The sequence below is a fragment of the Danio aesculapii genome, chromosome 18 (genome assembly GCF_903798145.1).
Source record: "Danio aesculapii chromosome 18, fDanAes4.1, whole genome shotgun sequence".
NCBI classification, from domain to species: domain Eukaryota; kingdom Metazoa; phylum Chordata; class Actinopteri; order Cypriniformes; family Danionidae; genus Danio; species Danio aesculapii.
The window spans coordinates 46,885,751-46,957,839 of record NC_079452.1 but is presented as its reverse complement, the minus strand read 5'-3'; the positions used below and the strand labels follow the sequence as shown (position 1 = coordinate 46,957,839).

Below are 72,089 nucleotides of genomic sequence, written 5' to 3'. Positions count from 1 at the left end.
CAAAGGACAGCAGCGTGTGTCCTCGACCGTGTTTTCATATCAAAATAAAGCCCTCATATGAACTACCCAGAGAGCCGTGGCTTTCAAGAGGTATTTGGAAGTTAAAGTCTCCGATCAGATTTAGACAGATTAGAATTAGGGGCTGGAAGTCTGGGCGGGATGGATATGTGGATTTGCTGTGTTCCACGAGACAGCCCTGTCAGTGATAAGTTATACTGAGCCAGCGGGGTAAGAGGATTGCCCAAACTAATCCGAATCAAAAGACATACCATGTGAATTACATCCTGAAACAGGTTCGCTTACACAGATTAAGAAGCCCGAATGTAAATCCTCTCATACTCTACTTGGCGCTGCAGAGGATGTGCCTGAAAGAACAAACACAAACATCTGCTTTCCAAATCGTGACATGAAAAATAGAAAGTAGAAAAGGCAGGTTAAAAACAACCAAAAAAAGACTACTAGAAGATTCTGTTTCTGGATTAACTGTTTTATCAATTTTGGGTCAAAAAAAAAAAATAATTGTTTGTACATGTGTTATTGTGTACATACCTGAAAGCATGGTTGTAATGAATACTAATGTAGTTATTGGTTTTGATGTGAACGGTGAATAGAAAGGTCCCATGAAATTAAAATAAAGTTTTCGATGTTAGTATTAGTATTATTAGTTTTTAGGATATCAATAAGCTTGTGTGCTCCAAAACAGTGACAAAATTTACGTTTAGAATATATAAAACTGATATAATCATGTAAAGCTTATAGTTTGTCACTTCAGCCTTAATGGATCAATGGTTTTATTCACGGCACCTCATACAGTTTCACATCAAATCAAAACCAATCAAATGCTTTTTAGTATCTGACAAGCCCCGCCCCCTTCAAGATGCTTCTTGTTTGCTTTTCATTTGATGCACTTGAGCTCAACCACTGTCACTGCCAGAGTGGTGATGAAACAAAACACTATTAGCTGTTTTTCAAAAAGGGGAGGATTTACACCCTCTCTCCGTGTTTCGGTTGAGATTACGTCAAACATCCAATAAAAATACATATTTCAAAGCACTTCAGGGGACCTTTAAGAAGAACAAACTATTAATGGAAATGTCAAGATGTCGTACAAATGTTATTGTAGAGCAATTTGCTGTTTAAAGCAACTTTCTCTCATATAGACAACTTTTAATGCAACTATTATAACAAAACAGAAAAAACAATAGCATGTAATCACATTCATCTCACCTTTTCCACCTTTTGAATACTTAAAACTCAAACAGTCAATCAGAATCATTCAACTATCCCAAACACACAAAGCAGCATGACAAAACTACACTTATAAACAAATTGTTTGTGTTGACACTAATATAGTTATTGGGCTCTATTTTAACAGGTTGTGCTTATTCTCTTAATGAGTTATGGTTGTTTTCAGCATAACATGCATTAAACCAATCAGAGTCTCATCTCCCATTCCCTTCAACAGTCAGTTGTGTTGTGCCATGGCGCATTTACTATTTACACAGCGCACTTTGTAAGTAGAAAAACGAAATGCTTCACTAGCGAGAAAACAGTTAAACAAACAATCTGCAGTGCGAAGATAATGAACGAGCCTCCTCTACTCGGCCTCTTTACTTTCTCTTTACTTTACTTTTGCTTTTTACTCCTTTCCTTTCAAGGATAAGGAAACGGTGTTGTACACACTCCACCAAAGTCATTCATTAGCCTACATTTTTACAAACATAATTATGTTTGTTAAGCGCAAAGATTTGTTTCAAAACTATTTCTAAATTCAGTTCTAATTTCCAGCAAACGAATCATTTCCAAACACACGCCCTATTATTATGCCCCATATGGTGATGCATACATCTCCAAAACCTGACAGGTGGACAAATCTAAACTTGCTTTTAATAAAACAAATATAAATATGCATGTAATAAATATTACTGCTAATAATAATAACATTATACAAATGCTAGTTGTCATGAATAAACTAAAAAAAGCCCCCCCGACAAGGAGGCTAACAAAGAAAATAATTTTTTCTATAATTATTTCTTAAATTCTTTCTATATGTAAAAATATTTGTGTATTGCTTACATCCTGTGTGTATTAAGCAATGTCTAAGCATTTGGACATGCATAGGCACATAACTAACTCGCTCTGCGCTGCACTTTATGCAATCTATTTCAGTTTCTCAAAATAGCAACGCGCCAACAATGCAACTTAACACATCTTTTCAGACCGGAGCACCCATATGTCCACAAAGTGATGCAAATAGATTTGCTATTTAAACAACATGGTGCAAAATGTGAAATTTAGGGTTGTGCTGCTCTGAAAATAGCAACAAATCATGCCAAACAGGTTTGTTGCCTTATTGCACCAGGCGTATGATAGGGCCCTTTGTTTTAGTTACTGTTCCTAATGTAAATACTGTATATACAGTGGTCACCGTTTGACGTGGATTGTTACCTTTTATGAAAGTTGTTCTAAAACCATTAAGCAACAACTTTTCCTTTCTTGAGACAATTGTAAACAACTCCAAATACTGACTACTAAATATACAACTTTAACAGTAACAACACTGAGTAATAATTTCACTGAAATTAAAATTTGTCCTGGCTGATGAAGAATAAAATACTAAATTATAACAAAATCCAGCACTTGAAGTAACAGACCATAAAACTCCACCATGCAGTTTGGATACACTGAGGCCCCTTTTACACTAGTACGTTTTAGTTTTAAAATGGCGTTTTAGAATGAAAATGATCCGCAACCACACTAGCGTTTCCCCCAGCGTTTCTGAACAACTCTCCGTCTACACCACACCACTGAAAACGCACATCACGTGACCGCACACAAACACACTGAAGCAAATCTACCCAGATGAAAGCTGTGCTCATTGAACTGTTTATCAAGGATCTACCGCTGGATCTAATCTCGCTATATTGTTAAACATGACATTTAATTCATCTACATTTAACGACATATTCCCCGACTTTGGTCTTTTGAATCTATTACTTGTTCTCAGGTAATGTGTTTTGGATGAGCGCAAAGATAAGTTAATAATTAATGTAACCATGTACATTCTGTATATAGACTGATTGCTGGCCTTTATTTCCTATATTGTATAAACTTATTGTACATTGTACTTTAATAATGGCCATTATTGATTATTAAAACTGACATTCAGTGAAAGAGAAAAGGTATGTTTCGTATTTTCAATAACAATGAAAGGAGGCAGTTATGTTATAGGCTCCGTTTTGTTATATATATGCATACAGTGAAGATGACTGTCATATAAATGTGTAGCTACACGACGCCTCAACATTTTTGGTGTCTGTTAAGTTAATATCAAAATGAAAATAGGCAGTTCCTCATATCATGTTTTCATTTTATTGCTAAGAAAGTGAAACAACGTAGCCTGGGTGATGTGAATAAGGTTATAAAGTACACATTTCCCTTTGAAGATTTAACCGACTTGTCCTCGGGAGTTTGTTTTCCATATCAAACTTGGAAAGTCTGAACTTACAAGGAGAGGAAGCAGGACTGAACTGTGTCTAGGCTACTTAATATTGAGGGAAAAGCCCCAATCAGAGAGGTGATTGTCTGCAGCCACACCTCCGTTTTCAGATGTCTCCGTTTTCCCTAATCCACACTGAGACGGAGCAGCAGCGTTTTGGAATGAAAATGGCCTCTTCAGCATTTCTAAAACACTACGTTTTTGGCGCTCAATAACTCTGGCGTAGTGTGGATGGATGGTGTAACTGTAGCAAAACGTATACGCTTAAAACTAAAACGTATTAGTGTAAACGGGGCCTGATTGTTACACTTACCATACTTGGTGTGAATGTGCCTTTAAATTCAACAATCATTTAACTAAAAAATGCAGAAATCCAATCTAATTATTCCTCACTCCCGTTTAAAGGAACCCACACACACATACACACGACGTGGCATAGAAAACACACAAGGTGGGAAGTAACACCCGGGCACCCCCTCCAACCCAGCTTTAGTTCAATGAAGCATTTATTTCTTTTCCTGTTTGACAAGGGTGTTTCTATCAAGGCATCTGGCAGTAAGTGCTGTAGTACAAGGCCTTCTGTTGAGACGTCAAAGAGAGTTACACTTCACTGTATCGAGGGAACAAAAAATAGCCTGCGTTTTTCTTCTCTCTCTCTCACACACACTGTTTTCCTTTTTTTTCCAGATGCACTGAATAAACAAGGCTGTATCCCTGGCCCAGAAATGCTTCAAAGACTGCAAAGTCTGTTGGGAATGCTTCAGAAATGTAGAGCAGTGTTGACTGCTTAGCTTTGCATTTCAACAAAGCTCCCGGTTCTGAGCCCCATGCAGATCTCTCGTCGAGCATACAGGCCCATGTAACCAAGCAGAGCTCTAAGAGGATGAGCTCTCTCTCTCTCTCTGGCGCACACATACACAGCACTGCAATATATTAATGTATGCTTTCTTATGTGCCTATTCCCAGAATCACTCATACAAACTTGATGCTCTTTTTTGCTTTTCTGCCCTCTTATTTTCTCCTGTGCTCCAGCACTCCTCTTTAAGGCTTCTCCTGGTTTACAAGTTTCAATGTTTAGGGAGTTGTTTATGCCGCAGTTTGAATAACGATGAAACCATAAAAAGTTTGAAACACTGAAACATTTGATTTGAAAATGTTGGATGGATTCATGCTGTCATGTTGTTGACGCCAAATTCTGACCCTATCATCCGAATGTCGCAGCAGAAATCGAGACTTATCGGACCAGGCAACGTTTTTTCAATCTTCTATTCTCCAATTTTGGTGAGCCTGTGCCAATTGTAGCCTCAGTTTCCTGTTCTTAGCTGACAGAAGTGGCACCCGGCATGATCATCCGCCTTAAGGTTCGATGTGTTGTGCATTCAGAGATGCTCTTCTGCATATCTTGGTTGTAAAGAGTGGTTATTTGAGTTAGTGTTGCCTTTCTATTAGCTCGAACCAGTCTGGCCATTCTCCTCTGACCTCTGGCATCAACAAGGCATTTACACACACAGAACTGTCGCTTCTGGATGTTTTAACTTTTTCAGACCATTCTTTGTAAATCCTAGAGATGGTTGTGCGTGAAAATCCCAGTAGATCAGCAGTTTCTGAAATACTCAGACCAGCCCATCTGGCACCAACAACCATGCCACGTTCATAATCACTTAAATCACCTTTCTTCCCCATTCTGATGCTCTGATGCAAATCGTCTTGACCATGTCATTCTTTCATTCATTCATTTTCTTTTCGGCTTAGTCCCTTTATTAATCTGGGGTCGCCACAGCAGAATGAACCTCTTTTAGTGTAAAAGGATTTAATTTCAAACAAAAAATGCACAAAGACTGGAAATGGCTTTGTTGAATTAGAAATGCATGTCACTTTACTTATGGCTGATTGATCCAGTTTGATTTTGCAATCTCTAACCAAGAATAAAACCTGCTCTGGAGCAGGTTAGGAGGGTAACGCAAGTTACCAATAAGACAAAACCAACCAAAACTCATTGCTCAACCTAAACGTGCCCATCACCTGTGTATAAACCCAAACCAGCTTTGTACAAAAGACCAGACAATACATTAAGGTCTTAATCAGCCAAGTCAGAAACTAAACTTAGCAACATTACCTTTAATCCACAAGCTCGGCAAACACTTCCTGAGCACATTCCTGACAGAACTGATTGAATTGATTAGATCATTTCCAGTGTGAAGCAATATTCACCATGTATTAATAATAACTCTAACATGGTTCATAAATAACACAACATTGTAGGCACTGAATATAAACCACATAAATAAACTCAAATAATGGGATCAAAAGATGCAAAACCACATCCGTTGTAAAAGCAAACAAATGCAAGGCAGCAGAAAGATGCAATATCTACAGCCACAAGCACAACAAACATACATTTGATTACAATCCCATCCAAAGGAACCCAACAAACAATATTCATAAGCACAAATCCTTCATTCAGATGCATTATGGAAGAGAAAGCAAACAGTAGCGTTTGTCAAAGCTGTCCATCATGTTTGGAAGCCTTCTGAAACGTCACAGTGCCACACACACTGCTCTTTCTCTCAGCATGACTCTGTCTTTTCTGAACACTCAGCAGCTCCTGGCTTCCTCCCAAGAGGAAGTCTGCCATGTTAATGTGTTTTCCCCCACAAGGTACTGTAAGTACAAACGGCTGTTTTAAGAGGGAAAAGCAAGCCTGCGGCCACCCGGCGGCTCGGAGGGAAAATCTAAAGGCGCGTTTAACATGATCAGGAAGTGCAGCGTGTTTTAATAGCAGACGAGGGGGCCATGAAAGCAGGTGCTGGAGTCATTTGTCAATGAATGGATGGGTGTGTTTATCATCATTTTGCATACGTTTGGTTGTGTTGATAGTTTCTTTAAACGCCTACTTCTAAATCAACATCATTTGCTGTTTAATCTGTTGAGTTTTGCATTAGACGTTTGATTAGGGTGACTGGATTTCTTTAGAATATTGGACAGAAAGACACTATCAACCAACCCCACTGCATACATAAAAGTATCTCAACTGTATAAATTTTAAGACAAACCCCATGACAACAAATGCTTTTAAACTTATTTAACTTAAGTTTAAGCAGATTTCAACCCATTTTTAATTATACAAAGTTTCACTTATTATATTTTTAGTCAGTTTGACTGATGTAAGTTGAGATGTCCAGAAAGGTTAAGCTGATTGAACTAAAAGATTAGACTAAAAACATTTTAACAGTGTACACATGACAACAATATTAGCCGGACAACAATATTAGGAAAGTTATATAGTCCTAAGACCTGTAGTCCTATTTCAAGACAGAATGAATAAGTTACACCAAGATGAATGTTAAGCAAAATTCACATCTACAGAGATATTTTGTCATGCTAACAAGTGAATCACAAGAACATTTCTGCATTTCCTTAGGTACAAATGAGGTGACATTGTTTACAAGCTATTTTAATTTAAATAAACATGATGTTCACTTCACAGGGGAATAAGGAATTTTGTTCTCTATGAAGTGATTGGTTACCTTTGATGACACTATTTCTTTGCAACATACGACAACTAGCTGTATCACACAGTTTGAGAAAAAATTTAGTGTGGAATGCAGGTGACATCTAGTCCATTTTGAAGTATTTATAACAAGGAACAAGGTATTCTATGAAGGAGGAAATAAATATTTAGGATTTTAACCGCCAGTTTGTACAGTGACCAAAGTTCCTTTAAGGCAAGTCAATACACCTGCTAGACATCTTTGAAACACCTCTTGGTGATGCTTCTATCAATTATTTTATCTGTTGCTATTAAATTTAGTTTGTTATGTAATGTACGTTAATGTAAATAATGAGGAATGTGTGTCCCTCGCATTTGTTTATCACAGACTACAAAACCAGAGGACATTACTTTCAGGTGTAGTTGGACGGTTTGAAAGTTCAATTTAAGCTTTTTGTAGATATATTAATTCATGTCTGCCATTCATGTCATTAATTCATTTGCCAACATCACAGGGTTCAGAACAATGAAGCTGCACAAACTGTAATAAATAACACATGTCTGGACCAAGCTCCTTCCATGGAGAATCATCAGCCTGTAGCGATCAATGATTGTCTCCCTTATTAGTAGGCTGGACTTCCTTCACTAGAGAAACTAAATGAATGTATGAAACTAAATGGGTGACACAGATTATGTATGTAGTCTACTTGATCTTTGATCTTATATTTGTGAATGGAGATCATGTTAAATTTCCTAAAACTAGGCCTAAAGTAGTATTGGCCATTGCCTCACATTATGCAATAGCACACAGAGACAATTTTTCCCTGAATAATGCACACTAATTATGTATTTACAATAAAATTAGTAACATGCTTTAGGGATAGCTCACCCAAAACTGAAAATTTATTCACCATTTACTCGTTCTGGTGTTTCCATACCTTTACGAGTTTCCTTTTTCAAATACTACGGAAAGTACAGGTTTCTATAATTTAAAAATAAGTTATTTTGTGTTAAACCAGAAGAAGAAAGAAATTCAAACTGGTTTGACAAGTGAAAGATTTGTAAATGATGGCAGAAACTTCAGTCTTGAGTGAACTATCCCTTTTAAGAGGAAATTTTTAGGCTATTTTATAATATACTAGTATGAAATCACATTAATTTTATGGATACTACCTGACAAAAGTCTTGTCGCCAATCCCAGTTGTAAGAGCAACAAATAATAACTAGACTTCTGGTTGATCATTAGTAAAAGAGGCAGAAGGTAGAATTTTCCAATGAATCATCTGTTGAACTGCATCCCAATCATCACAAATACTGCAGAAGACCTACTGGAACCTGCATGGACCCAAGATTCTTACAGAAATCAGTCAAGTTTGGTGAAGGAAAAATCATGGTTTGGGGTTTCATTCAATATAGGGGCATGTGAGATCTGCAGAATGTATGGCAACATCAACAGCCTGAGGTGTCAAAACATTTGTCCTGCCCATTACAAACCACAGAAGAAAGCAAATTCTTCTGCTGGATAGCACTCCTTCTCATACTTCAGCCTCCACATCAAACTTCCTGAAAGCAAAGAAGGTCAAGGGGCTCCAGAATTGGCCAGCCCAGTCACCAGACATAAACTTTATTGAGCATGTCTGGGGTAAGATGGAGGAGGCATTGAAATATATATATATATATATATATATATATATATATATATATATATATATATATATATATATATATATATATATATATATATATATATACACACACACACACACACACACACACATATATATATATATATATATATATATATATATATATATATATATATATATATATATATATATATATATATATATATATATATATATATATATATATATATATATATATATATACACACATACATATATATATATATATATATATATATATATATATATATATATATATATATATATATATATATATATATATATATAGCCACTGCTGTATAGTAAACAAAAAATGGTTAGGATAAAGATGACAAATAAGAAGACACAAGATAATTCACTAACAAGCATTGGTCTTGCCTTTCCAAAACCTTCTGGTTCTGACAAGCCAAAACATTCTCAAAATAAGTGAACACTATCATAAATGGCCAAAGGCAGTGTCAAACCACAAACCTAACTTAAAATGCATGCAGAGTTGAGCAGATGAGCAGCATGTGGTGTTGTGGTTGGAGGCCTGTTAGCGGTCCACCGGGGCGCCTGCGGCCATAATCCACAGGTGCTCATTAACAGCGAGGCCGGATTGCAGAAATCCCAGATTAACACCAGCCTGGGTTACTGACACACTCTGCTGAATAACATTCTATAGAGCCTGCAGCTTTAATGCCAGCATGACCTTACGCTGAGCCAACTGATGTGTGTAAACACTGACACTCCGAATGACAGACCCAACAATCACGTCATCGGAAATTACAGAACACATCAACCATATACTAAAGAAGCATCTGAGCGATGCAGTTATGGTCACTGATAACACAACAACATTTGCAATCATTGGATGCACCGACTGAGATTATTCTGTTGTACGTCAGCATACTTCGTACCCCCAGCATTACGACTTGTAAAGAAATCGACAGAATGAAAAAGAGAGCATTAGAGAGCGAGTCAGAGTCAAAAGCCATCTAGCAGCCATGCACTTGCCATCAGCAGGGCTATGGAGCATGCAGAATGGGCTTCTCAATGCAGTATAACGGCTCATAGAGCTGAAAATGGTGTTTCCGCTCCATTCAGTCCCAGGGCCAGATTCCAAGCTGCTCTGCAGTGATGGAGCTAAAGCCATTAGCAATCGATTAGAGAACCAGCAGGCAGGCAGTGGCATCCTGGGAAGCCTGGGTGTGTCTGAAAGAGGGATGGACTAAAGTTAAAGTCTTCATGTGCGACTAACGCTGAGGACTTTAGGCAAGAAGTGTGTTTCTGTAAAGCAGATTACGACACAGAGGTAGAGTAGGTGAAATGACAGAATGCCAAATCACAGCCCAAAACAACTTTATTTTACAGTTTTCAATAAATTCCTAAAGACAAATCTTCTGAAATTATAAAATCACAGTCAGTAATGTAATCTGCCTTACTTTTTGGTTAATGTAATCTGATTACTTTTCATAGCTTTTTTGTTCCCCGATTCCCAAATGTAGTTAAATGGCCAATACTGTGGATTTTTAAAGTGAAACTACATGCAGTAGAATTTTATGTAAATGTTTTTATATAATTTATGTTAATTTTAATTTAAAATTAACATCTGCACAAATATACTGGTCTTTTAAAGAACTTTTTAATGTCCTAGTTATTGTTACCTACAGTTGAAATCAGAATTATTAGCCCTCCGAGAATTATTAGCCCACCTGTTTATTTTTCCTCAATTTCTGTTTAACAGAGAGATTTTTTCAACACATTTCCAAACATAATAGTTTTAATAACTCATTTCTAATAACTGATTTATTTTATCTTTTCCCTGATGACAGTAAATAATATTTGACTAGATATTTTTCAAGACACTTCTATACAGCTTAAAGTGACATTTAAAGGCTTAACTAGGTTAATTAGGTTAACTAGACAGGTTAGGGTAATTAGGCAAGTTATTCTTAACGATGGTTTGTTTTGTAGACTATCAAAAATATATATAGCAAAAAGGGACTAATAATTTTGACCTTAAAATGGTTTTTAAAAAAAAATAAAATCTGCTTTTATTCTTGCCAAAATAAAACAAATAAGACTTTCTCCAGAAGAAAAAATATCATCAGACATACTGTGAAAATTTCCTTTCTCTGTTAAACATCATTTGGGAAATACTTAAAGAAAGAAAAAAATTTAAAGACAGTTGAATAATTCTAATTTCAACTGTAAATCTAAAGGTAAAAGGGAAAGAAGACAACTACAATCAACTACACAGACATTAAAAAATTATTAAATTACAACAAGCACAACAAAAAAAAAGCAAAAGATGCAAGCAAATTTAAAGTGAGAACTAAAAAATAAAAATAAAACCGATTTAAATATTGCAAACATTTGAATAGCATCTCACACACACAAAGAAAGAAGATTAAGCACACACTTATGTGCTTAATGCTAATTTTAGCCGCTTTTCTGACCGTTTTAGCATGTAGGTTAACCTTAAAGCAGACAAACATAAACAAAACGCCAAATAAAGAAAGAATCAGATTAAGCACCTGCTCATGAATAGCCTGAAGCTCAAAGCACGAGACATCAACATGCCCAACATAATCTTAAACCCCGCGTGATTCCTCTGTGAACTGAATGCTAACTAACCTTTGACCTTTCCCAGACCGATTTAGAATTCAAATCAAGTGACGTGCTGTCAATTCATCAAACCCAGCAGCAAGACAGAAAGGTTATGAAAGGATAGAAAGGTTATGAAAGAGAGGAAAAGTTTCTGTGAATATTTTTGCATGTACCTCTCAATTAGAAACGGACGACATACATCTCCACTTACTGTATGCCAAGCCAATGAAAAACATTATTTAAAGTGCTTTAGCCTCACTGCCAGCTTTAGCGAGCACATAAACACAGGCAGCAGGTAGTAGTACAGCAAGCCCCCATTGCCGGTGTTGATCTTTATCTGTGCAGGCCTCATAACTGACATTTTCAATTACACTGCAAACAACTAATCGATATTCATGGATTTCCAGGTCAGCGAAGAGGCAAACAGAGCGGTTGGGCGCGTGTACGGGGGGAGGAAGACAGCATGGGCTGGCAGGGGAGAGAAATAGGGCAGACATGTCAAGGTCGGGATTCTGTTAATGAGGGACTGCCGTCTGCATAATTGAATGGGCTGCGCGGTATCGACTGCTCAAGCAGAAGCGTTTAAAGCGGTCCTGGGCGATCGTTAAGGAAAATCCTCCCAGCACTTTATGTTCCGTGGCAGTAATTTATGCACGGGCATCCGGGCGGGCGCCCCACGGTTCACAGCACTGAATGCAAACGGCAATGAGTGGATTACCCTTTCCAAACGGCAGCCATGCGTGGCAGGCATTTCTGCAATCGGGGCTGCTGTTCTCATAGGGCCGCACTCGTTTATGCGTGCAATTTAAAAACACAGTCATGTCACACACGCACGCTCGCATTCTCTGCATGATTTAAAGTAGCCATTCAATATTCAAACACGCTCGCTCGACTGCACGGAAGGGGAGGAGGGTGGAGTGAAAATTTTCAATATGTATTGTCTGTATCTGTCAGCAAATAAGGTTCCCTGGGGGCAAGTTAACTCCCAGCTGACCCTGGCTGCAGTAGAGTGACATTTGGGAATTATGCAAAAGGCACTTTGATGACTGTGTTTCTGGTGCAGACGGAAGGTAAGCAGAAGGCCAGGCTTCGTGTGTGTGTCTCTGTATGCTAAAACGCTGCGTCAAATGGTCCCGTGAGGCTACAGAGGCAATGGCGAGCTTGAAGATGGCTGCTTTACAATGTTACATGTAATGTATGTAGATGCATGTACATATATTATACTGTTTACATACTTAAATTCATGGACACGCACCACAGCTAACATAATAAACAGAGTGAAATTCAGGAAGACGTTTTATGGGGTGGTTGAAAATGGTATAATGGCAATTCTGGTAAATAAATTCTTCATTTATAAATACATCACTTTTTATACTACAGTAATTTCATGTAGATTTCACAAACACTTGTTATTAGATCAGATACGTTTCCGGCTGGAAGTAACCAAAAATGATTTATATTATTAATTAAATAAAAAAAAAAAAAAATGCTGCTATATTAATGAGCATATCGCACTTCCGACCGGCCATGTATCTTATTTAGATTTACCAGTGGCCATCTAGTGAACTGCAGCCAGCAACTCAGAAAAACAACAGCATTCAGATGCCATTCACACTACTTTGAGATTAAAATGTGAAAAGTAAATAATAAACAAATGATTAAATAATGTAAATATTTGCAGCACTTATTATTAACAAAAATAAACATTCAACAAAAATGAGTGGTGAGATTTGTTTGTACAATGACTTTGTTGTGACCGTTTTATTATAAAGTATATTTGAGACTATACATTTTTTTGCATTGTACTTTGATGTTACAATGCACAATAGCTTGTTTGGCATTATCCTGAATAAACGTCACATACTTTGGATTGTACTGGGAAAAATGTCATTGGTTCTTCACATAAAAAAATCTATCTACAGGTATTCATAGACTAGGAAGTTGGGGAATGTCTCATTTCTACAATATCTGACAAAAGTCTTTCCAAGTTTTAGGAACAACAAATAATAACTTGACTTCTAGGTGATAATTTGGTATCAGAAGTGGCTTATATGAAAAACAAAGGTCTCTAGATTAAGCTTATTTAACCAAAATAAAATATAATCATGTCTTGATTTTTAATTATTCGATTAGGATAGTCTGGTCTGACTTTGCTTAGAGAAAGGTCTTGTCGCTTAACAGAAAAAAAAGTACAGTATAGAATATAAAGTCATGGTACAGTTGAAAAAATTTATATTGTGTATGACTCCCATCAGCTCGAACGACTGCATCCAAACATCAGTGCAATGATTCAAATAACTTATTAATAAAGTCATCTGGAATGGCAAAGAAAGCGTTCTTGCAAGACTCCCAGAGTTCATCAAAATTCTTTGGATTCATCTTCAATGCCTCCATCTTACCCCAGACATGCTCAATAATGTTCATATCTGGTGACTGGGCTGGCCAATCCTGGAGCACCTTGACCTTCTTTGCTTTCAGGAACTTTAACATGGAGGCTAAAGTTTGAGAAGGAGCGCTAACCACCAAATAGAAAAATCCACCAAATAGAATCTTGAGTCCATGCAGGTTCCAATAGATCTTCTGCAGTATTTGTGATGATTCAACAGAAAAATCAACCTTCTGACACTTTTCCAAATGATCAGGAAGTCAAGTTATTATTTGTTGCTCTTACAATTAGGATCAACAAGACTTTTATCAGGGTAGTGTATGTATTATTACAAGTTGGTTACACACTGGCCATAAAAGCATGTACATTATTGCTTACAAACCTTGTAAGGCTTATAACTAATGAAAATAACTAATATTAATGTTAGCTTATGGCAAGTTCTAATATTGGCCGATAACAGTATGGCCAACTTATTCCACCATCCCTAATAAATATTTTATTGTTCATCATTAATTTATACAACCTGAAATGTATAATGTTCAACCTAACATGCTGTGAAGTTAATATGTCTTGTTAACCACTGCAGTAACTAATATACACACAGAACCTTGTTAACCATTCAGTAATAATAACTGACATTGCATAGCCTACAAGATGTTTCTTTGAGTTTGAAATAAAAGTCAATTTCTAATAAATGTAACTTTATAGGACACAGTGCAACTATTTCCATTTCCTATTATTAAAATTGGCTTCCCACTACTTGTTTTATTGTTTTACTGTAAAGCACCAACAGGCTTTCACTGTTATTTTTATGAAGCAGCTAATTAAAAACACAGCAAACAGTGGTAAACCAGACAGACAAAAACAGACGAATACAATTAGAACTCTGGTTGTACAATCCAAGTAACTAAGTCAGACTGTACTCTGTCTCCTTATTAGTTAATTCTTCCTAATTAGATAAATCAGCGACTAAGCAGCTATCAGTTTGCACTTGATTAATACCCACTACTTGACCAACCCCAAAAAAGCATCAGATGTTATATTTTGGGCTAATCCTTGTTAGGCTACGGTGCAATCCCTGCCTTAGCAAGCAAAGGATTTACCTATTTATATTATTAGATGTCCATTCGCCAGCTTTACCCAGAGTGCACCCTGACTAACACGCTGTACTTCCCCTTGAGACTCATCCTCCCCCCAACCCCCCTCATCCCGTCAAAGGCCACCCCTACAGGGCATGAGCGCTTTTTAGAAGGAGGGGGAGAGACAGTCCCGCTAATCCTACTATGTAATTACTGCTCCCCACTGAGGCTCAACCAATTCTCTGAGAATCAGATTAGATGACCTAAATCGTTCTCGTTCCTCCTTACTTCATCAAACATTTCCTTATCTAACCGAGGAAGAGCTAAACATCACCCAGACATCCAGCACTCCTCCTCCCCTCCGCACGGCTGTTTATTTATCACCAGTCCCCTGTGATCCACAAACAAGCTGGCAGGGGAGAGCTGAGGCATGCTGGGAGGACAGAGTCGGGGATCAGGCACTGGGACATTGAGTCTGAGCTATGGTGCACAGTCAAACCAAAGATTATTCAGACACCTTTAACAATTCTCCAGGTTAATCTCATGAGGAAATGTAACTATTTCACGTTTTGTCAGTTTAATGGCTATAGGCAGATTTACACTTGTCCGGCACAGCCTTCATGCGGTTGCATTCACCTCGTCGTGGCTGACGCTGACGTGCACCTTTCAGGAAATGTAACTACACGTCGCAACGACACATAAATAATTGGTTGGCTTGGTAGCACTGATGAGTGTGGCTGGAGGTGAGAGTCGCATGAGCCTGTTAGAGTGAGTGTTTACAAGTGTGGAGTCCCATGAAGGAGCTCCAGATATTATGTGTTTACCTTATGATTAAAGTTGTTGCACGTCCGCCGGTTCCCGCCTCAAAATGAGTGAGTTTGAGCCACTTGTACATTAAGTTATCGTTCCGAAAAAACAAAACACCAGTGAAGAAACTTGACACAGAAGAACATAAACTCATTGGTTTCAGCTAGTGTTTCGGAAGTGTTTTGCAGAGCAACACAAACAGCATGCAGAAGTATAAATGCATGGCAATGCGCAAGGCAGGTGCCGTGGGTCATGGTGATCACTCGACGCAGAAGTATAAACCAGCCTTTATTCATATAAATTCATACAAGTTCCGTTGTATGGAAACGTACGTGGCACCCAAACCCACAGTCATTGGCAAATCGTACTAAATTGTACGAATGAGATCATATGAATTCATATAAATTCCACTAAAAGCCACTAAATCAAAACGTTATGAATTGCCATGACATCATGTTGCTATTCTCGCACTCAGTTTATTCACTATAGTTTAGAAAATGATAATCAAATACAGTGAGAGGCTGCTGCCGGAAGTGGTGTTAGTGAGTCCAGCTGAGGGTGCCTAACCTGTGGTCTGTGTGGGTCCTAATGCCCCAGTATAGTGAAGGGGACTGTATACTGCTTAGTGAGCACCGTCTTTCGGATGAGACATTAAACAGAGGTCTTGACGCTCTGTGGTCATTAAAAATCCAAGGATGTCCTTCGAAAAAGAGTAGAGGTTTAACCTCGGCATCATGGCCAAATTTGCCCACTGGCCTCTGTCCATTATGGCCTCCTAACCATCCCCATATCATAATTGGCTTCATCACTCTGTTTGCCCTCCATCAATCAGCTGGTGTGCGGTCTGGCGCAATATAGCTGCCATCGCATCATCCAGGTGAATGCTGCACACTGATGGTGGATGAGGAGATTCCCCCCATGCTTAAAGCACTTTGAGTGTCCAGAAAAGCGCCATCTAAATGTAAGGAGTTATTATTATTATTATTATTATTATTAAATTGTGTCAACAAATGTATCTTTATAATGTCAGATAACTTTGATAGAAAGGTAGATTATGTAATGGGTTATAATTAACCCAAAACAATTCAGACAACTGTTGTTGGTTACTGTTATGGGCTGTTTATATGACAACATTTTCAGCCAAAAACTGTAAACACCTTATGTGTTTTGTGTTTGTTTACACGACAATGGCAATAAATCTGAAAAGGAATGACATTTTTGAAAACGCCACCATTGTAAACACCCAAAAACAAGTCTTTAAAAACGAAGTCATGCAGGTGCATGGTATGTATTTAGGGAGGTGTAGATTAAAAGCAAGAGCAAACAAACAACAATGGCAGAGTACGTGGTAGTGTTGTTTCTTCACATTACAACCAGCAGCATAGATGTATTATACATGCACTGCAAATTCTATATACTCATCAGCATCGAGTCGCCGATGACACATCGCCACTTACTTACAGGTATTGTTTTCTAACAAGTCATGTAAATGTAGCATTAGCCTCAATAGCCGCATTTCCACTATCGGGCCAGTGCGAGCCAGGGCTTTAATCGGACCAGGCCGGGCCAATAGCCCGGGAGGTTGAGAAATGAGGCCGAAATCATGTCGCGTTTCCACTGTCGGGCTAGTTGCTCGCAGCGCGTCACGCAAACACCGCCCCCAGAACGTCTCCCGAATAAAATGTCACACAACCCGTCACACAACCCGCCCACTTCAGCGGGAACAAAAAACTCAATTATAACCACAAACACAACCTGGCATCACTACGAGAGCTGGAAGATGGAGAACACCGAAGCGATTGCTTTTTTACTGTTTGTGGTCTGTTGGTGTAAGGCCAGACAGCGATCCCTGGAAAAGGACATTCGAGTTCGGCGGCATTTACTTCGAACAGAGATTTTGGCTGCAAGGCGCAAAAGAGCAGCCGAGCGACGAGAACGACGATAGCAAAACAAATGTAAGGGAAGAAAGCATCTTGTCTCCTCTTTACCTGACAGGAAAACTCCGCCTTTGTACGTAACCCCGCCCCGAAGCCCCAGTTGGCCCTCCTTGGCTCAAGGTATTCGGCGGGCCGAAAAAGGCCGGACGCTGGCCCCAAGGAAGCCCCGCTTTGGCCCGATTACGCCCCGGAAGTGATAGTGGAAACGCGACTGGCCTTGGCTCACCCTGGCTCGCTCGCTTTAGGCGCGATAGTGGAAACGCGGCTATTGACTGCCTGTGCTCTCCTTGCTGTCAACCAGCTCCTTGAAAACCACTGCATGAAGAATGTTTATAATGTCACAGTCGACAAGGATTTGTTATCCTTGCTTGCAAAAATAGGGTCCTGCACCCACTAGTAAAAGAAAAAAAATGCACATCATTTTTGCTTTGACTAACAAAACAGTTTCCCCAGCCAATCCCTAAACCAAGCTTGAAAACAAACCCATGTGCCGACGGATTATTAATGTGTTAATTATACATTAAAGTGGTAAAATGGTGGCTTTACAAAACACGGAGGGCCTTGCGCCTGTGGAGTCGAACAGGAGGGAGGGAGAGGTTAGAGCTCTTCGGCAGATACAGAGACAGAGCCGAGTAAAGAGGGAGAACAAATGAGGTCTGTGATCCCAAACCCCCTCCCCCTTCCCCAATCAGCCCGAGCCGGGGCTCTCAGCCCGACAGCCAAGCCTTTGTTGCAGCCTGAATGGAGGTTAAATATCCCTTGAAATCAGAGCTCTTTGGCTTTCTGGATGCATAGTCAGAGTCCCTGAACCTTTCACATGCAAATGTGAGTGCTTTTTATTTCCTTTGTAGCCCTAGTTGGGCAGTGGTGTCATGCTGAAGGGCGATGAATAAAGCTGGTGAATTTGAGGCTTTTCTCGGCTTATTTTCGGCCCCCTCTCTCTTTTTATCGCCATCTCTTCCAGCCAGGCCACAACCCTCCCCTCTCCTGCAGGGGTTTAAATAAGCACAGATGGTCTCTCCTGACCTGCTATTCATCATTGTGTCAAAAGCTCTGTCAGAGTAATGCTCCCTCAACAACGGCCCTGAAGGATTTTGTTTGTTTCCATTGATGAGCCCTGTTAATTTCAAAGCCGTCTCATTAGGGCTTAAACCACCAATTAATTTCTTTTGTTCTTGTCAAATGGCTAATTCTAAACATGAACCGAACCGACAAAAAAAGGGCTGCCGGAGCCAGACAACACCGCCGCTGCTGCTGGCGGCAATGAGGCGTGAAGCAGGTAGAGAGAGGGAGCAAATCGAAAAACGTGAGAGCGGGAGGGGGGGGCGAGGAACAACACCAAAAAAAAAAAAAACCCTTGTTAATTTATAGCCATCCCAATGCTAGGCAACTCATTAGCCGCTTGCAGATTTTTCTCAGGCAACAGATCAAGTGGTCCTTTGGGGAAAAGGTTGCAATCACCTGTTGGTGGCATCAGCTCGAGCGATAATGAATATTTAAAAGAAAAACAAAAAAAGAGATCAAAACACAAATGGGAATTCAGAAACAGAGAAAAAAAATAGTAGCTGGTATAGCTTTTTCCCCCCGATCTGAAGTGTGCTCACGAAAAAAGGAAAAAGAAAAAAAAAACATTTTGTGCCTCCACTCCATTATGGCAGTGCAAGCTGTCATTACGCCCGGGATTGTATGGGTGCCTCATAATATCCAGAGATTGGTAGTTTGTTAGACAGGACTATACAATTTGCTGCAGCCTTGAAGGATCCTTGAGCCTCTCTTGACGACTTACCGCGGGGAATTGTCGAAGCGTTGGCTTTTGTCTGCTGGAGACACAGGGGCAATTATCCAGCCTCCTGTAACGTTTCCCCAGCTTTAATCTCCCGACTGAGAGCAGAAAAGCAGAATGTCTAAGGTTTCAGAGTGCCTCTGGGTTCTATTAGCACACAACCACGTTTTTCCCCCTCCCTCTCGCTTTCTCTCTCTTTTTTTAGCTGCTTTTTGTTCAGGGGAAGGCGAGTGAAGAGAAGGCCAGAGTCTGACAGGCAGCCTTCCCTTGGGCTTTGAGAAGAAAACATGATTATGTCATAATATATTTTCGAAAAGAGATCCATTTAAAAGATTGCTCCTCTGCCTTTTCAATCTAGCGTGGCTCTGCTTTTGTCTGGTTCAGCAGGAGAGGCAGGGGATGACAGATGCGCCAATGAATCAAACAGGGCACCTGGAGAGATTTTACCACAGCCACAAATACATCACCGCAGCCGTAGATGCGTTTTCCACTCAGCATGAACTGCAGTCCTGCTGAGGTCAGTTAAAGCCACCCTAAAATGCAAAAGGAAAGGGACATCAACAGCACTAAGGCCCCGTTTACACTAAAATGTTTTAGTTTTAAAGTGGTGTTTTAGAATGTAAACGACCCACGTCCACACTGGCGTTTCAACTAGCGTTTCTGAACAGATCTCGGTCCACACTACACCACTGAAAATGCACATCATGTGACCACACAAACACACTGGCATGCGCTGCAGCGTATGCACACGTCTGAGCTCCAGGCAGTCAGCCGGTGCTTTGAGCACACCTCCCCAGGTGAGAGCAGCGCAGGTCAGATAGTTTTTTCCGCTGGATTTTCCGCTGGATTTCATCTCATTATAGTTCTTAAACATGATATTTAACATGATATCTCGTCTCTATCTAACAATATTTTGGTCTTTTGAATCTATTAATTGTTCTCAGGTAACGTTTTTTGGCTGCGCGCAAAGATAAGTTAATATATTAATTTATGTAAGCACGTACACTGGTTCTGCACATTTCACTGATTGCTTGGCTTCATTTCCTATTTTGTGTAAACTTATTGTACATTATACTTTAATAATGATCATTATTGATTATTAAAACTGATATTCAGCAAAAGAGAAGGTATGTTTCATATTTTTTCAAAGAAAATGAAAGGATGCAGTTATGTTATAGGCTCTGTTTTGTTATACATATCCATACAGTGAAGATGATCATATAAATGTGTAGCTACACGACGCCTCAACATTTTTGGTGTCTGTTAAGGTAATATCAAAATGAAAATAGGCAGTTCCTCATATCATGTTTTCATTTCATTGTTAAGAAAGTGAAACAACGTAGCCTGGGTGATGTGAATGAGGTTATACAGTACACAGCTTTAAGGTGTTCAAGGGAGTTTGTTTTCCAAATCAAACTTGCGATGTCTTAATTTAAGGAAAGGGTGCAAAACTGAACTATGTGCATTTAATATTGAGAAAAAAAGTCCCAATCAGATAGGCGAATGTCTGCAGCCATGCCTATATTTTCAAATGTCTTCGTTTCCCCATTCACACTGACATGAAGCAGCAGTGTTTTAAAACGAAACTGCCTCTCTAGCATTTTCAAAAAGCTGTTTTCAGGGCTCAAAAACTCCAGGGTAGTGTGAATGGAAAGGCGGAACAGTAGCAACTTGCACGCTTTAAAACTGAAACGTATTAGTGTAAACAGGGCCTAGGAAAGAAGACTGAATATGTGAGATTCCATTATTATTCCATTAGTGATTGTAAAGTGTCAGTCTTATCTTCACTCACATTCGAAGAGTAGATTTTAGATCGCTACACTAAGAGGATAAAGAATAATATCTATGTATTATTCCGTTTCATAATAAATCAGGCAGTAGCTAGCGTGGAGGCATTTGGCCTTGTCAGTCCACTAACTGAAAAGATCCACTTAAGAGAAGTGTACTCACAATTTCAAACAAACTTGTGAAAGAAAAATATATTTATTTTGAAATAGACCTTCACTGTTATGAAAAAATAATACATTACCACCAGTGTATAACTTTTAACTATATTTCATTTTTGTACACATTTCAAAAAATATCAATACACCCGCTGGCCTTAACAGCTTAAATAATGTCTAATATTTTCACTTAGAGCATTCAAGAGCAAGAACATTTGTTGGTTACAAAATATACAGTATGCCCATTCTTCCCTCCTTGAACACTAGACATAAACTATGTTGAATATACCATTAAAAGTTACACCGCATATACAGTGCTCAGCATAAAAGAGTACACCCCATATTAAAATGAATATTTTTATCCATTTCTCTGTGAATATAGGCAATGTATTTTGGTGCATTTAAACAAAATTGATTTATTAAACAGATTTTTTTTTAGACATGCTCCGATTGATCAGCCGGTAATCGGTATCAGACAATAATCACATTTAATGACTCAAATGGTACTCGCTGATCTGGCTGATCTCATGAACCAATCACAAGTATTTGTATTAATTGAAGAGGAGCAAAATATTTGAATGACCTTGCATTTATTTAAGCCTTTTTACATATAAGAACTAAAAGAAATTCTGTGTTTTGACAATATTGCAAGTTCACTAAAACCTGGCTGGAAAATTACATAGGCCTATATTCATATTTAATATTTACTTATTTCCTTTCAGTATAGAAGTATTAGCTTTATAGGTGTGCATTTTAACTTTTTAGGCATCAAATATGCGCTGATAACTTTTTCTTCATTGAGACGTGTTGAATTCTTCTAAAACGACGTGTTGAACATCTAAAAATTCTTACCATTTAAAAAAATTTGTTTTATTTTCTGTAAAGCTGCTTCTGACCATGACATGTTCACACGTAAAAGGCTAAGAGACACATTTACGGGATTATATGCAGCAATTTATTCTCTTAGGTAAGGAGAGATCTCCACTGAAGTATGATATTTAAAAGGAAAATGTGCGTTATTTATTATAAAGCTTGAAGCATCAGAATCGGTACTCTTTACCGGCCGATCACCATGACAAGGAATCGATACTCAGCTGCAAAACTTGTGATCGGAGCATCCCTAATATTTATTAAAATAAAATTTTAGTCACCAAACATATTTAGAAATTAATAGAAAATACAATTAAATTCAAGCAAAATATTGGAAAAAAATTACAACCAACAAAATTTCAACTACATTTTTCAATTTTTTTGCTTCTCTTGATTTTTCCTCTTTTTTTTAACTTGCATTTAACATTTTTCTACAACCTATAAGTTTGGGTGTACTCGTTTTTGGACCGTTATTTTAAGTTATTTTGTTAGATAACCTCCAGATTTGGCTTCAGTACTGACTAATCTAATATATATATGCACAAAGATAATTTTGTATAGCTTCATATTAAAAAAATGAATTTAAAAGATAGATTTGTGAGGGGTGTACTTATATATGCTGAGCACTGTATAAATCAACATTAAATTCCACTTTATGCCTTGTTTAAAAAACCCTAGAAGGCTTCCACAGGATGAAGTATTAAACCGTGTACTAGTACAAGCCATCAAATCCATGTCTAAGCCAATTAAAAGATGCATCGTGGTTGATGGGATGAGTCAAATTTAGGTTATGCAAGTGAGCCGATGCGGCTAATGCTAAAGAAAGCCGCTGACTATAAAAGTAACTGTCCGTACGGGGTAAAATCGTTCATCCATTAAACCATGAAACATTAAAATGGTCCTAATTTAAAAAGCATAACCATTAATCATAAACACAGACTTGGATTCAAGCATTTAAGAGAATTGAGTCATTTTACTGAACCATAAGCAAAGAGTTTGTGTCCATTACCAGTGGCTGTAATTGCAATCCTGGCAGGAGGATAGAAAACAAAAAGCACTGTATTAAGGTGTTGACACCACAGTTTAATTGCCAAGCCACTGAAAGGAAATACCTAAATGCACTATGACTCAATTAGAAGAATAACTGCATTAGTTACTGGGAAACAGCCTCAGGACACAAATACCATTAGCAAAGAAACACTGCCATTTAAATTATACTGCAGCATTCAAAACAAATATTTTTGCATTCTAACCAAAAATAAATTTCTGGACTTCTGAGAGGGACTTTGGATGACTTTAGTTTAAGCTTTACGCTACATCTAGAAACTGGATGTTACATGCAAATGATTGGGAAGTAATGGAACAATGCATAACTAGCTGTATATGTGTAGCACACATGTCAATAATGTACACTTTATGCTAATTTTAATTATGTGGCCAGTAGGTTCATCTATGGAGATGTAAATTAGACAACTTAAACTTGTATGATTGAATCTGTATTGAAATTAAATGAACTCTTTTAAGAAAATAAAATGAGCAATTGATTTATAATTGAGTCACTAAGCATGATAGAAGGAACTTAAAACATCAAAAAGTTCATATATATTTTTACAACTTAAATATGTTCTAAATTAACCATTCAGGAAATTATAATCTCACATATTTGTTCAATAACCGTGGAATACAGTAAATGTAAGATAGGGGTGTCCAACTCAGTCCTGGAGGGCCGACGTCCTGCAGATTTTAGCTCCAACTTGCCTCAAAACACCCGCAAGATTGTTTCTAGAAAGCCTAGTAAGAGCTTAGTTAGTCAGCCCAGGTGTGTATGATTGCAGTTGGAACAAAACTTTGCAGGATACCAGCCCTCCAGGACCGAGTTTGGGCACCCCTGATGTAAGAGATCCAGTTAAAGAAAAGTAAAAGATTCAGTTCGCGTAAGGGATTCCGTAGATTCGGTTCCAATGAAGCTGTTTCAAATGACAGAGTTCAGCACAGCCAGTTCATCAGCTCAGTTCAATCGAGACTAAATCGATTCACCTAAAGACCTTTTGATTCACAGTTCAGTTCGAGAAAAGTCAGCGTACTAGCTTAGTGAAAAATTGAGGAAAAATAGTACAATCCTGACAAGTTAAAACAATCCTTCAAGCAGTTTTTCTAGTAAAAAAATGTGTGTATTTTAATTGTATGTTTGCACAATTTAGCAAATAACACGTTTCGAGTTTCGAGTAGTTTAACTGATTCACATCTGCATTCGTCACTTGGGTTGACTGGCCATCTTGGATAATCCTCTATACTTAAACGTTCGGTTTTCCAGCATAATAACAAACAACGGTCCAAAATCCAAATAAACAAAAAATACTTGTGTATATTTCCGTAACTATCCCTTTTATACTGCCGTTCGAACTCACAGAAAAACAACAACATGGATTTTCCCATTAGCGTCTAACGTGGTGGGGCAGGCTTTCACCAAACGTCAACATGATTGGTTGATCACTGGAACAACGATCAATTTAGGGACATGCTAATTTTATAATTAATTTTTTTAAACATTTTTTCACATTATATATTAAATCAATGACTAAAACTAAACTCTCATTGAGCACTCAACACTGGATGAACGATCTCTTATTTTGTTTTTGCTGTAAATTTATGTTACACAGTGTAAGAAGCTGTTGACTACGGACTACGGATTCAGTTACAAATCTTTTTTTAATAGTTCTTCAGAAGAAAATGTTGCCTACATCAGGCTGAGTAAATGAAGAATAAATCGCTTTAAGGCAAATTATTGGGTGGCCACATTGCTATAGTTTGTAGCCACTATTTACAAACACTTTTTAGCACAAATGTCAAGTTTATTTTTAATATGTGTAAATCAAAAACTGGAATAGATGGCATAGATTGGATTGATGAACTACAGTCTATTTAACACTAGAAGTCTTGTGTTGCTCTTTACGATTATTATCAATTATGCTTGACAACCTTCAAAAGAGGTTCAAATGATGAATAAGGTTTATGGTGTTCACATACAATAAACAAAAGCCAGCTCCTGATTATTAGGCAAAATAGCTTGCATTCTTTTCACCCATAAATAGCTATATTTGTGTCCATTTGCCTTTGAAAGCATGTTGCATTGACTATAGCTACATTGGGGAAGGCAAATTGTGTATTTGCATGGCGCAGTCTAAACCTCAGAATTCATACAGAATAATCAAATCTGACCACGTCTTCATTTTCATGTAAAAATGTTTAGATGCAGCGTAAAGAAACACACTGTACCCATGATAAAAATCGACAGAATATTTGCCAGCACATAAAAAAATGAACAGAGAATGGTAGACAAAATTTGCATGTTAAATCCAAGTGGTTTTAAGCCACCCCAAACCTCCAGGCAATAACAATGTCATCTAATGTGAAACTAAAAAGATTGTTAAAATGGAGGGGGGGAAAAAACATGAGCATATCTATAATTATTTGAAATTAGCCAGTGCGCAGCTTGGATTGACCTCTCTTAGAATCTCATTAGAGATAATTACGACCTGAACTGAACACATTCTGTTCACCTAAGTATTTCCATATTGTTCCTAGTTCAGAGTCCATGAACTTTGTGCTAAAAATGGAATGAGCTTAAATAAACAATCTGGAATTTGCAAGTTGAAAGCAATGCAAGTATTTATGGTTGCTGCACTAAAGAAAAGCAGAAAAACAAATAATTTAATAAAGCTATCCACAAAATGTGTAAACACCACAAAATGGTGCGACTTTATGATAGAAAAGCAAAGACATTTTTAATTTGTATACTCCTCTAGACAAATGTGCGCAACTAAATTAAATCAAACTGCGTGTGAACCAGGAAGCGAGGGTTTCAAAATAAAAGCAGAGCATTTGTTTCACAGAATGATCGGTTTCTCGCTTCAATAATTAAGCATGTTCTTTTTTTAACCCCCAGCTGGGCATAAAACCTCAACATTTGTGTGAGAATGTAATTACCGTGTAGGCTTAATATGCGCCATAAAAGCACTCTTGTGCGCGTCTTAATCTCAACATCAAAGTGAGTGAGTGCCGGTACCTTCTCACAGCAAACGTATCACACAAATCTCATTACAGACAACATCTAATTACTGCCTGGAATTCAATGCTTACTTGGAAGGAATACAAAGCCCATGTCTGACAGCCTGGCCTCAAAATACCTCATCTTTTACAGCCACACTGTGTGACTCTGATCAAGGCATATTAGCCCCATGTCAAAAAAGGACGGAAAGGACCATCATATGACTGTGGTCACAGGCCAGCAGTCAAAGAGATAAACAGTCAGGAATGCAGGCTTTTTACAAGAACATCAAGGTGTCTGTGGAATGCTGTTTTAGATCTAGATGCCTGAAACAATGTAGACGGATTCAAAACAGCTTCTAGGGAAATGAAAACAAAAGGAATCAGTTTAGTGTTGGTTCAGATCAGTTCAAAAGCTTGAAGTGTAAGTGCACCCAAAACTGTGCAATATACTGAAGGCTGATTTATACTCGATGTGTTCGTTAGTTTGCGTGTGGCGAATGTGATGTCATCACAGTGTTTGCGGAGGTTCACTTTGGGTGTGCACAACATGATTTCGGCGCTGTGCCACATTTGTTTTGAGTTGAATATGAAACACTTTGAAGAAATTTTGTATGGAATTGGTACGACTGTACAGACATCTTTATGATAAGTCCATTCGTGATCATAGGGATAACCAGATGACCCAAAATTATTGGCTAGAAATTGCAACAGCCGTGGGAAAGGAGAATGTTTTTGTAAAAAAGTTTAAAAAAGCTTGAGGGATAAGTTTGTTAAAACCAAAAAGAGAGGCCATGGCAAAAGTGGAGACCCAGGTGGTTTTAATACACAATTACAGAATATGTTTTTCCACCATTAATAGGTGTTACACTGATGTATATAGAACAATTCTAAATTTAAAACAATTTAATAGTTGCAAAACTAAAACGAAGCAACAAATTATTTGTTTAATAACTGGAAGAGTATTTGAACTCATCGGTTTACAATATAATAATGGCCTGTTTTTCTAGGCCGTATTGGTGAAATTGGTCAGGAATGTTGGACCATTATTCCTTTTTAGCATAAGTAGGGGACACAAACTAGCCAGACATTAATTTGTGAATTGTGGAGTGGGCTAATCTTAAAAACAAAACGTCAGCATTTTTTAGTAAGGGTACTTTTTTTTGTTACTTTTACTCTTACCATAATAAAAAATATATTTGTAGAGTAACCCATGTTCTGTAGTCACTGATATTTTAATAAACTATTAGGTAAATCTGTCAGGGATATGAAGAAAAGCAAGTGATGCACCAAAGTTTAATTTAAAAATCTTGAATGGTTATACAAATCTTTATAATCATTAACATAATTCATAAAAATTATGTGTTTAAAAATCATGAATGATATTAATATGGTGTAGTTCCGGAAACTTCATACTTCTATGTTTATCCATCTGATTTTACCGTCGGTTTCTTTTTACGGCCTCTGTCATTTTAAAGAACATCTCAACAGTGAACACGTCAAGTATAAACGCTCGTTAGTTTCGTGAGGTGTGTGCGCAGGTGCCAGGTGAAAGTATAAATCAGCCTTGACACTGAGGAGAAGAAACTATTGAATGAAGTTTGACAAAGGAGAGTAATTAATAAGGGAATTTTTACTTTGAGTGAAATAACCCTTTAACTACAGTTAAAAAAACTTTATTCAATTTAGTTCAATAACAGATGTCTTACAAATGATAATACTCATTGCCTAGTCAGCATTTTCCCAAACACTATTTTGCTCAATCAAAACATGGTTAGTCTGTCAAGAGGATGCTGTTGGATTGCAGAACTTATGTGCATACCCATACCGGTATAATCAGATTCTTTCTTTACTGCTGTTTTCTCATCCCTTGTTTATTTGTCTGTTTATTTGTTACTGAGAGGAATGCTTGCAGTATTTCCAGATTCATCCAAACGTTACTCTGGATAGTCTGAATGTTCTTATTAGAAGTGTTAGGCTTAAAGCAATACAAGAAACGGGAGTTACGTAATAATATTACTTTTCTAAGTAACAAGCAACGCATTACTTTTAAAAAACATTTAATAATATTTAAGTTCTATTTTTAAAAAATGTAATGCGAGTTCCTTTTTAGTTTAATTATCCTTTTACAAAATAAATTGCTAAATTAAAAATAGTCACAATGAAACATGCAGTCAATGAGAGAATGTGTTCATTATTTTGAACGCATCGAAGAAAAGAGGATTATAGTCTAAATGAACAGTGATTTTACTTAAGACAAATAGCAAACACATTGCTTTAAACTTTCAATAATCTGTATATACGGCATGTTTAGCTCTGGGGTTGGAAGTTCTTAGATAACATTATCCTTAAATACTTTTTGATGTGTTTTTTATAGGTTATACAGTGCATTGTCAATTGCAGAAGGACGAGAAGAAAAAAAAAACAAGTTCTGAAAGATCAAGCCTCAGACAGGTAATAAAAAGTAACTCAAAAATAATGTAACAGATTACTTACTATAAATAAGTTACACAACTAGTTTACTTAATATTGTAATGCATTACTTTCAAAAGTAACTCTCCCAAACACTGATTATCAGTATCTTGCTACAGCGCATTTTATTTTTACATATGTCTGCAAGTTAACGTCCAGTGTAACTAATGACACGTCTTTCTAAATTCTGCATGCATCTCTATCCCTTTTAGATCACATGTCACATAACTAAAGGAATACTCTTGAGCCAAGATAAACTAAAGCTTATCTAAAGAATTGCTGGCCTAGTAAAAGGCTGTTAGTTAAGTTTGCATGTAAAGCAGGATAACGAGTTAATTCAATAAGCTATTTTTGGGAGTTATTGCTGCGCACATGAACATGCAGATGAGGAAGTCAGTCGATAACTTCACTGAAGATTCTTGACTGACATTTAGCTCATCCTTCCAGTCTTCAAAATAAAAAAAAAAAGAGAGAAAGCAACAGTGCCATGCTTTCGGACATCAACATTCTGAACACAGGAGGAATAATCCAATTGAATCCACACTAATCCAAATGAACACAGCTTGCGTGGCTGTGGTTATCCCGGGCAGGGAGAAAGGGGAAGGGAGATGCCTGCACCGCGGCTTATCAACTGTCAGTGGTTTGCTGCTGTAACAGGCAGTGTTATCAGGGTCAGCCCTGCTCGGGGATTGGAGGGCCCTACTGTGTCGAGTAAACACAGAAACCTGTCCTCATGCTTATCTGTCCCGGGAGAGAGAGAGAAAGCCAGAGAGAAGAGGGATAGAGGGGGGAAAGAGCAAGAAGGTGGCAGAGGGGAGAGGAAAGGAGGAGGGAGATTGAAAAGCAGTGAAAAGGAATCTGTCTCCATGGCAACCACAGTCCAACCCCCCTCACTCTTTTCCCCACTCCTCTGCAGAACTCTGGTGGTCTTTGTGTAACGCGATTCCACTAGAATGCACTGTGTGGATTAGTGCAGAGCAGTGCCCGCGGGGCTCAGACAGGGCCATAGTAAAGACATTATTACCCAGATCAAACGCTGTAATCACACAGCACCGAGGGGGCTTTCGCATCCATGCCAGATAAAGCCAAAGCCTGGCAACGCTCAGGTGATTAGGCCATTATTACAGTCTTTCAGCCCCGTGCCAGGACCTTGCCAGTCGAAACATCATCCATCTCCACTGGCTACAAGAAAAGGTAAGTTCATGCCAGCAGGAGAGCATTGCTGCTGATCCACATCCATGAAAGCTGAAACTGTTAGCTCAGAAACATGGCATGAGGAGCAAAGGCTGGACATCCACAACATGGACAATACCAATCGGAATGGGCAACGATGTTACTCAAGAAGCAAGTCTACTTCATTCTATGATTAAGATGAGATTCACATCAGAACAAGTTTGCCAATTAGAAAGTGAAAACACAGTAAGGTGAAGCACTGGTCACACAGGCAGCATCCTAACTAGAATGCAACTTCACAAGTGAACTAAATTTACAGTATGTGCAGTTCAAACATTTGGGGTCACCTTATGTACAGAAAGTAGTCGAAAAGTTTTTTCAAAGATGCTGATAGCAAAACTGCAATATGCCAGGGGTTCCCAAACTTTTCAGCCAGCGACCCCTAAGATTACAACTCAAGTGCCTCACAACCCCCACTGTGCTCAGAGATGGCTATAAACAAAAACATTGCACACAACGGTGCACACATACCAATAGGAACCATATAAACAGAAGCAAAATGTAACCCCTGCCGGTCCTACACCACCCAATGGGAGTCGGTTGCACTAAAGGAGGCTAAACACCAGGCCTATCGTGTCTGTTGCTAGAGCACCTTTTCGGATTCAGGGAAGTAAGGTTTACCTGCACAGCACTTCACTAACTAGCCTCTTTTACACATAGAATAGTCTAAAAACCATATAATTTTTCATAATCATTATTCGTTTGATTTAATATCAACCTCACTTAATGGGAATTGTGGGCAAAATGTTTACAGCACAAGACAAGGTATAATTTTAAAGACCGCCACTTGGAGATCATCTTCCATGTTCAGTCGTGGGCTTTGATTTTAATGTACGCGAGCGCCATAAGGTGTCTATGTTTAACATGGTGCCGTAAAATCAATCTGCTTAAACTAACACTATTGCTGTGACATTAATCTAGCATAATAACCCCAGGGGTCGCAATCCAATGGAAGAAAATATTTTTTGCAGGTTGTTATTTTTTAATGTAACCATTAAATATTAAGTATAGATTTAATATATTATAAATCAAAAACTTCTGTAGGTTATGGATAAACTGTGGTAATTCTGGTAATTCCGCTCATGTTTCCATTCAAAAATGCGAATTAACTTTATGCGCAAAACTGAAATATTGCATAAGAGCTGTGCGAATAAAGCAGCGTTTCCATCCAACGAGTCAAAGCGAACAAAATCGTCACTTACTGATTAACTGGCACCAAATATCAACAGTAAAAATGGAATTTGCTGCGGTAGGAGAAGCTGTGTTAATCTTTTTCTTATTTAATAAATGACTTGCGCCTCAGAAGACAATGCCGATATGCAATGAACACATGGTGGCGTTTGAAGGCATGAGACGCGAGACACAGACACACTTGACTATTCTGGAGGTCATTAATAATATAATAACACCAATACTAAAATGGTTATGGCATTTTAGAATTACCAAAACAACATTTCAGATGTTTTACAATGTGCTCAGCCAGCTGTTTTGTCCATTCACACACATTATCATCACATAATGTCTAATAACAAATCACATGATTTTTTTTATGCGCATACTGGTGTATGATAAAATTCGAATCGTTCGATAAAATTATTTCCATCGTAGTTTATACGCATCTTATCGAATAAAAATGTATCCAACTCCTAAAATTTTTGCGCATCTTGGCGTTTCCATCAACTGATTTTTCTATGCGCACATAAAAATAGGTGAATGGAAACGTAGCTAGTGTTGTACTTCCCAATTTTAATTCACTGCAAAATCCTATTAACTAAATATATTAAATAAATATATTAAATATCTTATATTTCTTATATAAATAAATTATATACAAGTAAAATTCCTAACAAGAAATTAGTGAAAAAACTAATATATTTGTAAATTATTTCAAGTTCAGCAGAATCCATCCACAATTTACAATCAGTACACACTTTGAAGTAATCCTTATTCAATTATTACGTTTTGAATTTCTAAAATGCACCAACACACTCTTGAGCCTGAGTGCAGAAATAATGAAAACGGATGTTCTTTCCCGTGCACCAATCAGATGAAAGCAGCTCCTGCAAAGATCAAGCCCCTCTTGAAACCAAGATCACAGATCTCTGAAGGCTTACCTGATTTCATTGTCAATAAGAAACACAAGATGTAAATGAAAAGCTGTCCGTATCTCCGGCAGATCTGTTGAAAACATGAAAAGGGACGGAAACGACTGACAGCCCATCCACTCGTCCAGTGTCAGGCACTCTCAGAGGGAGCAAAAGCTTTCATCCCTGTACGGCCCCTCAACCTCTTGATTGAGAGGAAGAAAGTTCCAGAAGAGCACAGGGGTTGCTATATAGATGCACTCAGGAAATGCACACTTGTGTCTATGTGGGGGGCATTATGGAAAGAGAAGAGGAAAGCATAGAGAGAGAGAGAGCATTTCAGAGCCAAAACCATCCGTCTTTGCTTTTATAGTCTTACAAAAACATCACTAAAGAGGCGAGGGGATGGAGTTCTCAAAGAGAGCCCCTCGCTACACAAAGGAACAGACAGAAAATAAGGGCTGGAGAGGGCATTCATCTCAGCTGACCGCCTAATAAGAGTGCTTCACTACCACCAGAACATTCAGAGAGGCCGAAAAGCAGGGTTTGCGTCATGCTTCTCCTCAAGAGCCTTGAAGTTCAGCTCTCCATTGATGCACCATTACAATGCCCACCGAGCAGACCAACGTGAGAGACTAGTTCACGACACGGAGACATTGCTAAATATTTCATTTTTTTTTACAAAAACAGTTTATTGAATTATCAACAACTGTACATATCTTCAGTGACAACACAGTTTGCTACATACTTTGGTGTGTGTTTTGAGACGTGTCCATTTCTTGCAGCTCTTTTCTCTGTATTTGATTTGAAGGGGAGTTACTAACAGTGTGATGCTCTAAACAAGCTGGACAGTAAGTAGATGTCTGTGAGCGTTACAGTCCGTTTGGCTTATCGATAGACGTTTTACTCTGTGCTTCCTGTATATGGAACACTATGCACAAAAAACACAGTGTATGTCACTTGGGACTCAGGAAGGAGGAGGGGAAATCACCAATTAATCCAAGTCTTCCACTACAAGACAAGATGTCGTGTCCTGGTCATACAACAGCACAATGAAGTCACAGGTTTGCGAGGAGTCCTCTACCAATTGATAAATCAAATCCAGGTCCATGTGCCCCATGAGGAACTCCATGCTTGTACAAGGCAGGATCTCTGTTCTCTCAGCAAGGTAAAGAGATAACTGAACCGCCCTTCCTCCGGAGAGCCTCGACTGCAGTCTCAGGTGCCTTGCATGGGGTTTAAGCCACTCAAAAAAACAAAACAAAAAAATCCACAGGACACTTTACAAAAACGCCTCTGTAATGCGATTTAGCTCAAAATGGTTTTTCAGGAGGGAGGGAAAAAAGTAAATTAGATTTCCATAAAAGGTCAGCTTGGAAAATGAACTTCTCAAAGGGGGAGAAAAAAAACGGAATAGAATATCCTCATAGAAAAAAACGTCTTAATCTAATTTCCAAACCTCGAGGGGAAACGAAGCATCAAGGAGAGAATGAGAGAGAGAGAGAAAGAGAACCATCACAAGTGTAACAGGACACCAAAATATAAATCTATAAAAGGCATTTTAATACTCCATTATGTACACTTTTCACATACCCTCCACACAGATGAAGTTTCAGAATGAAGCGCTGCTTCACGAAGCATTATGGAACACTCACTGCGTAGTGAGAAAAAAAATAAGGAAACAAAATCCAAAGAAAGATTTGACGCAAAAAAACAGCAAGGAAGGAAAGAACGAGTGTTCTCTAGTGCCATATGAACAGAGCCGAGTGTGTGGGGGCTTTAGGGCTGCACATTTGTGTCCCAGTCCCAGCAGCTCAATCCCCCCCCCCCCAGCGTCCAATCGTCCATGTCTGCGGTCAGTCAGTAAAAAAAGTCAGTGAGTGAGACAGACAGTCAGACAGACAAGGGCTGTTCCTGTCTGTTTGACTAGGAGAGTCACTGGAGTGAGAAGTTATGTGTCCCCCTTCCTCCTCCAGAGGCCTGAGCTGCTCCAGTCTGTTACCTCTCAGTCTAGTAGATCACTTCATACACCGTGGCCTTCTTGTCTCCAGAGCCCGTAACAATGTACTTGTCATCAGCTGATATGTCACAGCTCAAGACCGAGGAAGATTCCTTTGACTGCAAGAACAAACAAAAAGATCCACATTAAAAAACATCTGAACATTAACTTCACGTGTGGCACAAAAGCCCCTGCATAAAACTCTTCAGACATCCTCTATTACTCAAAGAAAATGCTGACAGCTGTATACATAAGCACTTCACTCCCCCACCAACGATGCATTAGCGTCCGTGCCGAGCCCCTTCAGTCATAAACACTTGAAGGGTTATCATTATTTACTCTTAAGCTGGTAGATGCGAGCTGCACGCACAGACCCACATCCGCACTAAGTGGTCAGGACCCAGCGTTAATGATATACTCCAGCCCATTTCCGCTGATCGAGGCCCGGCCTGTCAGCCAGCGGTCACTGTGCCCTTTCTACTGATTCAGGCAACCCACACATTTCCTGCAGACAGTCTGTATTGATCTCTGTACCTGGAATATGCTGGCGCCATAGGGAGTCCTCCATGCATTCAACAGATTGTCCTTCCCAGTGCTCACGAACCATTTACCTTGTCAAGGGAAATCAAACGTAATTAGACCTCTGTTCAGAGTACAAGCAAAATGGAGACATGCACAGAAAGCCCAATAAAAGACAGCCTAGCAGAAAAGGACAGTCAAGGTTCAGTTATATAGAAGTGACTCCGTATAACTTCAAGAGTGCACAGAAGCTCTAGTGGAGTTATGTATAGAGGGCCTGCCCTCAATCTGGGAATCATGAATCGGTCACTTACCACAGTATGCAAACTTGAGAGAGAGAACGCAGCTCTCGTGAAGGTGCAGCTGGTACTTGTCAGGCTTGGTGTGGTGGAGCACCTCAACGTTGCTGCTTTCCATACCAACAGCCAGCCACTCGCCCGTTGGACAGTAGCCCAGAGAGAAGATCTGCATACAGGAAAACGCAGACAAGTTGAACATCGTGGCTTTGCAATTAAAGTTGGCATGAACCAATTTGATTTTCTCAATGCATGTAATACATCTAATTTTTATTTTTAAAACAAATAACTTAAGAATCATGCATAAAGGCTTAAAACATAATGATTGGGGTGATATTTGATTTTTATGTTTCAGACTACCACTTGGAACCAGTCTTTCTTTACTCCCCTTCAGAGGTTCAATGTACAATATCTCTTGCACAGTGGCATCCCCAAAGTCCTAATGAACATCAAAAGTCCCTCTAATTTCAAGTTTATAAGCATCTATCACTGGTTTGCATGGTTCGGGACTTGTGAAGCTGCACATCAATGGATTTGCTCTTCAGTGTTTGGACTCTCAGCAGTGAAAATTAACCCACACTGAACTGAACTTAACTAAACTGGACTGACAGTTTAAATTTACTAGAACTTCTATGTTAAGCTGCTTTGACACAGTTTACATTGTAAAAGCACTATAGAAATTAAGATAAATTGAATTGAATAGTAGAACACTAGCATTTCAAAAATCTAAATTGTGCACAACCAAATCCCCAATAACAACCAAAAAAAAAATAATAAAGTGGAACATAAATGGAAACCATCATGCTCCATCGTCTAACCTGAGATGTGAAGTCATGCTGTTGGAGTTGCCTTCCCTCTCTCAGGTCCCAGGAGCGGACTGTGTTATCAAGACCACCTGTCCAGAGCTTGGTGCCATCATGAGAGATGTCAATGCAGCTGGCACCATCTGTGTGGCCTTGGAATTGCCTGAAAATTCACCCAAAAAGTGGTTTAGAGAATGGCCTCAAAGATCTATAACAAAATGCAAAACCTCTGAAATAATCCCACCTGACAAGGGTCTGGTTGTGAAGGTCCCAGACAGCAATGTTTCCATCACTACAGCAGGAGAAGCACACCTTGGCATCTGGGCTAATAGCCAGCGCGTAGCAGGCCGGTGCAGAGGAGGTCAGCTCGGCTTTGATTCGGGGTGTCTGGGAGGCAAGATCCCAAATGGTCAGAGTGCTGGCCTCTCCTCCAACAATGAGTGTGCGGCCGTCGGGCAACAGCTTACAGGATCGAATGTAGTTGTCTCTGTTCTGTAGAGGGCAAAAAAAAAGTTTGGCAAATTGTTAATTTTAAGAATCAAAAAGCATGCATGTACAGCACTGGACAAGGGCTGAACTATATAGCATACAATCATATCAATATCTCATGTCAAGACAAAAAAAAAAATCAAATTTACATGCTGACCACATGGAAAGTACCATTTCTTTTTTTTAAAGTAATAAAAATTGACATTTATTAATGCTGCACGACTAATACAAAAAAAAAAAAAAATCACGATCTCGATTTGACCCTCCACACGATCTTAATCCAGCGTATTTACCATTCTATTCTCAAGTTCAGGAGAAAAGCATTAAGTCGCACAAATCTTCACATTGTTTAACATACATTGCTCTGCAACATGGACACCTCCAAATGGTGTTGAAAGAGTCACACTGTATTTAAAAGGTATAATTCCCTCAAAATGTCGTTTATGTCTTCATGTAATGATGTTTTCGTGGCCCCGAAATCACACGTGAGCTGTGCGTTTAGCAGAGAGGATGCGCTGTTGTGTTAACTTTAGTGAACACAACCTGCATAGGCTGTGAATAACAGGTAATAAAGTCGTAAATAACGTTCAGATTGTTACACAGAGCGATCATTTGGGAGCCGCGTGGAAAGTATGATTTGTATGTGATTTGAATTTATTTTCTCAAAGTCACAGCAGTCATGACAAGAACCACACTCAGCAGTGAAAGTGAAACCAAAAGCGTGTACATCATTTAAATGATCATATCACATTTTAGAGTTATGATTACTGCAATCATTTCATATGTTTTTCCTTTCATAGCACACACAAAGCGTCGTGTATGAGAATAAATGTTTAACGGTGTCAGTATAACTACTCAAGCCTATACAACGTTGAATATAATGCAGGAGGGAATCTGATAATACAAATGTCTAATTTTACCAGCGGAAAAAAAAATGGCTGATGTTGTCAATGACATATTGCAAGCATACGTCTCAAACATAATAATTCAACTACGGAATTAAAAAAAGTTGTATTCTGGTGTCATCACATTACTGTGCATTAACAACTAGGACAAGTCTATTCAAGTCCACCATTCAAAGTCTACACAAAATTCAGCATTTTAACCTAAAGTAGATGTACACATAGGCCTACATCATTCCAATAATATTTTTGTTGTTTTACCATTTGTTTCAGAAATAGCAATAATAATAGCCTACTCATATTAACCTTTATTTTACATCTACAGAATCGTTAGAAAATCATGATCTTGAGTTAAAAAATTGTGATTCATTTTAGCCAGAACCATGGAGCCCTAACATTCATTTGATTATTTTTCTCACTTTATTCAAAACTTTAAGCAAAAATGTGTGATTAAGAATCTAAAGTCACTTTTTAAAAACTAACGATTACTTTTAGTTAAAAACTAACGATTACAGACCTAACAAACAATATTGCTAAATAAATTACAAAATATAAACTGTACTTCAATCAACTTTCTTACATATCTGTTGTTAATATTTCTGTCTGCATCGCCATGATGCTAAGATTACATCATCCAAATTAAGAAAAAGTATCACTATAAACAATGTACTTTGTGACATCACAAAATAAACAATAGAACATAAAATGAAACAACAGACTTTTTATTTCAACCACAGTACTATTAATTTAATAAAAACATGAGCAATAATACTAGTATGGTTCCACCCTTACCAGGCAGTCAAGTTGAGAAACCGGACTCTTGCTTCCAGGCTGACTGATGTCCCAGATCTTCACACAGCCCTTGCCACCAGTGTAGACATGGCGCGTGGGGTTGCTGATAGTCACGGCACAAACAACCTCACCATGACTGAGTGTGTTGATTTGCCGGGCATGGCGCGGGATCCCTGGACCAATGAGAGCATCTGGAGGAAAGGGAACGGGTTGCATTTGTCCATCGGCGCTGACATGGAAAGAGTAGGCTCTGTGAGAGAGAAACAGACAGACAGACAGGGAGAAAGACAGACCTCTTTAGTAATCTAGTAGTCAACAGCGCACTGATTGAAGTGGGTTAATTAAATCAATTACAGCAATATGAGTAAGTAGTCTGAAATGAGGTATTAAGAGGTGGAAAAGGTTGTGCTCTTAAGCGCTCTCGTGGAACTGTTACATAAATGGTGCTGGGATAGAGAGCGGTCTAGTGCGGCTACGAGTTAGTCATGATCATTTAATCTTTGACGGACACTTACGGTTTTCCTCCAGAGATCGAGGTGAGGCTGGCAGGGAGGCCGGGAGCTCTCATATGAGGATGCTCGAAACCCGCCTACAGAAGCAAAATAAAAACATGCTGGATTAGTACAGCGATCAAAAAATAAAAGGAAAAAAATTGTGCAAACATAACTTGCACATCATATAAACCAGTAAGATCTGTATTTATTTTTATAGTGATACTAATGTGCCATTGATTAGTTGCATTTAAATATATATATACACATTATAAAAATTATTTTTCAATTAATATTTTTAATGAATCATTGGATTCAAAACTGGTCTGAATGATATGCTTTGAATTCAACAGATTTTCCTCAGAACATAACATCAGAAACTAAATAAACCCTTTTATTTACATACACTTTATTAGGTACACCTTACTAGTATCGGGTTGAACCCCCTTTTGCCTTCAGAACTGCCTTAATCCTTTGTGGCATAGATTCAAAAAGGTACTGGAAGTATTGCTCAGAGATTTTGGTCCATTTTGACATGATAGCATCATGCAGTTGCTACAGATTTGTTGGCTGCACATCCATGATGCGAATCTCCCATTCCACCACATCCCAAAGTTGCTCTATTGGATTAGAATCTGGTGGCTGTGGAGGCCATTTGAGTACAGTGAACTCACTGTCATGTTCAAGAAACCAGTCTGAGATGATTCGCTCTTTATGACATGGCGTGTTATCCTGCTGGAAGTAGCCATCAGAAGATGGGTACACTGTGATCATAAAGGGATGAACATGGTCAGCAACAATACTCAGGTAGGCTGTGGGGTTGACACAATACTAAATTGGTATTAATGAGCCCAAAGTATGCCAAGAAAATATCCCCCACACCATTACACCACCACCACCAGCCTGAACTGTTGATACAAGGCAGTATGGATCCATGTTTTCATGTTGTTGATGGCACATTCTGACCCTATCATCCAAATGTCGCAGCAGAAATCGAGACTCATCAGACCAGGCAACGTTCCAATCTTCTATTGTCCAATTTTGGTGAGCCTGTGTTTTGGTTGTAGCCTCAGTTTTCTGTACTTATCTGACAGGAGTGGCACCCAGTGTGGTCTTCTGCTGCTGTAGCCCATCCGCCTCAAGGTTGGAAGTGTTGTGCATTTAGAGACGCTCTTCTGCATACCTCGGTTGTAATGAGTGGTTATTTGAATTACGAATTCTATCAGCTCGAACTAGTCTGGCCGTTCTCCTCTGACCTCTGGCATCAACAAGGCATTTGCACCCACAGAACTGCCGCTCACTGGATGTTTTCTCTTTTTCGGACCATTCTCTGTAAAGCCTAGAGATGATTGTGTGAGAAAAGCTCAGTAGATCAGCAGTTTCTGAAATACTCAGACCAGCTCGTCTGGCACCAACAACCATGCCAAAGTCACTACAATGACCTTCCTTACCATTTCAGATGCTCAGTTTGAACTGCAGCAGATCGTCTTGACCATGTCTGCATGCTTATATTCATTGAGATGCTGCCATGTGATTGGCGGATTAGAAATTTGCGTTAACGTGCAGTTAGTCAGGTGTACCTAATAAAGTGGCCGGTGAGTGTATGTTTATGTTTTTAATAATTATGCACTTTTTAACTTGAATGCCTTGGTTCCCATTTAATACAATCCTCCCAAATTTCTCTAGGTCCTTTGTAGGTTCGGAACAATGCAAGTATATACAATGCTAAATAATGACTACCTAGATATTTGCAGTGTAAACTATTCCTTTAACTTGACTAGATCAATGTATACTGTGAAAACTAACATGCGACCGAAGAGGAATGATTCGTGCCTTGCTCCTTCATTTAACCGAAAGGATGAAGCAATCAGACGGCAGGCAGTCAGGTAGCCTGAGAGCCCAGTCAATGTAACGCTCATTTCACACCCAGTCACACACACTACATCACCTCGCGCTCTCCCTCCACTCTCAGGTTGGGGGGCTTGGGTGAGAGAGTAAGATTGAAATCGAGCAAGAAAATAAAAAGAAATGAGAGGAAGAAATTGGGAGAGAAAGGTAAGGTGAGGCCTACTTTGGAGTAGAGAGTGGGAATCTTTAGGCACCACCGGATTTGATTCGATTTTGTTTCAGAGAGTTACAATCTGATTCCAAAATAATCCTCAATACATCTCAATTTTCTGGCACAAATCTTTGAGTTAAGGTGGCCCCTTGCCAAATTCTGAAAATGTTCAAATGTATACGTATAAAACATGCAGGCCCTGTCCTGTAGCCAAAGAGAATAAGCAGATACATTAAGTTTTAGATTTCTTAACAAGCAGTATTTTCACATGAAATCAATTAGTTGTTTTCTGTGGATGTGCATGAGAACCAAAATATTAAAGTTTCCGTTTTTAATGTTTCCAGAAAGGTCCAAGTTCAAGATATGCAAAATAATAATGTTTTAACAGCAGCTCTTCCACCAAGGTGCTTATTTTCACACACAAACACACAATTACTCACCATGGGCGAGCGCCCGTAGGCAGCAGCAGCAGCCGCGCTCATCTGAGGAGAGATGTGAAGGCCAGCATAGACTCCAGGGTTGGTCAGAGAACCATTCATCTCATGGTGGCTCATCATGGCGAAGGGAGTTGGGTAAGTGAGGGGGGTGCGCAGAGCAGGGGCGGCTGCAGACACATAGACACACAGCCAATCATAAATCAGCATCAGTCAACCACAGGGAAAAGGAGCTGAACTCGGGAGCAGGGAGATAAATCTCAATCAAAGACCTGCCTACACTGAGCTGCTTCAAAGACCAGTTTTATGAAAGCTACTTTAAGCTCTGTTAAAAAGGCAAGCCTAAAAAATTTGCTGAAGCTTTGGATTATTACCATATGCAAAGAAGTCTCTTTTGGTTACAGTATTGGCTGTGTTTGTGTTGCACACTTGCAGGAAGTGATAGCCAAACAACATCTCTGTGGACGTAGATTACAAACTCACCAAGAGCTTCCATCGGAGGCTTGCCCAGGATGGGCCGCAGCCCTGGGGTGGTGCTGGTACCTGGTGTGGGGGCATCGTTACGAGGTGTGGGAGTGTTGGACTTGAGACCAGGCGTGGAAGATTTGTCATTCTGCAGATACGAGAGAAGAGAGAAAGAGAGATAGAGAAAACAGAGTTAAAATCCCCCCAAACGAGGCAGCATCCAGGCAGAAGATTTAAGTGCCGCCAGAACCTAATCCAATCCAATTCTGACAAACTCACTACTCCTACGAAACTATAAACCCTGCTATTTATCCCCAAACCCATTACTGCTACAATGGAGATGAGGCTCGTTTTATCCTTCCCTCGCTTCTCCCTCTAATCTTTTTTTTTGATGCAGAGGCCCAGAATGGTTAAACGCATTGAGTTATTAGCAGGGAAGACACGACTGATCCAGCTATGGGAATGCATTATCCCTGACATTTACAGATGTATTTAAAGCCGAGGCTGGGAAACAGACATTCACTTCTGAGCTATTAGAGAAAGTGGAAGATCACAGGGCGTTCAGGCTTCCCTAGCTGCCCCCTCCCACCCAAACGCTTTTCCTCAAACATATCCTATAATTCTGCTTCAATGGCACAGACCCACATTCCATCAAATCTTATATGCAGCGCCGTCGATTATTACAGTAGTGAAATCCGGATAAATAGAGCTGATACACGTAAATGCAGCAAGCGGAATTAAATGGTGCCAGCTTGTGTATGAGAAAGAGTTCCGTACATGGCCATGCTCCTTGTTTTTCGAGGAAGGGGTACTTCCAGATGAGGCCACAGAGGCGGGACTGTTGGGTGTGTCCTTTTTTGCTGGGCGGGGCTTATCTATACCATTCTCTGGCGGCGAGTGAGCAGGGCTGCCTCTGGGAGTGGCAGGGTCCTAGAAAACAAAAATACATCAATGTAGGAGATAAACATTGACGTCTACATACATAAAGAATGACGACACATTTCATGCATTCAATTTCATCAGTCCCAACTTGATAATTCTCACCTCATTGGAAACATCAACCACCAAATCATCACTTTTGTCTCCGTCACTGTCCTGAAAACATGGAAAGTCAGCTAGTTAGCATGCAGAGCATTTTGCTACAGAACAATCTATAATGCAAGTTAACATCACTCACATATCGGCTCATGCTGTCCTTGTCCTCCACTTTGCGCTTTTTGGAGTCTAAGCTGTAATCGGAGGAGCCACGGTGCTTCTCACTGGTTGTGCGCAGGCTGTCTGATGGAGAGATGGAGTTGTTCTGAAAGAGAGAAAGAGAAGAAATATAAATGCGTGCCATCAGACTACTTTAACACAACTCATTCATTTGTAGATCTAGATCTTTGGGTGGTTTTCAATTTGTTCGGTTGAACAAAACCTCCAAATGGCTTTCAAAATACCCCATAGACCCCATCAACCTCTTGCAGCACAAGATATTAATATCCGAACATGATTCCAGTTTATTTTCTGTTTTTAGGTAGTGACAAATAAATTTGGGTTCAGAGTCAAAAACAATTACCATTAAAATGACAGGTACTTCACAGCTGTCGGATCTGAAGGAGATCCAGGCTGGGAAATCAACAGCGAGGAGGAGAAAAAAAAGAAAAAAAGGACAAAATAGCTCTTATCACTCCAAAACCGCACACTTAAAAAGCCAAAGGCGATTTATCCATTCCAGCTATCCGACTCAAAACCCCAAAACAGGCCTAACATAATACAAAGAGACTCGCCAAGCCGTATCTAACAACCCACAGTAGACTAAACACAGAAAAATGTGCTGGCTGAACTACAGAGTAGACACAGTTAACCAGAGCAAAGAGGGGCTTGTTTTCACTGCCCCATCACCCTTTCCCTTCCTTCGCCCACCTCACTCCCTCCATCTTCTAAAAGAGACAACAAACAGCTTCAGGAAGACATGAGCAGCATGTTAGTGTCGAACAACGGCCCATTATCTCTAAGTCTGACTTGGGCTGTGTGTGTGAGAGAGCATGTAATAGCCATTGATTCCTATTTGGAAATCTCCCAGAGCCATTCCTCCAACACGCTGTGGGTCTGTGGTCCCGACAGGCAACAGGAAAATGGAAAAAGGGACTTGCATACTCAGGAAATGGTGGGTGACTATGTGGCTAAATTCCATACTCACAATGACGATATTTTGTGGAGTCAAAGAATTTAGCAGTCGTTCTCCATATGCAACAAGACTTGGAGGGTTCTCTCTGGGCGCGTTCTCAAAGCAATCCTGCTCCTGAAGCTTCACTCATCCCGTCCCAAGAGCCTTCGCTCAGTGTGAGGCAACAAGATTCACAAGGGGAAAATGCGGCCAGATCACTGGGAGCATAAAAGGAAACTAAGCTGAAATGATGAAGTAGCAGACTGGGCCGAACGCCCAATAGTCGCTGTCTCTCTTGCTCTCTTTGCATGATGTCTGACCTTCTAAAGAGATGCTTAGCGTGACTCATTAAGGAGAGTCACCAGCGTGCTATCAGATGACCTTAGACAACAGCAGCAGTGAACACACAACAGCGCCTGGACTGCTAACCGCCAGAGGAGCTCCCCTTCCTTCAGACATGACTGCACCCATTCAGGGCTTGCCGGGCCAGCAGAAACCCAATCTCACGGCCACAATCAGCCATCAGAGAGATTTAAGCCCCGTCGAATAAATGCCTTTTACAAGGGCACAGAGATGAGAGGGAGGAAAACAATTCCCGCGACTGTGCTCATACATATTTATCGTGCCAGCGAAAGAGAGCGGAGAGGGGCGGTAAACAAGTGGAGATAGTGGAGGGGAGAGGGATAAAATAAATCCCACAAAGGAGGGAGGGAGGGAGTCGACGTCGTCTTTAATTGTGATGAAATTATAGAGCCGCGCTAATCTGTGCGCTGTAATACGAGTCATTTCCCATCTGCGGAGAGATGCGAGTGCTTATTTCATAAAAAGCTTGTTTCTCTATTAGTCATTTTAATGAACGCAGATTACCATTTTGTGCACGAGTTGCGTGTGCTTCAGGATGAAGGATCTTACTTGACATTTACATTAATGGAAATTTTCTAAGGCATGAAATGGGCCAAGAGGTGCTTTTCACCCGGTAAAACTAAGACACATTTGCTCCGTTTCAAAACCTAGCAAGCCGCTTACCAAGGCATCATTAAGGTATCATTTAAGGTGTGCTCCTGCCAAGAAGGCTGTTAAACCCTCAATGTAAGTAAAACCAAACTGCTGGACAAAAGTAATATCATATATAGCCTTTTTACAGAAACGTACAGATAAAAGCTGAATAAAATACAGATTATTTCAATCAGTGTTTGCAACATACAAAATCCACCAAAATCAAACGAGTGTCAAATTTTCCATACAGTTTTGATGTCTATGTAGGCAGCACACTAGGTTTGAGAACAGAGCTATTAAGTGGAAGAGAAAAGGACAACTGAGGCAACTGGAAATCTGATACTCACCGTGCTCTCTGTAGTCAGCAGACCCCGGTTGGCGTTGAAAGACAGGCAGAACGGCAAGACAAAACAGAGATAAACAAAAGTCAGTTACCCTGACTGAAAAACAATCTGCGTTAACCTATAATTTCATCAGTAGGTAGAATATGCCCGTTATGTACACAATACTAGCAACAAACTATTAGCATCTGTCCTTTATTAACCTTGCCAAATCATTAAAGCCACACAGTCACATGTACAATCAATTGCTTTATACTAGGGATGTCCAAATCCGATCACGTGATCGGAAATCGGGCCCGATCCCACCGTTTTCAGACTCGATCGGAATTGGACATTACCTCCCGATCAGGACTCGATATATTCTCATTATCTTTAAACACATCTATAGTTATGCGGTGGCACAAAATTTGACCTTTCTTGACTTCACACAGAAACAACATGTGCGGCATGACATCACTTTGTTGCATTGGTTAAATGCAGACAAAGTAGAACAAGGAAGCAGCTTAAATCGCAAAGTGAGAGTATGTCTGCGGTCTGGAGGTATTTTAAGGTGGATGACAACAACATTGCCATAGCAAAGTGTGAGATATGGAAACTTGGAATTGCCTGTCATGTATTTTAAGTTGAGGAGATATTTGTCCAAGAGTGAAGAATTGATGTTATTTATTACTTGATTGTTCAAGCTACCTCACAGAAGAGCTCTGTTTGTTAACAGAGATGTTGAATGTTAAAATAAGACTAATTAAATAAAAAAATAAGGAACGTCCTGGATCTGTTTCTTCACTCTTCATTCTTTTTCAATGTATTTTAGAAATATCGGATCAGGTTTAGGTATTGGTAGATCCTCAAAATCAAATGACTCTAGGCAAAAAAAAAACCTGATCGCGGTATTCTTACTTTATACAATCTCCGTTCTTCTCTGAAAACATCCTTAAATGGTAAGCCATGAAAACAGCATAGTCCTATATAGCGGACCTAAGAAGGTCAATAATGTCAGCAGCCTATAAGAGCTGTAATAATAATGAACAGGGCGGTGGGGAGAATGGGGGTGTTTCGAAACAAGCTTTTGATTCACACAGGTCTGTATGGCTGAGCGACTAATGTTCCACTCTCTTGGCTTTAAATGAGAGCAGTGTGTGTGTGACTGCTCCTTACCTCGGTGCTCCAGGTCATGGTGGTTTTTTTCATCCTTCACCGGCAAGTGTGGCTGACTTCCCAGGGCTCCTAGAGCCAGCAGGCCTGAGCCAGAGCCGGTGACCGGAGGGATTCCTGGTGGCTGAAGGCCAGAAGGGTGGGGAGGTAAAGCCACAGGGCCGTGGGCAGCGTGAGAGAGGTGCTGGGCTTGGAGCTGCTGCTGCTGTTGAGAGACAGACAACGAGTGGGCCAGAGGGAAAAGAGTAGAGAAATCCATGCCACAAACTATGCACACAGCTTCTGGGAGACCAATTCAGAAGCACAGGCGGGGGTCCTGGAATATTTACATCCTCACAAGCTTGCTAGTCAAACAACCCTGCCTTTATGTTGATTGGATCTAAACCTAAAAAATGCAATCCAAAACATTACAGAACATTTAGTCAGTCTAAATATCAGGTTCTCTGCTTAACCACAATGAACGGTGTGAAATATCATTCCAAAAAGCATGCAAATTCACTCATTAAATAATAAAACACTCGCAGCCACACACTCCCCAAAAGAGAGTCGTCAAGCCCTATTTAAGATACAGTTTAAAGACAGCAGGCGTTGGATTGCTGTCAGCTCATTGGCTTAACACCACCTGCTCCTTAGCCCCATCAAAACGTTGGCCGGCTATATTTACTCCCCTCACATTTGGGTCTGGTTATTACACAAAGTATGAGTCACTCGAGAAAACCAAACTTTAAACACCACTCCAACAGCAGCTGGGCTCAGCTTTTGTGTGTGTGTGTGTGCGTTTGTGTCGAGTGGCTGCGGCCAAGAGCAAGGGGTCCTGTTCTGGCACACGTTCAAGCCTCCAATACCTCCATCAATATTTGAAAAGCTTGGAGGAAACTGATGAGAGTTAAAAACCACTCAGCTTGGGAAGCGAGCAGTTTAAAAGCAAGGTTAAATAATACTTAGCAGAGCCACCAGTGAAGAAAAAACAACAACAAAAATACAGCCTCTACAATTTATTAGCATCCACAGGAAGAATGAATTATTCAAATGGCTGTTAGAGCACGTGCCGCCCAGCTTTTTACAGACCTCACCAGTCAATCAATGACCATTTACGGTCATTCTTTGAAAAGTTTTGTTTTTTTTCCTCTCCACTTGACGTGGAAAGGGTAGATGTTATTGGCTATGTATGGCGATCACGGTGGTACAACCTTTCAGAATTATCAGCAGGTCATTAATGCCATGCCATAAGTAAATATCAATACGAAAGGCTTATTTATAAGTCTGGAATGCTCCAAAAGCTTGCCCTTTTCCAGTGGGTAAATCATTATTAAGATGTCCATCACAGGCCCTTATTCGGGGTAAGTATAATTGCTAACAGCTTTGCGGATTATTTGCACAGCTGGCTGTATATTGAGACTCAGGGCCTTTGAGATTGGCAGGAGAGCGAATGGTATATAGAAGAGCTCCGCTTGGGATTTGAACCTGCAACCTTACCCTCCCCAACACAACAGAGCTGCCAAGCCAATTATGAGCTGTGCCTCAGAGTGTGGATCTGTGAGGAGATGTGATAAGGGAGTGTGTGTGTGTACCGAGGCACTGAGCGTGGGTGGTGGGCGCATGTTCTTGAAGAGAGAGTGAAAGGGCAAGAGAAAAGGAGAGAGATAGTGAGACAAGAGTGGAAGTGAGTGATTGTAAGAGAGAAACAGTGTTGGTGATAGGATGTTCGTGTGGATGTGTCAGGAAGTGAAGTGAACCGCTAGTAAAAAAAAAAAGTGGGGGAAGTGAGTGTGTGTGTGTGGGGCTTCAGAGATGACGACTGACCACATGGGAAATTAAAGAAGCCGTTGATTCACGGGGGAGAATCCTCCCTGCTCATTCCAGCTAATGAGCCACTGATGTGTAATATGCATGGACAATAAGAGAACCCTCATTAGAGACCCGGCCATGAAGACAAGAAAATAAAGAAATAAAACGTCTCCAGTAATTTAATATTCCTGCATAAAGACCGGCTCAACTGGTGCTAATCTCCCCCTCTTACAGCAAAACAATGAATCTAGGCCCAGTGCGAACAATTAACAATAGACATATAAAAAAGATAAGTGGCTAAATCAGACAAATGCCTGCTTCTATTCTCTGGTGTGTATGTTAAACAACCCCATCTTGAGAGTGATGTAACCATGCAACATGCATGCCTGGGGGGGATTCGAAAAACAAAAAGCCCCATGATTCGCCCTCTTGGCCACAAACACACTTAATTGGCCTCACAGCACAACAGGGGGGTAGGCTTAATACAGATCCACCTATACACTCACAGCAAATGACTGGCAGCCAACAAGGCTGTCCACTTACAGGACTAGGTAAAAGGTCAAACAATTATATCTTGATATTTTTACCATTGGACTAAATGCTGTGCTCCCACAGGTTTGAAATATACTTGGGGTGGTAGTTGGATTGAAACACACCTTTTAACCACGGCACGTGGTAATATACATGCGAAGTTATTTTTAACAATATTTGTATTTATTATACACGGTTTCTTTTAAATGGGTTAACATTTAAAAAAAAATAATAAAAAAAATCCACTGTTCAGGAGCCATGTGCACCCAGTGACAGGTAAAATCCACTGCTGACATTTTATACAGTATTGCCGAAGCAAATATATCAACATCATCAAATAAAAAAAATGTACAGCTAATGAGAAATAAATGACAAAGGAATAAAAACATCTGTGGAATAAAAATCTCTAAAAAGTATAAGAATTACAAAAGTTCCGGTTATTTAAATAAGGCGTACAAACATAAACCACGTACAAACATTTTGCAGCCAGTTTAGACATAATTTCGTCCTCTCTGAGTACATAGAAAATTATCAGAGTTGTTTAGATCAAAGAATTAATTACAGTTGAAGTCAGAATTATTAGCCCCCCTTTAAATCTTTGTTCTTTTTTTTAAATATTTCCCAAATTATGTTTAACAGAGCAAGAAAATTTTCACAGTATGTCTGATAATGTTTTTTCTTCTGAAGAAAGTCTTATTTGTTTAATTTTGGCTAGAATAAAAGAAGCTTTTAATTTTTTTAAACCATTTTAAAGGTAAATATTATTAGCCCCTTTAAACAATTTTTTCGATATTCTACAGAACAAAGCATCATTATACAATAACTTGCCTAATACCCTAACCTGCCTAGTTAACCTAGTTAAGCCTTTAAATGTCCTTTAGGCTGTATAGAAGTGTCTGGAAAAATATCTAGTCAAATATTTACTGTCATCAAGGCAAAAATAAAATAAATCAGTTATTAGAAATTAGTTATTAAAACTATTATGTGTCGAAATGTGATGAAAATGTTTTTCTCTCCGTTAAAAAAATTAAACAGGGGGCTAATAACTCAGGGGGGCTAATAATTATGACTTCATCTGTAAATAATGTTTCCCTCAGTCTTGCGGCTGTGCACGCACTGTCAGCTGTGAAGACAAGCGAAAGTAAACCAGGTTTAAAATAAAAATGAAGACGGATTAGAAACGAAACAAAAAAAAAAACAAATCCCGGGCATTTTAGAAGAAACCCCGGATGGATGCATTTTTAAGTCCCAAAAGGTGCGTTAATTGAGTGTTGACAGTTCTCTTAAACACAACGAGAAGTGGGAAACTTGTATGGCGAGAGGTGATTTTCCATTAGTTAATTAATTGTGGATGTTTGGTTACTGGGCAAATACAAAAAAATTGTAAAAGGATGACAATAATAAAAAAATAAATGTCACCAAATATATTTGGGCAGCTGTTAATATACCTGGGTGGCCTGTCTAAGTAAAGTCTATGTGTTGGAAGCACTGCAATGTGAAGTAAACTGAAACCTAGAGCCTATTCAACATATTATTTAACAATTACATTTATGCATTTATTCTATAATTTTGACAATTACATTTTTTAGAAGTTTATAAAATGATTTACCAAATTGCTTTATTCCTGTTAATAATAAAATATTTTTTCAATCCTTAAAAATTTAGAAATATTTTTATTCATTAATATTATTGTTACAACTTTGAGAAAAACAGTAGCAGCAGTCCTTTACTTTTGCCACAATTGTTGAGTAAAACCAAACTTTTGTTTTGATCTGTTTAGAATTCCATTTTGAAATCACTTGATTCAGCCACACTGTCAGCATTTTCCACATCACAGACATCATAGGGCCCGGCACAATAAAAATCACCATTAAACTAAGATGCTTAGGTTTTATACACCCATCAAATCGTGAAAATTTAATATATTGCCGAGCCCAACCACTTTGAGCTCCAAAGCCAACCACAGGCCATAAACTCCTGATATTCAGACCAATCCAAACAAAACACTGAGGAGGTTGAGCATGGAGAGAAAGAACTGAGGAAAATATAAAATGGGGATGGAAATGCTTTTGCTTTTTGAAAATAAACATGGTTTTGGTAGACACACACACACATATATACAGTTGGTTAGGGGCAAAGTGCTGAGCTGCTAGAGGAGGCCATGTTTAGACCTCTGATCAAAGTCATAGCACAGCAGAAAAAAAAAGCCGCTGCCCTAGATGCATCCTATTACCGGCCCTGAGGTTCATCAATAAGAGATGCTGGTTTCTGCTCTGAGTGAGTATGTGTGTGTGTGTGTGTGTGTGTGTAACTCACATCTCACCTCTGCCTTATACTATTTATGAGGACTCTGGCACCTGTGTGAACGCACACGCATTGCCTACTGTGTGAATTACAAATACTACTCAAAGAAAGAAAGAAAGCTCTCAGACAAGCTATATATTTGCTTCTTCTTAAAAGCTACCAAATAATAGGAGTCATTAAAGTAGGTCTACTGTAATGAAAGAAAGTGATCATTCCTAAAGATAACATGGCATTTAAGAGCGACCGCATGACTGGCCTGTTCAGATTTCAGGAATCACCTCGGAGTAAGTGTCAATGCTCAGGGATCTAATTGAATTCCGATATCAGACAACACAAAGCTACCCTCAAACATTCACCTCTCCATTATCAGACTCTTCAGCTGTAGGGCTGAAGAGGAATCAAAGCAGGGTCAACATATGTAATCAGAGCTAGCCTTACTTCTGGATGCACAGGGGTCAGATTTGTTTCTCCCTACATAATGATAAAGATCCAGGTCACTTGCCCCCGGTCGATAAGTGATTGTTAGAAGGCAGATGTGGGCGTTTCTAAGAAAGCAATGGCTGTAGTAGCTCAGGGATGTGTGCAAAATCCTATTTGTTGTTAATTCCCAATGCAATCCAGGTCAGCAGAGAGGAATGAGCCTCCCCTGTAAAACCTGATCTAATTAAAGGTATCCATCCTCTAAAGAAAGCTCTGAACAGCTTCTAGATGCAGACTCTGGGGACACTCACACCACATATAGAAGGGACTAAATAAAGCTTGGTCAACAGTCCGGCTGTACATTAGATAAACAATAATGCCGCTGGGGTCAAGAGGTAAATGAAAGCAATGGAAAACACGTGACACCTCATTATTGTGCCATAAACAATCATTACACATCACCTTACAGTTTCTAATATAGTGTAAACCCTACATCAGTCATTAATGTAGCAAACCTAGGAAGATTAGTAAAATACATACAAAACCTCACTCAAGTCACAAATATATTTCAATCAGCACACAGCAAGCATGCACATTACAACATTACAAAAAACATTCATTTTAGAGGCAAACCTGCACATGATTAAAAAAAAGCTACTGATTTCAAAAATGAATCTTTAATTCGGTTAAAATGGTTCCTTTGGTTCTACATCCGTGCAGGTTTGCCCCTAATCATAGAGTCAAATAAAGTAATTAAAGGGGTACACACGGTGAGAGGCAGATTGGGAAGTCCACGTACCCCGATGATAGCATTCAGTTCGGTCATTGTCACTTGTTTTGCACGCTCAACAGCTTGTGCTACTTGCTGTTGGTGCTGAAACAGGAAGAAAACAACTGGTTAAATACAATAAATAGCCCAAGCAAATCTAAAAAATCTGAAAAGTTCTTAAATAATAAGAAATATTACAATTCAGAACAAAATAAAGCTTTAATGTAAATAAAGCTCACCTCTTGTGACAAAAAAGGCATAATCTGGGCTAGAATCGCATTGAGCCTTTTGGCAATCTCGGTCTGGAAAAGGAAAAGAAAGAGGGAAAAGTTAAAAAAGGGTTAATTTACTTCTGTTAAAGAGCACCACTAAGCCTTTTTAGCGTTTCCCAACGATTAAGCCAATTACCACAGCAATCAGAACCGCTTGACTCGGCACACTCCAAACTGCGTGATATTGACATGTGAAATATTTAAAACATTATGAGAGCCCAGGGGAGAGAGAGAGAGAGAGCACAGCTGCGATGAGTGTATACTCCAAACCACACGAAGAACAAGCCAGATACGCTGGAGCTGTGTTAAGAGTAGCCCAGCACTTCAGCTGCCGTCAGCCTGCAGGTACAGTCTACTAGAATGCAGGACTTCCTTTAGCGCTCACAACTTCACATTTACACCTCGACCATTATCACCTCAGATTATGTAATTGCACTAAAAAAAAGAAAAGCCTGCAGAAGTGGTTTTATTTCATTTGTCTCCACAACAAAATGACTGCCAACTCCTGTTGTTTAGCGGATGTTAAATAATGTAGACAGTCCCCAAGGACATGTTGGAAGCAGACGACTTAGGGGCTGACCACAATAAAGGAGTTTTATAAATTCAAAATTTATGAATTTGAACCATATAAAAGTTGTACACACATGGTCTAAATAGCAGATTTCCAGCATTTTTGTTGATTGTTACATAGGTTGTTTTCACATGACGTCAATGATGACCAGCAATGAGGACAGAAAGTGGTTCTTCTACATAGGAATCGCTAACAGAACATCAAAATGTTTCTGTTTTATGTTGTTTATAACCGTTTAAATCAGCCAAAATGAGAAATGCCGAACAGCTTTTACAGATTTACAAAGGTTTTGGTCATAAATAGGGGAAAGTTCAAGAAACTGGCTAAAAAACAGAAGAAAATGTGGCATGTAATAAACATTCAATGCATCCATGTGTACAAACCTTTTTTTTGAACGTGATAACTCGTTCGACAGCACCAATAAAGATTATATACAGGCCTAACTATGCATTTAAATATGTTAATGTGTTATACAACTCAAATACAAACACCACCACACATTTAAATAACATACCCTGTCATGTAATCGCTGCAATGAAATCTCTGTATTGTTTTGCAATAATCCATATCTTTACTGGCGTTTCGGCAGAATAAACAACCGTAACGTTAACGTCTATATGCGCAGCAGCGGTGAATGTTTGTTGATGGTAAGATCATCAAGTTTATTCCCCCTTACAAAAGTAAATAAACAATAATGTAGACTATGCGTCCATGCTTTTGTATGCTTTCATCAGTTATTTCATGATGTCAGGAAAATATCCGCATGAGGAAAAAACGCTATAGTAATTTATAACAAACATGTTTTTGAACCACATAGTAAAGTGTATGTGTACAACTCTGTTAATGAATGCTATAGAATACTGTAGCATAGTAAACTATGTAATAAATACTGTACCTTCACATTGGCAATCCGATGACAATACAATGTTCGCAATAACTTATTACCCCTAACTAATAAACAAAGGTGGACTGCATCCAGACCTGTCAGGCCAATGCCTATTTGCCGTCCCCAGACCCCACCTTTTTCATTTTCTCAGCAACCCACCCCCAAGTCCCCCTTCATCCAGCCCACCGCAGGGACCCGACCTTCATTCTCTCTCCACCCGCCTGACCGTCGCCATGGCAACAGTAGCCGAGCAGGCCCCATCTCCTATCGCGCGACGATCATTATGCAAATGGTACCTCAGCTTGACCGTAACAGCCTGTAAAATCATATTACGTGCACACAGGCAGGTCATTAAATTGAATTTTCAGCCTGTCGATCGGATGAGTACCGCACACGAATGGTGGATAAAAAGGCGAGCAATAGCAGAGGATGATGTGGGGTCGCTGAGAGAACACATGACAGTAAAAGGAGGTGTGAGGGCGGGGATGTTGGGGGGCCAAAGCCAGGCCTCCCCACCCAAAGGCAACACGCAGCTACAGTAGGATGTACTCCATCCCTCTTCCTTTCCATCATCAGACGCCAGCAGGAACACAGCACGGCCGACATCACAGCCTCTTCCAGTGATGAAAGGAGCTCACATCACAGGTCTGGCACTGGCTTTGACTGAGACCAAAGGAGAGGGGGAGGAAAGCCTCTGAAAAATAACTCGGCTACAGATACATCATCTATAGAATTTATGAGGCTCAGTTCAACCCAGGGCTAGAACGGAGCACAAACACATCACAGGGATTTTGGCTCTATTTTTCATTTCAATGGCAAACACGCAGCGCTGCGCCGACCAGGAAATTATTTATAACATATTGCCGAAAATGCCAAGCAGTTGAAGGAGCCAGACACAATATTTTTTTACAACATACTCTGTAACACCGAGAAAGTTTCACTCCCTCCCATCAAAGGGATACAGACATGTGGCAGGTCAAGCTATAGGCGAAATATGATTGAGTAAAGCCTTGCGGAGCATTAAATAAATACCACAGCAGACCATAAAATAAAACACATTCCATAAGACGAGCATAATCTGAGATTATACATATTAGTCCATACCATTCATTCCATGTGATCTGAAATTGCGCAATATATGTTTGACCATATTGCTGTTAGTCATTTAAGTGCTTTTTAAGTGTCTGATGGCAGTATATCCAAGATTTAATTTCTTAATAAAAAAATTTCCCAAACAGATGGCCACAGTTATAAGTAAAAATCTAAAATAAAAACTACATTAAATGTTTTCAATCTTTAAAAACAACAAATCGATGCAGCGTGGAATCCATAAAGTGACAGCTTTTACGCATTCTGGTAAGCTATATTAAACTTGGTGTGATGAGACCGGGTGATAGCATTTCAAAGCAACAGGATCGAAGCAGCGTACAAGTTTAGCTTTCAGACACTCAACTACACTACTAGAAGAATGCATCAACAAAAATGCTGGTTGAAAAGCCAGCTCAGTGTATAATCCTTATTTGCCGAGATAAACCGCGTCAATAGCAGCCTAACATTTGACAGGATTTACTGAGAGGCCTGGAGAGCATCGAACACATTCCTTAAGGGCTTAACGCGACGTTGACAGCTGGCCGAGTGAGGTCAAGGGTTGCCTTATCTGACGCTCACTCTAAAGCTTCATGCTTTATCTTGCAAAAACAATCCTTGTGTCGGGGGAAAACATGTCCAATGGCGGTGACGTACCTAAAAAGCAGACATACGCCACCCGTAATGTATGAATCTATGATGAAAGCAGTGCTGTGCATTGAGCTGGACAAGCAGAGCTTTTAGCTACAACTGCGGATAAAAATAGGATGTCACTTTAAGCAGATGAAAGCCTGCCTCTTAAGTGGCAAGCTTCACGCTCTGGTACACAATTACAGGTACTCGGACCTGTCTAGCACCATTTCAAGAGCACTCCAGGGCCAGGCTGTCAATGGCATGCTGAAAGCTATTTGTCTGTTGCCATCAGCGCCAGCAGAATGGAGTGAGATGCTGATGAGCATTGAATATAGAGGAAAACAACTGGCCTTTCCAGGCATGTGTCTCCATCACAAACAATACTTGACCTAGCCGCGTTGATGGGCCCCTGTATTCTGTTAGGGTGAGAGGGTGGTAATGCTCTCTGACAGCCTCATGCTCAGTAGTAAAGGTATAACAAGGTCTATATATGTTCGTGCCAGAGGTGAGCGCACAAGCTTAACAGGGTTGTTAACTTGCAGTGCTGTTAAGAACTGGCATTAAAATTTACCTGCATTGATCGGCGTTAGTGAAGCTGGACTGTAGGTCTGCATGGGTGGCTAGCTTGTGTTTTCTGTTGCTGTTTCTGGTCGTCTCGCACACTACGCCCTGCTCTATTATGCATGTGTTTGGAGTGTCATTGCACAGGTTCACCTGGATTCATGACCCAAACACCATAAACAGTGTGATGGAGCGGGCCTGTGTTTCCCAACCCTGCTTCCTCTTAAACAGAGGCTTTGTATACTCACCGCGCTGAGCCAGTCAGTTTGCTTTGGCTCACATAGAGAAGGACAATCCAACAGTTAGCAAACACTTCCTAGGGCACCCCTTATAAATCATTTATCAGCGTCCCTGTGTCACGCTGGGCCTGACTGGCTCAATCTGGGTCTGACAGCGAAGACAGGGGAGGAGATTCTCTCAGAGTCTCACAATAGGTGAGGAAAAACTCACAAAACAAACCACGCTGTGAGTGCACCTCAGTCATCACAGCGGCTCACTGACATGGAGCAGCTGCCATTACATCTGCATTTCCTCCCTTGCTATGGCTGTCTGCAGGTATCAGATGCTAGCATGCATCCTGAAATCCGCATTACGCCACAACTGTTTAAAATACAAAGTGCCTAGAGACGACTGAATGGAAGAGGGAATGGATTGCCTGGCAGCTGGAATTAAATGCACAGTGCAGAGAATGATCTACGCCAACTCTGTTGGTTAACCACTCCCCCCTTGGCATCTGCTCCTGGGTTTAGTTTAGCCAGGATCAAGAGATCTGGATCAAAGGGTTGGACCTGTGTGTTTGCTCATATGAACACAGTTACCTCCCTCCTCCTTAGCAAGTTAAAGCCAGCGTTGGATGAATTATTCAATTGTGCATCCATGGGCTCTGTGGCGCTTCCTGATAAAAGTCAAGGCGCTAAAATGGATCAGTCGATTAACCTGTTTACACAAGGCCAGCCCTCCCACCTTCTATCCTTTTCTCTCACTCCTCTGTCCCTCAGCTGACGGTTGGGAGATAAGTGGTTAACAGGAGGCATCGTGGGGGCAAGGGGCCTGACAGAGAGAGGAGTGCAGAGACTTACACTGTGGACACTGATGGATCGCCATCCACCAGCTCCTCCCTGATGCCATTAACCTTCATGAGGTGGAGAAGGGGAGCGGCTGAGGGAGCTGGGTTGTCTCTTAGGTGCCTTAACTACATCTGGTGCACAGCACAATCTCATTATTATCTAGAGGACAGGAAATGTGCGATGTATCACAATAATGTCAAGACATATCAGATTAGTCTTTGTAAATATGGTGGATAAAGCCCAAAATATACTTTGTTTTTGCACAGTTGAGAGCACAGCCTTTCAAAGTGTCCTCCATTTGGTAGTGCGCACACAGGTGCTTGACAAGTGTACTAGAAAGACTTGTCCAGCGTCAGCTCAAGAATGTATTTATATTTCTTTAAAATAAACTCACAGATGACTTTTAATCACATGAGCACTCATTAATACTGGTAGTTTTCCGAAGTTTGTTGTTGTTTATTTTCTGTCTGCTCAATTACTATTCTAACTGAAAAAAGGCTGGTGTTAAATGCCGTACAATGGAAGATATGTGAAAACAAATCAAAGCGCATGGTGACAAAGGTTGGGTGGTGCATGCATTTGCAAAAGTTCTATTGATGAAACTTGTGTCACACCCACTATACGTTGCAAATGCATTAAAACAAAGTATGCTGTGGCCTCAAGAATCTCACAGTTGAAAAGCCAGGCCTTTAGCCAGCCTGGTGAAAGGGCTGGTTCATTTTTCTAAAAAAAAAGTGAAGCATTTTGCAGTTATTTGCCTCATTTCCTATTTAATTGTGAGATTTAAATTGTGAGACTGCATTTTACTGACATTTTAAGCACTGTTTTAGCTGGATTAGCTTGTGGGATGGCCATCAAAACCACACTTTTTAATGTAGCAAAAAAGGTTCCTAAAGATTTAGAATAAACAGTAATAGTCAAATTAGTTTCAAATTCATTTTAAGATGGTGCTTCACATCTTTTCATTTGTCATTTGTTTCAATAGTAAGGTCCAAGATATGGAATAAAAGTTACTTGCAAAATCTTTCCTCCATTTAAAAACAATACAGTAGCGAAAGATGACTTAACTTGCATCAGATTGTACGTTTTCTTGTAGCTGGTTGTTGGACTCATGAAAAATAATTGTTTGCATTGGCCAAAACTGATTAGCCACATTGAAGCGACAGCCAACAGAGAATTACGTTTTGTCTTAATGACTTTTTCTATGAGTTATTTTCACTATTTATGATGGCATAACAGTCAAAATAGGACAAATGAGTTATGCATAGGACAAATTTTGAAACTGAATGACCCGAACCCCACCCCTGGCTACGGGCCTAAAAGCTATTTTAAAGTAGTCAGGTGGACAAAATTAGGACAGATAATTAAATCAACGCAAGATGAAAAACTAAATAAATAAATGTGCATTGCACAAATAACTTTTGTAAGTGATACAATATCGCAAAGGCAAAAAACAGCAACTTTCTTTTGAAGAAATAAAAAAAACAGGCAGAGAAAAAGATCACAATCTGCCCACCGCTTCAAAGAAGCTCATAATAGGTTAAACAGTTTCATGTGGCCATGCTGTTAGCTTCAGGCGATTACTGGAAAAGAAATGAAATTCCCTTAATTTAATTGGATATTACTATAACAAATAATCAAATATCAAAAATATACGTTAGTTGTTGCCCTAGAGAAATTGCAGGGTAAAAATTGATTGGAGGAAATGAATTTACGTTTTTTCCCTTAGCGTTAATTTATAAAGGGTGTCTTAAATGTGCTGACATAATAGGGACTCCACAGACTCTGCTCCCTTTAGTCATTAAATCACACGGCCCCTCCTGCCAAAGTCCTGACTTTAATCTTATCAAAGCTGTCTGACCACACTCTACTCAGCACAAGCAGGAAAAGAGACTTGACTCTGTGTGTGTGTGTGCGCCTGTAATGTCCTGACTTCTAGCCTGATTCTAACTGCTGCTCAAAAGAACACAGTCCACAGTCTCATCATCTATACAGAGTGCACTTCACTTGTATCCTAACACACTAGTGTGACTGCATTGACTGACGTCTACACACACAGCGCACAGATCCTCTGTGACTCAGAGATTGTGTGAACAGGGATCAAAGGGCTACATACCTGTTTGTGCATTTCAATGTTCAGCCCATAGGACATCTCATAGTACTGAAAGAAAGAGAAATGAAAAATACTCAGTTTTTTTATTCAATCCGAGCCACATCAAACATTTTCACCTCACATCAGAGAGTAGGGAAAAGAAAGTCAGATTCTAGTGAAACATGAGGGGAAAAGAGGAGAACAGGCTTTTGATGCACACTTCAAAATCATGTCCCATAACAGCGCCTCACATCTGCACAGCTTCTGTGTGATACTGATGAAAGTATACAATGGAAATCCCACTTGGTTTTAGGTCAGAGTTCCCATACTTTGGACCAAAAAAACTACACCCAAGCAGAAATGGGAAATAACAAAAATTATGGGTCAAAATCAAGATGTCTTATTTTTGGTATTATTTGGTATTACCTTATTTCATTCAAATAACAGAGGGTAATCTCACAGAAAGCATATTAAACGCTAGTGTCTAATGTAGGGCTGCACAATATATCGTTTAGCATTGATATCACAATGTGTGAATCCGCAAGTCACATTGCAAGACTTAAACTCATTTCAATTTAACAAAGTAAAAAGTGAAAGTTTAGCAGTTGTGATTTTAAGGCCTCTGTAAACATTTTAAATGAGTTTAAAGCATTTTTAAAACAACTGAACTATTATATTTGTAGCTTTAACAAAGACTAATTGTACTTAATTTACACAATGAAGACTATACAGCTTTGATTATTTCTGTATTTCTTTATAGTTTTATAGTTACTCCTTCATTTGTATATTTGCTCTACTTTATATCTGCGTGTAGATTGTTTATTATATTTTATGCACTCCCCTACAAAATCATCCCGATCAATCTAAAATCAAGTTGATTAATTAAGTTGTTTTGTGAAATATTGCAATATAAATAGCAGAAAGTGAAACTATTGCAATGTATGTTTTTTTCAGTATTGTGCATCCCTAGTCTAACTTAATGTTTAATATAACTTGGGTCAAACAATGCTCTATTTTCATTCAGATATTATACAGTGCTCAGCATATACAGTTGCAATCAGAATTATTAAACCCCCTGAAGTATCAGCCCGTTTATTTTTTTCCCCAATTTCTGTTTAATGGAGAGAAGATTTTTTCAACACATTTCTAAACATAATAGTTTTAATAACTCATTTCTAATAACTGATTTATTTTATCTTTGTCCTGATGACAGACCATAATATTTGACTAGATATTTTTCAAGACACTAGTATTCAGCTTAAAGTGACATTTAAAGGCTTAACTAGGTTAATTAGATTAACTATGCAGGTTAGGGTAATTGGGTAACTTAGTGTATAACGATGGTTTGTTTTGTAGACTATCGAAATATATATATATATATATATATATATATATATATATATATATATATATATATATATATATATATATATATATATATATATATATATAGTTTAAAGGGGCTAATAATTTTGACCTTAAAATGTTTTTAAAAAATTTTTATAAATTGTTTTTATTCCAGCCGAAATAAAAAAAAGTAAGACGTTCTCCAGAAGAAAAAAAATACTATCAGTCATATCTGTGAAAATGTCCTTGCTCTGTTAAACATCATTTGGGAAATATTTTTAAAAAAGAAAAGAAATTTCAAAAGGAGTTTAATAACTCTGATTGCAACTGTACAATAATTTTAAATTCATATGTTTATTAGGAAGCTATACAATATTATATTTGTGCATATACATTAGATAAGTCAGCACGGAAGCCAAATCTGGAGCTTATCTAACAAAATAACTTATGATAACGATCCAAAAACTAGTACACTCAAATTTATGTTATAGAAAAATATTAAATATAAATTTAAAAGAGGAAAAATCAAGAAAAGCAAAAATAAGGAAAATTTTAGTTGAAATTTTGTAGGTTGAAATTTTTTTGCAATATTTTTCTTGAATTTAACTGTATTATCTTTCAATTTCTAAATATGTTTGTTGACTAAAATATTTTAATAAATATATCGGTTTAATAAATCTGTATATGCACCAAAACACATTGCCTATATTCACTGAGAAATGGATAAAAACATTCATTTTTAAAATGGGGTGTACAGTGCTACAAGCAACACTGTATTTTAAAGGATTTTAAAAAAGTGTTGCTGACAAATAGGTAAAATCTCAGGTTTGAAGGACAGTGGCAAAGCATAACATTTAACATGACTACTGTATGTATTCTGAGGCTGCACAGTGATCCTTCATTTTTTTTTAAATGTCACCAAATAATTATTGTCTAAATAGAAAATATTTGTATATAAACAAACTAGTGGGTGTCAATTGTGGTTAAAAAAAATCTTTAAAACACAAAAACAGGACACTATCTAATCTTTTTTTGACTAAGTATTTACATTTATCATCATTTTTTAGAACGTGCGAGAATGTGAGTATCCTGATAGCATAATTAAGTTAAGCTATATCACGTAAAACTTTTGCCCAATTATGACACCTTGTTAAAGAAACACCTAATCAATTATAGCAACAATGATAAAAAGAAGATTAAAATGAGGAGTGATTTCAGTGCAGTCCTCTCCAAGTCTAGATTCTGACACTATCAACTGCAAACAGTCAGCGTGGGGATTCGACATGGTGTTTACCTAACCTCTCCTCCTCCTTTCTGACTGACATGCTTTTTCCTGTGAATGGAATGTTTAACTAGCGTCCCTGGGTATTGGTTAAAGTCATCGCTCGTGTGTTTACACAAGATAAGAGAATACACTTCCACAGTTTAACCTTGTTTAGTTACACCGCGAAAAGCTTTGTTTTTCCTCTCCCTATCATAAATCCTAACATGAGGCTGTTTTGATCTCCTGAACGTCTACGATTGAATTTAGGGCTTTGGTGTTGTGTAAATGATTAAGCCTGTGATTAAGATTAACACTGAATTTATGTAGCCGTTTGTTTGTGCGTAAAATCTGGTTATCAAAGACAGAACGCTGCAAAGTCTTTGGATTTCTGCTGCGATTGAGTATTTTCCCACAGACGCCTCTGGCACTCCTCCATCACCCCTCACCCAATTTACGGCCGTGCATTTGTCTGAGAGCAGCGTCTCCTTGGAGAATAATCAGATCCGCACACAGAGGGAGGTAGAGGGAAGGGGGAGAACAGGAGGGGAGAGAGAGAGAAGAGGGGACAATGCAGTGGTCATTGACCCCTACGGCTAAGGGTTGCTGTATGAAAGGGCCCGAGGCTAAGAGCAGTCAGTCAGGGCCCTTTAATAAAGCAGGAGGCTGAACTAAAAGCACCGGAGGGGGTTTCACAAACACATTCTAAAACACACACATACAGAGAGAGACACGCAACAATCTACCTTCACCCCAGCTACTGGCTAATGGCAGCTTACATATTGGCTAATCTTACCATGACATAATGGCGCTGCATCTCGGTCTTCTCATTGGCCAGTTTGTCGTACTCCACTTTAAGACTGCGATGAAAACAAAACACATTAGTTACTCAGCAAATATACGTTTTCACTGCTTCCACCCACAAAACTAATCCACAATGCAAACAGGAAGCTAAACAAACAGTCACATTTTACAGAGTTAGTAAAAGACGTCAAATCAATTTAAACACATTAAATTTAGATTTTAATATAATATTAAGGTCCTGATCATGTGTAAGGATTATTTTCATATCATGAAATAAACGATTGTAGCTCAAACAAATCAAATGCAGATCAAGTCCATAACATGACATTAACAAGTACAATTTTGGACTGTAATGATGTATTAAATGTTGAAATTAATATAAATTGAGATTATTAATTGCCTAAAAGACCTATTCCTTGTAGTTAATGTTAGCAAAAATAACCTTATTGGACAGCAAATGACAATAATAATAATAATTATTATTATTATTGGTACTTGTATATGTACATGATAATAATTAATATTCTAAATACATTGTGGAATTTAATAAAACCTTATGTTCTCATTTTAATAAGACAACACTGTTTAAGAAACAAAGTTTTAAAGATTAAATCTTTTAAAGATTAAATGTAATCGAGCACTATACCTTTACATAAAGTAATGGATGAAAACTCAAGTAAATCTATAATAAAAATTCACATTATGAACTGATATGGTATGAATATATATCACACACCCCATTTACTCAACACTACATCCATAAAGCACATTTTTTTAAACATGAAGTAATTACATTTACCTAAAATTTAAATGTGAACAAATAACAAATGAAAAAAATATGTCAATCTCAAATCACCAAATGTTCAGTGATGTTGAAAAATATTAAAGAGAATGAAATGTACTAAAGAAAAAAAACATTGCTAGATGAAAACATTAAGCCCTTTATCTTAGAAGGAAAACACTGTTTATACATCTCAAAACAGAGAAATAAACTCCTATTATGCCTGAAATTGTATTTGCAACATTAGCTTTGAACCAATGAGGTGCCGATACACAGTATGATGTAGAAGCCTTACCTTGTGATCAAAAAAAAATATATATATATTTTTTTACTTACAGAAAAATTTTTTTTTTAAGTGTGAATCAAATAGATTGTTCCTCCCTTTTGCCTGTGCAACACAATTAGGCCAAGCGGTAATTGTACAAGCTACTTTACGGCCACATAACTCTAAATTATTACCTGTGATACTGGGCTTGCAGGAACTGAAATTCGTCTTTGATCCTGTCACAGGACTCCGCCACTGTGAATTTGAAGCCTGGCTGACCAGGCTGGTGGGGCGCCTGAAAGACAGCCATCACATCAATCAAACTCAATTACATCCTCAGAGAACCAAATTTGTTTTCCACCGACTGCAGAGCGAGGCTCTAATGCATTCTGGGCCCTGGGAGAGCAGCTCTAATATTTCAGCCTGAATGAGGGCTGGGGTGACATCCACGCTACAGTGACATCTGGGAGATAGCTGGAGCACCAGTAGCGTTCTGACAAAAGAGGCGGGGGGGATCTTTACAGTTCTGGGTCCGCCGTTTTAGTGCCTCACATAAACACTGGCGGGAGAAATGGGGTCGCCTCGCTTGGATGGGTCTGAGCGTGCCAAACTGCAACTGTAAAAATGCTGTTGTTTTCAGTCTCTCTAAACCAGGTGCTCATGGAAAGACATGAAAACACAGACTATCGAACAAAAAACTATTTCAACGTCAACTACATTATTGACAAGTAGCTGTCAGGGGGTTTTACCCCATCTGATTGTGCCTCCAACCTCCAGCTCTTTCACTTCAAAGCATTATCACAGGCACCAGGGCTTAGCAAATCAAATGAAGGTGCACATCAGGATGTCGTTCGTCATGGACGGGCGGCTCTGCCCTTGCTCTCTAGCTAAACTGATGCAGATGTAGCAATTATGTTCCATATCAGTTCAAGATGCACTTACCGGATGCCGGCCCTGTGGATACATCTTGAAATGTATCCTTTATTTATTGGAGCTCTATTTGGTAGGGGGTGTCCACCGGCAAGCCACTGTACTGTAAAAAATCAGCCGGACACGAAGCCCACTGGACGCTGGGGGCAAAAATCCTCTCTGATCTCTGCTGCTGGAACCCAAACAATGAAAAATAAACAAACAGACGAAGGGGACACCGTTACAATCAAACAGAGGTTAAAAAAGACGCTTGGAAATGTTAACTTTGCGTTGAGAGGAGCGTTAATAACGCACTTTCACCTGCACTTTCAAAACAATTGACTGTGTGAGGGGAGAAACAACTCGAAGCCGAACATTTGTTACTAATACACAAGGAAATTAAGCGGAAATCAGGCGTTTTTCTTTGTTTGGCAACTGTCTTTTAGCACTTCACCTTACTTGAAAGAACCAAACAAGCAGCTCGTAAATGAGTCGCCAAAGTGATAAGTGATGAGCTCAGTCACTGTTTGAATGTGAGAAGCGTTTCAAGTCTCGCTTGGTTGGATAACAAGCTATTGTCGTTAGCTAACCTGCTAGTCCTCCGTACCTGTCTTTGTGCGGCCGAGTCACTTCCACTGTTCCCGTAACTTTAGAAATGTCAATCTCCGCTTCAATTTCTCAGAGTAAAATACGGTTCCTGGCGGACGCGAACGGTGGCGAACATCTCTGGTGCGCTCGCTCTCTATCACGCGAAGCGACTCGGTGAGAATCAGCTTCTCCGAGGCAAAGGAATAAAGAAACGCCAAACTCCACGCTTCGAAAAAATGTTCGTGTAATCCTCAAAAAACACTGGAAAAAATGTACTTCCGATTTTGGAGAGGTTTGGAACCTTCAAAAGTGAAATGTTTTACTTCTTCGCCGCTCGCGCATTTCCCCTTCGTCCAGCAATGCAACCCTGTGCCACACACAGACAGTCTACTGACACGAGGGCTGAGCCACTGCGAGAGCACCTCCTGCTAGCCAATCACACGAGGGAACGGAGAGTTTTGCTCTACTGACCAATAGTAGAGCCGTATCCCCACGTGGGGACTGCATCCTGATGCATGACATCATACTCGCCATTTTAGATCAGAACAGGTAGCTCGTAATGCTGCCGTTGAACATTTCTAGGTATTTCTGAGCAAAGTGGACCGATGTCACAGTGAATGTCTTTGTTTGGAGATCTGATGCAGTCTCAGTGTAGACACGGACGTCATTCTGGGAAGAAAAACTGATTATTGGAATCACGTTTGTGTGTTATTTTAGTCGGTTATGTTAAATGTTTACATAAAGTAGGTTAGCATTCTGGCTTTATGTTTCGAGGAGGACATCAATGTCCTAAGTTATTATACATCATATTAAAGTTAAACGGTTTTCTTGTTATTTATATTGTTTTGTTTACATCTGTCGCTCTTAAAAAATAAGTTAGCATAAAAAGGAAGTCACCATTTCCCCTCGTCAGTCGCACATCTATTTAAATAACACTGGTTCAATCGGTGTCCACAAAACATTATTTTCAAGATTTCTCAAGCTAGTGCCCGTTCATAACATAATTTTGCACATCTACACGAATATGAGCTATCATCAAGATGGACAGATAGCTAGCGCTGGGAATACGATGATTGTTCAGGTTTGATCTCCGTGAACAACGGCCATGTCTGAACTCAGAAGAAGCGGCCAATCCTGTGCCGTTTCTTCTGCTGCACCCACGTGGGATCCCTTTGCGGCTTTACAGCTTCTCAGCCAATCGCAGAGCAGCATCTATATTCTCTCGACTGCAATTGGACGGGAAAGGTTAAGGCTGTCATTCAAGAAGGTTTGTTGTCAATCAATACCACGCGGGGTCAAGCGCTGACAAATGCCTGTGCTTCTCGCTCTTCTGCCCGTGAATAGTGCCTGGAATGGCTGCTTAATTAGCTTCGAATGGCTTTTCTTTCCAGTTCAAACAATCTGTTACTACCACGTGGTAATGAGAGCCTTACATAAAACAAAGGAGCAAAGGAGCATGCAAACACTTAATAACATAAAAAAATCCCTCACTCATAATCGCATGTTACCCACATAACAATACAGTCGCGTTAATGTCATCTAAATTTCCGTAAACCAAGAGATATTAAAAGCTGTGACCCGTGTATCTACATCTAATTATTATGCATTTAAAAATAGCAAACAAAAAATATATAAAAACATTTAAAACTGTGATGTATTCCATAATAATAATGTAAATTTTATTAATATATTATTGTTATAATAATTATTAGTATTGCCATTATTTACTGTTGTTATTATTATTATTAAAGCAGCATTATTCTCTATGAATTTGCTTTGTGACTACATTCAATATTGTATGCTAATATTGCTATTTAATTGCTATCTAATGTTTAATTTTTTTGCTAGTTCTATACTATTATTAATATTTGTATTAGTTTACAAATTACATACTTTTCTATTTTATAATACGCAAACCAACATGGATCATTTACAACATAAAAACACCAGGGTGGTCCTGTATATTTTCAGAAATAAAAAATAAAATGCTATGCACCATGAATTTGCTTAACGTTTATCCCAGATCTGGGAATACTTACAGCTCAGTGATGTGAAGTCTTTAGTATTTATGGACTGTGGTTTTGAATTGGGGGTGTCATGCATTGAGACACACGTCATGTTCTGTGGTTTGCCTCTGACTGATACTCTTGATTCCGTCCATCCTTTTGATAAAAAAAAAAAAAAATCAGGAGGTGCTTATCAGGGCTGTTCTTTTGGCTGAGAAAGAAGCACAATGTATGCGTGTGAGTGTGTGTGGGTGTCAGAACTGGCAGACTAATCTCTCCCAGGCAACCCCCCATCCTCCTCAATAGAAAGTGCTCGGATTTAGAGCAACAAAAGACTAGGTCTAACCCCAGGGAGAAGGCCAGGGCCCCTCCACCCACGCAGACCTCCTCACTGTTTATTTACACGGAAACCCCAGCCACTGTGAAACTCCGTCCCCCAGAATTTACACATGCCGCTATTTGCAGAGGTGCTTTTAATTCTTCACAGAACAAGGATCACCCGCCCCGCTCTCAACCTGCCCAGTTCCCACACGTCCACACACACACACACACACACACACACACACAACCTAAACACATGACTGAAAACAAACTGGCCGCACTCAAGCGTTTGTGTGCACAGATTCCAGTTATTCAGGTCGCCTTGAGTGTTTTGATGTTATATATGGTTCTTCCTTGTTTTGGCTCAGCCGTTGTTAAACATACAGTATAATGCCAGTTCATAAGGAGGCCATACATCTTGCGGGCCTCATTAATGTTTGTATGCGGAAAACGAGGCACAGATAAATTGTTGAAACCGCACCGGCATCCATCACCATCCGATTGGTGCCGTATGCAGATTTGCTCAGTATGTGGTCATTAATGTGACGCGCATAAAAAGCCAGGGTGAAATGTAAACTCTCAGCCCATAAATGAGTAATGCTCGGCCATGTTCAATCGGAAGGTGCAGCATTATTTCCCTGATGAGTGAGTATTGTGTCCAAGCGCTGTTTCCTAGGCTCTGACATGCTTGCGCTTTGGTACCTAAAAAGCCAGGAGAACAGAGAGTGCAATCGCACACATACACGCATTCCTAGCCCACAATGGGCCCAGTGTGTGGTGAAGGGAATTGAATGGCCCACAGTGTATCAGGGTGACTCGTCAGGCTGTAATCAATGCAAACAGGATGAAAGGCCTTATCAAAAGGGACAAATGCAGACATGAACAGTGTCGCCAAACAAAAAGGGATGGAGCCGTTGGCAGAGGCTCCGGTCCAGGCTGAATGCAGCCAGCAGCGGGGAAACAGAGCCAATTACTACTCTGAAATTCTAATTCTCTGACATCAACAGCCACTCACTGATATCTTAAAGCCTCAAGTACAGGCATTAGCACCACGCACTGCGAGCAAACACAAATGTATTGTCTCTGCGCGGTGCTGTACGTAAATTAGATTGTCTGCTAGTCCAGTTATTTATGTCTTAAGTGAAAATGTACATATATTTGCTTTCACATCTGTGGTTTGGTTCATTTGGACTGAACCAATTGCAACAAATGAAACATTGTAGCATTTTTCTGTTGTTTTTGGGTCCTTTTCACATCACACTGATTGCTTTGGTCCGAAGCAGTTGAAAAGAACTGAAATGCAGTCATGTAACAAAATCCACATCATTCATTGGCCAGATGTTATTGAACATATTTCCTAAACTGCTTTTCAATAGGTCAGAATTAATGTGCGTAAAAATGCCAATGGAACTCAGCAGACACAATGTCGCTTTTCACTATGTAGGGATGACTGCACCGGCTGATTGTGTCACTGGTCATAGTATACTATATAGTTTGTTTACATCACTTCAGTCAAACTAAACATTTTGAGAATGATGAGCGGCTGGAAAACAATGTTTTAGTGCACTGCAAACGGCGAAGGTGCATCGCAAGTCACTTCAGGAGGAGGCGTGAATTAATTTGGCTTAAACTTCGACCTGGTCATCTTACGGAAATATTACCAACGATCCGTGAGGTAATGTTTTCCCCTCTTTCTCTCTGTTTTAAACTGTTGGTAAAGCGCTGTCAACAAATATTTTTTTCTCCACACTCCATAAGATGGGACAGCGCATCAGCCTATGGCACATGGATTATTCCAAAAAGGCGCAGTACATTTTGCAGTTGGGTCTGTTTTAGTTTGGATCATGTTCTCACCACAAACGAACCACTCCAGGATTCGTTTGAAAGGGTACCAAGACCACCTTTTCAAGGAGGGTTCGTTACGCATTTTTGGTTCGCTTTTGGTCCGCACTCGAGTGCGATTGCTACATTCACACCTGCCTAAACGAACCACACCAAGAGGGAAAACCAACTCTAGTGCGAGTCAACTGAACTAAATAATGCATGTGTGAAAACACCCTTAGAATCACACACACACACTAACATTGTGAATTTGAAATATTGTATTTCGTGCAAGGACTGAATCATGTGTAGCTACACCCCCTATTAGCCATTTTTGTATTGTTTGTTTCTCAGTAATGAACATAATCCAACTCTTTTCTCAGCGTTTTGAAGCCAAGATCTTGTTACATGCCACTGTCTGAAAGGTACAGCTGCCTCGGCAATTTGCTGGAACTGCTGAGGGTAAAATGCTGGCAGAATGAACAGTAAAGATCCCCCCAAAACCTCTCAACCACAATGACCTTCTCACTGTGTTGTCGTAAAAATCAATAGCCCTGTCTACACGGGCTTTAGAAGAGGCCTAACGGCCAAAGAAACGCCTCACACACACACTCCCTCTAGCCCGCTAATATTTCACTACCAGTCAGATGGTCATTTTTTCCTCATTTGGAGGATCTGTTGAGAGTATATTCATATCCTCAGAGCAAGGGTTAACGCTATTCAGCCTGTGACAATAAAATGCTACAATGAGTCCCGTTTTGAGAACACAGCCGCATTAATGACTATTGTGTGCAGCGACTGACTCATCTGTCAAGAGGCTTGTATGCTCCCATTTACAAAGCCTCTCCTCCTCCATAATGGTAACGGCCATCATTTATTCCGCTCAGGCTGGCAGACTGTGTGATATCAAACCCTTGAAGTCTGACCTCCTGTCAGGCATTCTTAGCTACAAAAAGCTACTGAAAGCCTCTCTTGTGCCATTGTTGATTAGCAATCCATTAATACATAGCGTCACGTAGCTTTAGGTTAACCGCAAACCAGCGAGACGATGACACTTGAGAATACATTTTTTTTCCTCTCACTCTCTCTCTCCTACGGAGGGATTTCGGTGTTGTTGTAAACATGCCGCGACCCCCTCTGCTCTCTTGTTAGCATCAAACCCATGCATGCACTAGCAAAAGGGCCCTCTGTTATCCAAGCTCTCGTCTTTTCTCTCCGAATCACATCTCACTCAGACTAGGCCAGAGCAATGCCTTTGGATAATTGCTAGCGACACTTACTTCGGCATTTACATCAATTTCACAATGAGCCGCTAAAGTTCCCAGAGCCTTTCCTTTGAACTCCCGGAGCACGAACCGCTCCATGTCTCTGCTGGATTCGTTGGCTCTCATTAAAGCGGAGAGGGATTAGTCACTGGGAGGGAGATTTTAATGGGGTATTGTGTCATTATTATTCCACACCGATCAACAAGGCTCTCTCGCCTCTCATCACCCCCCCCCCCCCCAACCCCCCTCCCGAAATGCTACCACAGATTCTCTCTATTTTGCTTTGTGGTCGTAAACCATAGAGGATGAAGACCACAATGGGACATAATCAAGGTGTAAACCCACAACACATTGCCATCTGCATCATAGGCCCTGTCTACACCTGTTATAAAGGCCTGTGTTCTGCTTCATCTCCCACACAGCTTTCAAAGTACTGACACAGATGGACGTGTCTGACACATGCGCAGTACCACCTAGTGGACTTGTTCATTCACTTTGCAGCTGCACTGTTGTATATGTACTGATGTGTGCAGACACTCCTGAAACTGCATCATGAGGACAGTTTACAGAATGTGAATGACCAAAAGTATACTTTCAGCTTTTGTCAACCCAATCACAAGTGTTTAAGGGGATTTAAACAGGATCTGAAGTGTTTTAGGCTCGTTCATTTTTAATCCCTTCCTAAAGTTATTTAAAATGCCTTCAACAACACTGTAAAACCCCAAAAGTTAAGGTAACTCAAACCATTTGAGGAAAGCGCTTGCAAACCATTTAAGTTAAAAAAACTAATCCAAATGAGTACTATGAACTTAATTCATTTGAGTAAACGAAGCAATTTGACCACAGCAAAACCTAAAAAATGAACTCAAACAATCTGAGTACTGTAAAACTCAATAAGTTAAGGCAACTCAAACCGTTTGAGGAAACCAATTGCAACAAACCATTTGAGTTAAAAACTAATCCATATGAGTACTGTGAACTTACTCCATTTAAGTTGAAGTAATGAGGTATTTAGTTAACTCATTACCTTCAACACTGAGTTGAAACTCTTTTCAAATGAGTAGAATTAACTACCAGTAAATTTTGAGTTAACTAAACTCATTTCATTTGATAAAGTTGGGTTTTACAGTGTAGATTTTGTTTGTAATGTGTTGTCAGTTTAACTATAGATAAACAGACAATAGTAGAAAATTCCGAAACCAATTCAATAAATTAGACACATTCAGTTACATGTCAAGTCATTTTCATTTCTATAGCACTTTTAGACTGTAGATTGATGATGAAAATATAAAGCTTTAACTATATCCTATTGTGATATATGGTTCAACAGAATGCTGCTTTTATTCTAGTTGCTCAATACCAACGTCAATGTCGAAGGCTAAACATAAAAAAAACAACAACAGTGAATCCAAATTCCAGTAATTGACAAAAAAACCTGAAGAGAAACCAGGCTCAAACTACTTTTACTCTAGCTAACGAAATGAAGAGGTTATCTGTGGCCTTGAGCACAATGAGCATCCTTCTTGTTGTAGTGTAAACGCTTATTTGATCAAATGCATTCAAACAGCCACTGAAGACCACCTACTCTCCACCTACTGACCTAATTTCTATACATTAAAGGATGTGTTGTTGATGCACGGAAGGCAGACAGGATTTAATCATAAATTTGTTATAAAAAGAAATTTAGTAAACAGCAGAGAAATGAAAGTATTTTTTTTTTCTTTGCTTTCATGTTCATATTTAAATTCCGCAATGCCATCTTGATAGATCATAAAAAGCTCAAACATAAACATTTTAGCCCCAATATTTATTGTCCCCCTTTCACATGGTCGCCCACTAAAACTAAGCAGGGTTGCGTCTGGTCAGTACATGGATGGGAGACCACATGGGAAAGCTAGGTTGCTGTTTGTGAGAAATGCAGGAGGCGCTCAACCTGTGTGGGTCCTA

At 39.3% G+C, this 72,089-nt stretch overlaps 1 protein-coding gene across 1 annotated transcript; it reads right to left on the bottom strand.

Moving 5' to 3' along the window:
- Positions 1 to 32,573: 32,573 nt before the first annotated feature.
- On the bottom strand, positions 32,574 to 65,104 carry tle3a (TLE family member 3, transcriptional corepressor a). The gene is made up of 21 exons (XM_056477955.1): positions 64,749 to 65,104; positions 64,175 to 64,334; positions 63,427 to 63,527; positions 62,179 to 62,242; positions 58,799 to 58,843; positions 51,846 to 51,908; positions 51,607 to 51,711; positions 45,798 to 45,996; positions 44,649 to 44,656; positions 42,334 to 42,456; positions 42,201 to 42,251; positions 41,934 to 42,086; positions 41,175 to 41,304; positions 40,698 to 40,861; positions 38,223 to 38,296; positions 37,708 to 37,957; positions 35,769 to 36,016; positions 35,540 to 35,687; positions 34,740 to 34,890; positions 34,441 to 34,517; positions 32,574 to 34,025 (listed from the first exon to the last, which is right to left on the bottom strand). The coding sequence occupies exons 2-21, from the start codon at positions 64,196 to 64,198 to the stop codon at positions 33,918 to 33,920; spliced, it is 2,286 nt and encodes a 761-aa protein (XP_056333930.1). The 5' UTR covers positions 64,199 to 64,334; positions 64,749 to 65,104; the 3' UTR covers positions 32,574 to 33,917.
- Positions 65,105 to 72,089: the final 6,985 nt, after the last annotated feature.

Bases quoted from the DNA above. Each gene is read 5' to 3' on its own strand.
- tle3a (XM_056477955.1), bottom strand. From the start codon at position 64,198: ATGTATCCACAGGGCCGGCATCCG. The intron at 51,712-51,845 runs GTGAGCTTTATT...TTCCTGTTTCAG, and splicing joins TGCCTTTTTTGTCACAAGAG to CACCAACAGCAAGTAGCACA. The intron at 42,087-42,200 runs GTGAGAATTATC...TTTGTTTTCTAG, and splicing joins TGGTTGATGTTTCCAATGAG to GACCCTGCCACTCCCAGAGG.